Genomic DNA, 72,089 nt, shown 5'->3' with positions numbered 1-72,089 from the left:
CTCTCCCTCTGTCTCCATGTTCTCATACAAAGAAAATGTGAGAAGCACATACACCACACAGGGACACACATGATTTGATCAGGATGCATTTTGAGGGCAATAGCGTCACTCAAAAGAAGACTTTAATCCAGCGTGGAGCTGCCTTGTGGATTCTGTTCGGGGGATGATTTAGAAAATACAGCCATGATCCCTGGAGCCATGAACCCTGGAGCCATGATCCCTGGAGCAATTAAAGCCCACTGTCCTCAAATGGACTCTTACGTTTATAGGCAAAAAGTGGAGTCAATAAAGCCATCATGAAGAAGAGTACAAAGTTGCCCGTGTCTCTAGAGAGATATTTGATGGCATCAAATAAGATCCTGGGTTTTTTTACACTTCTCAGGTGTTGCTACTTTGAGAAGGAAGGAGAAGGCAAATGTCCCTGTCACCATTGCCCTCCATTCAGTCTCATCAACCCCTTGTTCCCCGCTCAAGTGCGCATGAGCCCTGAAAGTTAACAGTGAATACTTCTCACCAAGTAAGTTAAAGGGTGCTTATAAATTATTTTATCATTTGGGGGTCCATACTCACCTTTATAACAACCCTCTTAATAATGTGGGACAATGGAAACAATGTACCTTGTCCTTGCAAGCAAACCCAGCTTTTTCTATAAAAGACAATGGGCAGACTTCAGCATAGCCAGTGGTGGGCTGGGGCGTGGGCTGCAGAACCGGGGCAGTTACTTAATAAAAAGCATTTCACAGTTCTTCCCAACAGTAAACTAGGAAGAATGGTACCGACAAGGGTAGGGCTCCCAGACGCGGGTTCCACCCCGCCAAAGGTTTTGAACCCAAAGCTCCTTTTGCCAGAAGAACCTTGAGAGTTTTGGGAGCAGGATGTCCAAAGCTGTTTGGCATTCCAAAGGAAAGCTTCCCTAGTTCATTTTCCCCTTAGATTTGTGGAGGGAGGATGGAATGTATTGGCTAGATGTAGACAGATTGAAAAATGGGGGATTAAGAGAAGGAAGGGACAGATGATCCACTGTCCTGCCTTCCAGCCAGTAGCTTTCCAAAGCCCTGTAATTGATTGGCATTCACCTCCTACTTTATTACCTGTGAGTTCTTCTAGCTTAATGAGGAAAAAGGATGCACAGTCGGAGATGTGAGAATGGCCCACGTGTGAATGCACACGAGACGCTTACAGGATAAACTGCCAGGCTGCTCTAGTCTGCAGGGGGTGTGTCACGGAAGGATATAGGAAATTTCTAGGCATTCTGGCTTCTGTACAAATGGGGGGGCCGGGGACCCAGGTTTTACTGATCTGAGGATTTCTCTTCCCATTATTGGGAATGCCATAAGATATCTCCACTGACACTAGAGCTTCCAAAGGTGATCGGGGCACCCAGCTAAAATAATAGCTTATCCCCAATGAAAAGAAAGCCCAATGTTACTCCAACAGGAGAGAAAAGGGTTCCTCTGATTTTATTCTTTTTAATTTTTTTAAAGATTTATTTATTTATTCATGAGACACACACACACACACACACACACACACACACAGAGAGGCAGAGACACAGGCAGAGGGAGAAGCAGGCTCCATGCAGGGAGCCCGACGTGGGACTCGATCCCTGGTCTCCAGGATCAGGCCCTGGGCTGAAGGCGGCGCTAAACCACTGAGCCACCCGGGCTGCCCTTCCTCTGATTTTAAGTCAAGAACTGGCAACCCATGGTTTGCCAAGTTTGCTGAAGCAAACCCCTGCTTCCTTAGCCACGTCTTTGACGGAGATTCTCTTCATGGGCTTGGTCAAATGTTAACTTTGGGTTCAGAGCCTGTGCTTGCTCGGCAGCACATATACTAAAATTTGGTTCGGAGCCTGAGCTCGAGAATCAGATGCAGGCAAACAAATATTCTGGATGGAACTGCAAAGGGCAAGGCTAGTAGGGGCACCTGGAGAAGGACTGAGAAAATCTCAGTGCTGCAACATCCAGATGAGAGCAGGAAAGACTTTCCCAACTGACCTGGCTAAAGGCCATCCCATGTTCCTTAGTGAGACGCAAGTGGACATAATTCCAAAATGGTATTTATAGTGTTACTGAGTGAGTATAATGATGCTGGAGTTACCTGGGCACAGAAGTGGCTCTAGAATTGAAATCTAGGAAGACTTAGCATTGGCAATCTGGATGGAGGTGGGTAGCTGGGACCCTTACACTGAGGCTATATTTCATTGTAAGCATAAGGCTTTTACTTAGATGGCACATCTTGTAGCTTGAGAGGGGCCGGAAGGCCACTACTGGTAAGCCTGTAAAGATTCTCCAAATCAAATTTTTGTTACCCACTCTTCTCTTAACACAGTGTGTTTTTAGTTATTTTTCTCATATCCTTCTGTTGCTGGCATAAAGTCCTGAACATAAACAACCTAGTGAGGTATCGACACAGGTAGATAATTGGTCCATGTGGACCACATTGACAACTGCAATTCAGATTACAGCATCCGGTGAGTGAAAACCAGTTAAGTGTCTTTCTGACCCAATGCCGCTTTCACAAGGCTGCTTTACACTCGGGACCGCTCTGTGTGCAAACAATAAATTCATAGTTGAAAGCAGTTGTGGTCTCATACCAGGTTGTTTTGCCTGGCCAGCAATCTGTCTTGCAAAACATGCACCGTCTTCTGGGCACCGCCTCTTCCTCCAGGAAGCATGTCACTGTGCTTTGGGTCACTGTTCACTGGATGAGGGGTGAGGACGAGAGCAAGGTGGGAATTTGGAGTCAGATCTGTAGGCATTTAGAGCTAGGTGAGAGATGGGCAGTTGGTTCCTCTCCAGGCAGCTGGACATGCACTGGGTGAATATGGGAGATGCTGGTGTCTACGACATGTGGGGGGAAAATAAAATGAAAGCAGGGATTCTGAAGGGAAAGAGCTGAGAGGGTGAGAGAGAGGCCAGCTCCCTGTTTTCACTCCTTCCCTCAGGCCAGGCTTCTCTTTCCTTGGCTTCTCCGAGCTATGAGTAAATCCTCACTATGCTAGTTTCTCCTTTTATGGCTTCAGCTTGGCCCGAGTGATTCTTGTTACTTGGAGCTTCAAGAGTCCTCACTTGGAAAGTGCTCAAAAATGTTGTTTGTAAACCCAGGACTCTGGAGCACCTGGCACCTGAGAAAGAGATGTACTGTCCTAAGAATGTTCGCTTGCTTCTCTGCTGGATTGTGCCAGCATCTGTCTTGATGCCTCCGTAGATTTTGTGGGTAATCATGACTCGTAGTCAAGTCCTCATTTTAGAGGGTAGATGTTGAAGAAGGAACAGACACATTCACCTTTAGACCATGAGGATTTGTTCAATAATTTTGTGCCACGAGAGAGGGGAATTTTTTTTTTTTTTAGAGAGAGGAATGTTGATGCATAACTGAACACATATCATAAATGTTCAGAAGGGAGTTCTCAGTCTTTAGAGTTCACAAGAGATGGCCATTTGTGCCACTTTACTCATATCAATTTACTCCGACATCCATCCCATGAAGGTGTTAGGAGCAATTATCAAATTTCCCAAATAGAGAAGATGAGGCCTAGAGAGGTATGTGTTCAAGATCATTTTTTCCCCCCGAGGTCTGTTAAGAGAAGATATGAGTAAGCCCTTCTCCCCGAGAGCTGTATTCATCACGCACAGGACGCAGGAACTGTAGGGCTAAGCATATGGTCAAAAGAATTAAAAACTCTTGTTCACCAAAAACCTTGTTTGGAAATGGTCAGAGTATCATTATTCTTCATGGCCCCAAACTGGAAGCAATTTAACCATTCATCAAAAGATAATGAGCAAAGATTTATGGTAGAGCCACATACAGGATATTATTACTCAGGCACAGACAAGGAATGAGGGACTGTTAAAGGCAAAACGACATTCTAGCTGTTAAAAAGAATAGCATTTTAACATTCATGACACTTGTTAAAGCAAGATAAGGAAGAGCTGATCCAAGGAGGAACATGGTGCTGAGAATAGGGACCCCTGAACATGGTCTTTGCCTTGGGTGAGAGAGATTGGACGCAACTCCCAAGGCAGCATGCGCAAGTGGGAGTCTATAAGCAAGGGGCAGGGTGGGGATCATTGGAGAGAGAATACCTAGGAGGAAACATCAGAGTTAAGGGGAAATTCTGGTTCAACCAACCCAACAGGATTCCTGCAGAAGGCAGGCTGAGGGATCAGACACGGCTCGGAAAATGGTGAAAAATGAGGAGCTTGATCAGATACAGAGGGCGGGGTTCTTAGCAGGGTTCTTCTTAAAATCAGATGATGCTGGGACAGACACAAAGTCCCAAAGTCAAGGCCTTGCTGAAAAGTTCTGGGGGTGCTGAATTGAGTTTGGTCAAGGAGGGACTCCATCGGTCTGGATGCACGCCCCCACGTGGATGAGCCCCGCAAGCGTTGTGCCCAGTGAAGGCAGCTAGACACCAAGGGCCGCACACCATAGGCTCCCATTTCCATGAAACAGTCAAAACAGGTGAATTCAGAAAGTGTGAAAATAGAAAAGTGGTTGATGGGGTCTGGTGGGAGGGGAATGCCTGTACTGAGTGATAACAGTTTCTTTTTGTGGTGAGGAGAATGTTCCGAAACTAGATAGTGGTGAGGGTTGCATGATTTGGTGAAGACACTAAAAAAAACCACTGAACCGTACAACGTAAAAAAGTTAATTTTCTATGGTGTGTGAATTACGTCTCAGTTTCATTTTGTTTTGCTTTTAAGATTTTATTTATTTATTTGAGAGCGAGCGAGAGTGAGAGAGAACAGAGGGAGAGGGAGAAGCAGACTCACCACCGAGCAGGGAGCCAGATGCGAGGCCCCATCTCAGGACCCCATGGTCATGACCCAGCTGAAGGCAGATACCCCACCAACTGGGCCACCCAGGCACCCCACGTCTCAGTCTTTAAAAAAGACTAACATGTGGGACGCCTGGGTGGCTCAGTGGTTGAGCATCTGCCTTTAGCTCAGGTGTGATCCTGGGGTCCTGGGATCGAGTCGCACATGGGGCTCCCTGCATGGAGCCTGCTTTGCCTTCTGCCTGTGTCTCTGCCTCTCTCTTTCTGTGTCTCTGATAAATAAACAAACAAACAAACTTTAAAAAAATAAAAAGAAATATAAAAAGTCAACACCCATCCTTCTTCTGACCTATGTGTGGAGAAGGCTGACTTTCTGCACTGGGGCAGGTGGGAAAGCAAGATTTCTGCTTTCCTTTGCAGTGTCCCCTAGTACGAGGGGGGGAGTGATGAGTAAAAGACACAGAAGCCACATTTCAGCTTATTGCCCGTGGAACTTGGTAAGAACAAGAGAGAACTCAAAGACCACCTCAGCAGGGGACATTTTCGGGAATGTAGCCCAGACCCAACATGAGCCCTGTGGTCTTAAGGAGAGGCCAGTGGCCTTGCCCTTCCCGGATCACTTAGTAAGAATCCTTAGTGAATACTCTTCGACAGGACTCCGTGAGCACTGAAACAGCAGGGAATCTTGTTAAAAATGCAGAATCTAGTCGGGCAGGACTGGGCCGGGGCCTGGAATCTGCATGTCTAGCCCTAACCCTCCCCGTGGGGGTGAGGCTGACCTGAATGATCCACAAATCACACTTTGAGTAGTAAGGTAACAAAGCAGCAGGACTTCTATGCCTGGACTAGAATAGAAGGGAAGGCTCCCTGGAAGAGGAGTTTAGACCAGGTTTGGGGGGAAGAAAACACAGATGCTTTACCAGGGCCGACAATACTATTCCAAGAGCTGGGATCAGATGGTTGGAAGGTGAAAGGATGTGAAGCTGGTATAATCGAATGATAAGCCGCCTGGCGTGGCTCTCTCTGGGAGATAGAGACATGCGGTGGGGGAAAAAAATCGAGGATCAAGAAACTCGCAGTGGTCCTCTTTTGACATCTGGATGTGTGACACTAGGCCAGGAGCTCCGAGGCCATGTTCTCTGGAGTGCCGTGGGTCTGCGAGCCTTTCATAGGCATTGATCCACCTGTGCAGTACAATTACGAGAGGAAATAAATACTTTTCTTCCTTTCACTTCATTTTAAAAATGCTTCTCTTTCTCTTCTCAAGGCAGGGCACATGATTCCTGCTCTTTTAAAAATGGTTTCAGGGATCCCTGGGTGGCTCAGTGGTTTAGTGCCACCTTTGGCCCAGGGCCTGATCCTGGAGACGCGGGATCGAGTCCCACGTCGGGCTCCCTGCATGGAGCCTGCTTCTCCCTCTGCCTGTGTCTCTACCTCTCTCTTTCTTTCTGTGTCTCTCATGAATAAATAAATAAAATCTTAAAAAAAAATAAAAAATAAAAATGGTTTCATGTCACTAGGTCTTTTAAAAGGTGCCAGATGAACTAGGGGTGGTAGGACGGGAAGTGGGCGGGGGGTGGGGGTGACTGGGCACTGAGGGGGGCACTTGATGGGACGAGCCCTGGGTGTTATTCTATATGTTGGCAAATTGAACACCAATAAAAAATAAATTTATATAACAAAAATAAAAGATGCCAGATGTCATGTCTTTTTTTTCTTTCCCTTTGAAATGGTGATTTACAATCCTGACTGCACCTCTGAATAGTCTCAGGAGCTGCGTGGAACTGCCAGCGCTCAAGCCTCAGCTTGAGACCTTTTGATTTAGTGGCTCTGAGGTAGGGGCTCAGAGGTAGTATTTTTGGTAAAACTATCCAAGTAATCTGAATGTGCAGCCGCAGCTCTCTGACCTGATTCTATCTTCTTCTGAACACATAGCAGGGTCCATGCTGAGTTCCCTGGATTACCTGCTAATAGAAGGCCTAATAGAAGATTCCAAGGTTGGGGCAGTTTCATAAACTCTTTTTTAATTTTTTTTATTTTATTATTATTATTTTTTCATAAACTCTTTATAGAAAGCACGGCCTGACAGATTTCAGGCAGATGCGTCAGGAATTATGTAGCAGTGGTCGATAGTTGTCTCTGTGAGCCCACTTCTCAGAAAGAATATTAACTCAAGAAAGTCACACTTGCAATTTTTCAGGATGGATGTTGATGGTTTATGAGAAATGCCTAGGAAATAAATGGATCTAAAATTTTGGATGAGTAGAGGATTCCCTTATTTAAAAAAAAAAAATTGGATCAGTTGCTTGGAATCCATTTGGAAAGGAACTCAGCCTTAATAGTTATGAACAGTTTGGCAAGAATCAAAGACCAAAAATCACAAATTGTTTTGATGGCAGAGAGACTTCATTTGGGGCTTTATTCTATTTGTGCATTTTATTTTAAGAATCCATTTGTTTTCCTTATTCTTTTTTTTATTTCACTAAAACATGATTTACCTATAATGAAATAGACCTATTTTAAGAGTACAGTTTAATCAATGTGACAAACATATACAAATGTGTAAATCATCATCCCAGTCAAGATACAGGACATTTCCATCACCCCAAAAAGTATGTTTGTGAATTTTCCAGTCAATTCCTCCCCAGCCCCACCCTAGCTAACTCCACTGGCCTGATTTTATATAAATTGAACTTAAAATATGTACACTTTTATTTTTTTAATTTAATTTTTTATTTTTATTTTTTAAAAATGATTTATGTATTTATTCATGAGAGACACAAGGAGACAGAGGCAGAGACACAGGCAGAGGGAGAAGCAGGCTCCATGCAGGGAGCCAGACATGAGACTCGATCCGAGGACCCTGGGATCACTCCCTGAGCTGAAGGCAGATGCTCAACCACTGAGCCACCGAGGCATCCCTAGTTTTTAAATTTTAATTTGTAAAAAAAAAAATTAATTTGTTTTCAGTTTTATTGAGATATAACTGGTACACAGCACTGTGTAAGTTTAATGCATGTGATATAATGACTTGACCGGCATACACTGTGACCGGATTACCACCACAAGTCTAGTTAACATCTACCATCTCATATAGAAAACAAGGAAATGGAAACAATGGGGTTTTTTTCATCATAGTGGGAATTTAGAGGATCTCCCCTCTTAACAACTTCCAAGTATCCCATACAGTCCTACTAAATATAGTCATTATGTTACACATTACATCTCCAGTATTCATCTTACAGCTGGAAGTTTATACCTTTTGTTACTTTCATATATGCACACTTTTTATATCTGATTTCTTTACCCTGTAATGTTTTTTTGTGTAATAATAAATTTATTTTTTACTGGTGTTCAATTTGCCAACATACAGAATAACACCCAGTGCTCATCCCATCAAGTGCCCCCCTCAGTGCCTGCCACCAGGTCACCCCCACCCCCCGCCCACCTCCCCTTCCACCACCCCTAGTTCATTTCCCAGAGTTAGGAGTCTTTATGTTCTGTCTCCCTTTCTGATATTTCTTACCCATTTCTTCTCCTTTCCCCTCTATTCCCTTTCACTATTATTTATATTCCCCAAATGAATGAGACCATATAATGTTTGTCCTTCTCTGATTGACTTATTTCACTCAGCATCATACCCTCCAGTTCCATCCACGTTGAAGCAAATGGTGGGTATTTGTCGTTTCTAATGGCTGAGGAATATTCCAGTGTATACATAGACCACATCTTCTTTATCCATTCATCTTTCGATGGACACCAAGCCTCCTTCCACAGTTTGGCTATTGTGGACATTGCTGCTATGAACATCGGGGTGCAGGTGTCCCGGCATTTCACTGCATCTGTATCTTTGGGATAAATACCCAGCAGTGCAATTGCTGGGTCGTCGGGCAGATCTATTTTTAACTCTTTGAGAAACCTCCACACAGTTTTCCAGAGTGGCTGCACCAGTTGCCATTCCCACCGACAGTGTAAGAGGGTTCCCCTTTCTCCACATCCTCTCCAACATTTGTGGTTTCCTGTCTTGTTAATTTTCCCCATTCTCACTGGTGTGAGGTGGGATCTCATTGTGGTTTTGATTTGTATTTCCTTGATGGCAAGTGATGCGGAGCATTTTCTCATGTGCTTGTTGGCCATGTCTATGTCTTCCTCTGTGAGATTTCTGTACATGTCTTTTGCCCATTTCATGATTGAACCCTGTAATGTTGTTGAGACTCATCCATGTTATTGCAAAAATCAGCAGCTCATTTAAATTATATGTACGTAGGGGCACCTGGGTGGCTCAGTTGGTTAAGTGACCAACTCTTGGTTTCAGTTCAGGTCCTGATCTCAGGGTCCTGAGGGTACGCTCTGCGCTCAGCATGGAGTCTGCTTAAGACTCTCTCTCCCTCCATTCCTACTCCCTGCACTCTCTCTCAAATAAATAAATAAATCTTAAAAAAATAAAACATATATACATATGTATTATTGAGCAGTATCATGGACATACCAGTTTGTTTTTTTAATCCATTCACTTGGTGATCAACATTTAGGTTAATTCCAGTTAGGGGCTATTATCAATAAAGCTGTATAAAGATTTATTCACAAGTCTTTGTGTGAATCTACGGTATTATTTCTTCTGTGTAAATAATTAGAAGTAGGATTGTTGTGTCACAGGGTAAGTGGGTCACATGGTAAATTTACACCAAACCGTCAAATTGCTTTCCAAAATGATTGTAAGATTTTACATTCCCACCAATAATTTATGAGGGTTTCAGTTGCTAAGTATCCATGACAACACTTAGATTGCCAGTCTGTTTAATTTTAGACATTCTGTTGGTTTGTGGTAGTCTCTCACTATGGTGTTAACTTCCATTTCCCTGATGACTACAGATTTTAAACATCTTGTGATGTTAGCCCCTACATCAAACCATACGCCAAAATTAACTAGGAATGAATTATAGCTGTAAACAAAAAGGAAAAACTGTAAAACATTTACAGGAAACATGGGAGAAAATCTATGTGACCCTGGAGGTAGGCAAATATTTTTTAGAGAACTCAGAGAAAGCACCTGAAGATGGAAGAGAAAAATTGATCATTTGAATTTTATCAAAACTTAAATCTTCTGTCCTTTAAATCACAGCATTAGTACAATTAAAAGACAAGCCACAGATTGGGAGACAAGATTTTTAATAAACACATTTGATGAAGGACTTACATCCAGAATATATAAATAGCTCTTAAATTCACAGATGAGAAAATCAATCTTTAAAAAAAAAGGAAAAACAAATATGAATAGATGCCTTAAATTTATTATCATTATACATAATTTTACACAAGTGAGTTAGTGTGATCATGCATATTTTTTTAAAGCGCAGGCTTTATTTTTTTTTTCTTGGTTTCCATTTCCTTCTCTTTATTTCACTCTTATCAGTACCCAGCCCTAATCTTCTGGGCACCCATGGTAGCAATCCAGAAATGTTTCTCTGCTAATATAATCATATAAAGATCTACACCCACAGCCATGTGCACACACAGCCATGTGCACACACAGGCGCAGATACAACTTCTTTTTTATTTTATTTTTTTTTACCCAAATGGGATCATATTATTTTTATAGTTCTGCATCTTGTTTTTTTTTACAAGTCTATTATTGACACTGATCCAAGTCAACTGTCATAGCTCTCATTTTTCTATTTCCATGGCTGCATACTATTCAGTGATGTGCATTTACTATAAATTATTCAACTATGTCCCTTCTCCCTACACCAATGGGGTTATCGATGTCCATGCACATATCCTTCCTTACTGTTGGGCATTTTTACTTTTAGGAGTGGAATTCTTGCTAGATTGCTTTCTGTGAGAAGGCTGTGATCCTTCCCCAACCAGCAATGGTGATGTGGGGAGAGGTAATAGAGTTTTGTTGTCAGGTGCAGAAAATCTGGCACCAGACTGCCTGGGTTCCATTCCTACTTGTTTACTGTGCCACCCTGTACCTCACATGCCACACCTGTAAAATAAGAATAATGGCATTTCCTCCATTAGGGGAATGGATGAAGATTGGATGAATCCCTACCTGCAAAGCTATGAGCATCTGGCACGTGGGACGCACAGTAGAATTGTTAGTTATGCCATTGCTCATTTCACAAATGTTGAAGAAGCACCCAGCATTTTTTTTTCAGAATCTACTGTAGACTCCAAGGATATGGCAGTGAATAAAACTGACAAAAATATCACTCTCCCAATAGAGCTTTCATTCGAGTGGGAAAATCTGCTACAGCATTCACAGTTTTAAAATATTTTTATTGTTCTGAGGGACATAAAGTACTCATTAGTCCTTCCGATTTGCATATTCTTGACTGATAGGGAGTTTAATCTTTTCACTTTCAAATCTGACACTTTTGCTGCATTTCTATGAATTGTCTTTTTATATATCTTTGTATATTTTTGGTCTACTTTTTACATTTTTTAAAGACTTTATTTATTTGAGAAAGAGCATGAGAGAAAGAGCATGAGCAGAGGGAGGGGCAGAGGGAGAAACAGACTCTTTGGCTCTGTCCCAGAACCCTAGGATCATGACCTGAGCTGAAGGCAGACCATTAACTGACTGACCCACCCAGGCACCCCTATTCTTTACATTTTTAGTTATTTTGTTTAATAGGCATATTTGTGCTTTTCTGTATTAAGAATTCTTTTCATCCAAACCTGTGGTGTGTCTCTTGACTCTCTGTATAGCATCTTTTGCTGTATACTTCTTTTTAATTTTTATATAGCTAATGATTTCCATCATGATTTTACAGCTTTTAGATGAAAAGACTTGGTTAAGTTCCATTGTACCTGTAATTTATAAAATATTCCTGACAAAAATTTCATTGTATTTTTCATATTTAAATCTTTACATGTAATTGATTCTTGATATACAGACTTCATGTTTTTCTTCTAGATGAAGAGCCAAATATGCTAACAGTTTTTAAAATATAACATCCTAAAAAAAAATAATAACATCCTTTTCCTACCAAATTGAAATGAAAATTTCACATCATATATACTGTATGTTCCATTTTGGGGTTATTTATTCTATTAACAAATCTGTTCTTTTACCAATGCCATATTGATGTGCTCACGCTTACTTTTTGGGGTGTGTTGATATCAAGTGAGCAAAACTCTCTCGCTCTTCTTTTTAGCTACATTGACTCTTGGACGTTTATTCACCTATATTGATTTTAGAATGATTTTATCTAATTTTAAGAAGTAGAAATTCTAATCAGAATTGAATTAAATTGATATGTTAATTTTAGGAGAATTTGCTCTTGTCTTTCCTCCAAGAACATGGTATTTTTCCTTTTAATTCAGATCTTATTTTTACATTTTTAATAACATCTTATAGTTCTTTCCAAATGGGTCTTGTGCCTTTCTTGTTAAATTTATTCCCAAGCATTTTATAGATTTTGCTGCCATTTCAAGTGAACTAAATGTCCTATTTCCACATGGAAGTGCTACTGTTAGAAAAAAGAAAATTGCTTGATGTTTTTATTTCCTCTTGCATTCAGTCTCTTTTCCAAAATTATCCCAGTCAGAGTAACTGGGTTTTGATTGTAAAAAGAGATAAAACTCTCTGTGTTTATACTAATTAATTCAATTTGGTCCCTTATTGTATGTGTTAAGATTATAGTAACCTGTCACGTCCTTCTCCTCTTTTCAATTGAAATCATCTTTCAGTTTTGCTATTTAGGATAATATATTGCTTTTTTTTAGGTATATAACATATAAATGTATTAACAAATAATACAATGTGTTTTTGTTCCTATCTTATAAAGTATTATAATAACAATGACTTGTGCATTTAAAATGCCTTTTCAGAATCAGTGAGTATGATTTTTCTACCAAAATATATTGGCAAGTGGTTTGCACTGATATATTTCTTGGTGTTGAAACCTTCTTGTGCTCTTACTGGTCGTGATACTCTGATTCTCCAGCCACACACACAGGCAGGTACCTGCTCCAGGCCCCTTTCTTGGAGGTTGTACCTCAAACACATTCTTGTGGGTTTTTTCTCCCCAATATACCTGACCACTAGCTAGCTATCATGCTGTTCAGAGAGATTGAAAAAAAAAAAAAAAACAGTAGAAAACTATCCATGACTTTCCTAACTTGACCACATACAAATTTCTAGTCAACCCATGTGAGATGGTAATGATATGAATGATATGAATAAATATTCCAGTCAATGCAATCATTCTGCTAGGGAAACCAATTGCATAAAATCTCCACCCATGTTGAAGTAATTCAAGTTTATAGGGCTTGGATATATGTACCCTGCTTATCCTATGTTTATTTGATCAGGGTTTGATCTCTTCACAGCCTGTTGGGATTATTGGACAATATTTAGGCTGTGGTGTCATAGAGTTAATTTCAGTAGTTGTTTGGATTTATCACCATAAAAAAATCAGAAGGCAAAAGAAAATAAAGAGATGAAAAAATAATTAAGAATTATAATAGAATATCCTGTCCCCAACTCCCATAAAAAGAAGAAATTCCTACAGAATATAATAACAATGGTTTTCACTTATTGAGTAACTACCATATGTCAGGTATTTTTTTTTTTATGTCATTTTACTTAGTGTCCCATCATCTCCACAAAGCAAAAATTGGATTCCTTTATTGTCTGGAAAATCAAGCCTCAGAGATTGTCAGTTTCTTGTTCAAGTTCTCATAACTGCTAATTAGCAGAGTTGGGCTCATATCTGTATGTGTCTCCCTTTGAATTTCTTATGCTAATCTCTCCTTTGTGATACAATAATTCACCTTTAAAGATGAAAAAAATCCATAAATAACTAGAAAATAACCAACTCGTGAGCTATAAAAAATATTGTTTTATTCAAGAATAATGCTAAGCAAAGTTAATTATTGTTGTTTCTGATAGAATTTATGAGATTAATGCACAAGGGAGGCAGTGGATGCCATACATCTTTATATGAAAATGGAGCTCCCTATCATTTGTCATGTAATGAAATTCTTTCCGTTGATCTAAATTGGCTTTTTACCTTCTCCAAGAAGCTCTTATTATTGACAGAATAAAAAACCAATTGCCTTAAGTGTCTGTTGCAGGAAGTTTACTTTGGACTGTGCTAGCTCTTCTCCAGGCAGGTCTGGCTGTCCCTTTTGGTGCTGGGCTTTGGGGAGAGAATTCCAGAGCCAGGGAAGGGGTCCTGCACAGCCTCTGCCCCAGTCCGGCCCATGTCCTCTTCACAAGCTCATTCTTGAGGCCTGACCCCTCCACCCTCCCCATTGTCTCTGTGTACTCGGCTCACCCTGTTTTCTCAATAAAACCTTGCTCAAAAATAATCCACCCCAAATAGCCCACATTGAGTTTCCCTTTTCCAAATTATTCAAGTGTGCACTGCAGGAATCATTGTTCTTGGCCTTTGGTCAGATGCTACCTTCTATTATTGTCCTTCGCGTTATACATTTTAACTCTACAATAAGACTTATAGGTCCTCACATGAGCAGGCTTCAGAGCCATGGTGAGTTTGAAGAATGTGTTAATAAACACTAGTCCAATAATGCAAGTTGACTTGACTTGAATTCCTGCCTATTCAGAAATAAGTCAGGACCTGATCTGAGAGGGACTTTGAAAGTCTGAGGAAATCTCTCTATTAGCTAAACTATGGTGGAGGGTTACAGCCAGAGGACCCAGGGTACTCTTTTAGTTTTTTCTGGAACATCATCGACATCTCAAGTTGACACTGGGTTTCAAGCCAGACCATGCATGTCCCCTGGCCTCAGCTTTTGCTGAGGATCTGGCTCAAGTGCAGATAATTCTACTTCTATCAGAAGCACAGTTCAAATACCCAGCAGCCTCCTACTTTATATGCCTCCACTGGTGTCCAGAATATTTCCAAGGCTCCTGTTGTAAAAGGATATGCCCTCTGAGAGAAGTAGAGCAGCACAATTTCCAATGTGCTGCGAAGAGAGAAGAAATGGAAGCAACATTGGACCACTGCCAGGAGCAGGTATGTTACCCATCTTGCCCTCAGGGGGATACGGTGTGTCTGAGCATGCTTAGCAGTAGGCTGCCATTTCGCAGACTTTCTAAAGCATCCTGTTCTCCTCCCTTCCTGTCACTGGCACCAAGGCAACCCTCAGCAGGGTGCAGGCCATCTTGAATTCTGGGGAGAAGCTCGCAGGGGATTGTTGTAATGAGGTGCTATTTCATAGAGGACTGTGTGAACCATAGCATATCATTTTGGGGATTAGCATTTCAGTGTCTTGGAAGATCATAAGTGGGGAAAAAAAAGACCACTGTGTAATAAAGCATACCATGTTTTGATTTCAGCCTTTGTAACAAAATGATTTCATGACCTTGGTCAATTTGCCTGCCTTGTCTGAGAAGGAATCCTGTCCATCCCTTCATAAATAGGGACTTAGAAGTCAGTGAGGAAAATTATTAGCTCCTCTGCATTATGGTTTCCACTGGGCTCATTATCTGGCTTCTCAATGTGCCAAGTGCACAGTAGCTGCTCCACAAAGAATTGTTTGATTTGCTCATTGACTTTGTGGCTTTAGCACTGACTGGAATCCTATAAACATCAGGCACTCCTCTCCTCAAAAGTCAATCTGGAAACTACCTGCTGGATTTGGGAGTAGCCCCCACAGCCTGCCCCAAATAATGGAGTGAGCAGGGCTGGAGTGAGAATAGAATTTGGGGGCCTGGTTTTGTGGGGACTGACCCAGAAGAAGATGTAGCCCCCAGGCCCACTGAGGGAGACAGGGACCCAGGTTGTTGACACAGTCCCCCTCCCTCCCATTCAGGCAGCAAGTTCAGAATCCATTTCCAACCCGCTCCAATCACAGAAACAGGCTGGAAAAGACCAAATGAAATGAGATCATCAAGTCCATTGCACAGCCAACAAAAGAGGCCATCCAAAATGCAGGAACAAATAAAATAAAAACCTCTGGCAGAGCTAAGAGAGAAAGGACTGCAATTCAAAAGGGAACTGAAATTACTTTTAATAGATCTTGGTAAAGCTGCCGAGAGACCTCAATCTCTCAGCTCTCCATATTATTTATTGATTGGGCTGCCATCCTCGCTGATTCATGAGTGCTTTATAGAATTACACAAGCTTTGGGTTGCAGAATGCAGCCCAGGAAAGAGAAACTTTCATTCTGGAGCTATTTCTTCTCCAGCTGTGTGGTTTTGTTGCTTTTTGCTCATACCTTAATTTCCTCATCTGGGAAATGGGGAGATACACAACAGGCATTTGTCAAGTCTTTCTTAGAACTCTTTAACTAGGCGGTCATTAAGCAGTGACAAGACTTTTCATCCTTTAGATTTAACAATGAGTTCTTCCAAACAACACTTACCCAGAGACTTTTTACCTGGAGTTCATAAATCAGTGAATCTGCAGAGAGAGAGAGAGAGACCCTAAGCATTCTCGAACTTTCCTGCACCCCAGTCTGTGACTATATGGCCAACTCACATGTCTCTGATAGATACCATTTGTTCCATAAAATGTTTTGGGCAGATTGGTTGCAAAAGGTCAGAACTTGGGTTCAATCCTGGCTTTGTCACCAGCTTGTTATAAAGTCTGGAACAAGTCAATTTATTTATTTTTTCTCATCTGTAAAATGAGAGGATTGGACTAGGTATCTTTTAATGTCTCTGGCAGGTCTTACAGTCTATATTATAGTAATGAAATTTGTGACATTGCTTCTTTTTCAAGAAGCAAAAAAAAAAAAAAATTGGCTTTAAAGACACAGAAGAAAAATGGTAGCTTTCTTTCACTCCATTAAGAATAGCCCCCTGTTGCCAAATTAGTGACATGGTAAATTGGGGTTACAATATTCAGTGTCTCTCCTTGGCTGGCTTAGACTGCTAATCAATCCCAGCTCTGTGAAATAGAACATTCTCTTTAAAACAAAGACACCACCAGTAGTCTCAATAATAATGCAAATCTAGAAAAGATGGAAAAGGTTTTTCTTCTTTTATTTTTTTTTGGTCTATATTTGTTGTTAAATAAGCAAGATTTCTATTTGAAGTTACTGTGAGAATATGTTTTACGTAGCAGCCAAAATATCTGCCTGGATGTCTACCTGCCTGTCTTTATCTCTCCACACCATCCCTCCTACATCTGGTCATGGATCTTCTTTACCTTTGGCAATAGTATTTTTTTCTACTCACTGTTGCATAGATTTGGGTGAAATGGCAAGGAGCAGGGACAAGCAGGGGCCAAGGCAGCATGGAATATGGAGAAGGCGTGGCACCATGGAGGGAGCTGAGGGTGTTCATCTGCATGGTGGGGAAAGCAAGCAATGTGCACAAAAAAAGAAATATGGCGCATGTGATGTTTGGCAGTAAATCTTCCTAACTAAGCCCATGAAAAATTCTGGCAAATAAAGCAATTATTTATATACAAAGTGAGACTTTCTGTGTGCTTGGCATTCTGAGGATGGTGTCGAAACTACAGAAATCACGCCTGCATATTTTCAACTGAAGAATATTTCTTTGATGCTCAATAATGGATATTGGACATAAGGGAAAGCTCTGTGATGGGTAGAGGGGGAAATAGAGGATTAAAGTTGGAAGTGGACAGCACTACCAACAGTGTGATTTGGCCTGGGCCATCCTGAAGGGCTCCACTACCAGGGCCTCTACAGGATCTGCAATGGCTCTCCCCATTCTATTTCAAGGGTACAACCAAATGAACATGTCCCTTGCCATGCAGAAACTCCTTTTGCAAATGGAATCTTCTTTTCCCTAAATGAGTTTACATTCTTCTGTACTTCTGTTGTCATTTGTATAATGACTTTTACTTCATTCCCCTGGAAAACTTTTACTCACCCTTTAAGACTCATCTGTGCATCTTTTCCTATGATATTTAGTTAATTTTCTATCAGTTCAAACACCATTTACCCATTTTTCTATGCACACCTAATAACGTCTTTGAGGAACGCTTCATTCTTAGGTGTTGTTCTGTGGCTTATGACTAACTTTTTTTTTAAGATTTTATTTATTTATTCATGACAGACACAGGGAAAGAGAGAGAGAGAGGCAGAGACACAGGCAGAGGGAGAAGCAGGCTCCATGCAGGGAGCCCGACATGGGACTCGATCCCAGGTCTCCAGGATCATAACCCTGGTTGAAGACAGGGCTAAACTGCTGGGCCACCAGGGGTGCCCTATGACTATTATAGCAACTTTCAGCAAATAACAGTTATGAAGAGCACTGTAAAGTGTTTGCTGCTTTTATATCCTGTGCGTATCATCTCAATCTCTTTATCACCTTTAGTATTTGCAGTACAATTCAAAGGCATGGCAAAGAATACTAGTGTTTCATGAGTATTTCTTATTTGAGCAAACTCATAGTTGTATTTTTTTTTCTCACTTGAGTGGTATGTAACTAGAGTTTAAGCAGCTTCTGTTCAAAATCAGCAGGAAGTCTCGGTCAAATTGATATTTGATGCTCTGACAGTAGTTGCAAATTATGCATGTATGAGACATACTAGCTCTCATTGCTTTGAAATTTCTTCTATCCGTTCCAAGGGATTTGGCAGTTTCTACTTTCTTCAGCTGCTTTAAGTAGTATGAAGGGCAATCCTTTTTTACGCATCTCAGGAACAAAATGTAACACAGGTTCATCTACTTGGGAATGTATTCCTTTCTTAAATCTAGTATTCAGTAGGTGCTTTGCAAGAAAATACAGAGCTGTAGTTTTTTGTCTCATATCAACATGTATGTCACTAATTTAAGTGTGTGCCCTGTTGATATATTTCCCTGTCTTTCTGTATCCACAGTAACTTTATTTCATTGCCAAGTTACAGGGAAAACTTCTTGGAGACATTTTACATGGCAATCATCAATAATGCTCATATCTAAGTGAAATAGTAAAAATATGAACATGTATGGTAAAGAGTGGCAGTGACAACGACGCTGCAGCTGCTCCCAGGCCACTGTGATGGCACTGGTATTATGAGATAAGCTTCTATCTTGTAGATCTGAAAATGTGAAAAAAAAAAGTGGGTGTGTGTTAGAATTGATGAAATGTGGTGGAGATGTGGAATAACACCTAGAGCTTTTCTTTTAGGAAAATCCATAGCTCAGACACCTATATCATGAAACAATAAAGAAGAAAGCAAAGTGACCACTTAAGAGATGTGAAAAAGGTAAAAAAGAAGTTAAACCTAAGGAAGAGACTGTTCAAGCTGTATGGAGAAATGAACAAGTTAGAAAACCCAAAACAGGATCTTTTCTAACAGTTTCCTGTTTTCTCTTATCATTTTTATTGTATTTCCTGGGCATAGAATAAGAACATCAGCAAAAAAGTATTCTCTCCTTTCAATTTCTACGGTTTTTTTGTTTGTTTGTTTTTGTTTTTTTCTTTTTTTGTTCTCTCTTGTTTAATGGCATTGGCTTGCATGCCGCTGGCTGTTGATTTGAGATGTGTATCTTTCCATCCTGTTAGTTTCCTAAGATTTTTTTTTTTTCATGCTTGGAATAGATGGAGAACTGAGTCAGATGCCCTTTGCTCTCATCATTTGCTGAAATGATCATATGGTTCTTCCCTTTGATCTAATCATGGAGCACACATCAACTTTTTAATGTTGTGATATCCTTGAATTTATGGGCTTACCTGCATTTGTGTTTGCTTATCAATTTAGCAAAATATGCTTAGATACATTATATGAATTATATTATAATATATTATATTAATTACATCATATTATTTCATAAGGTAAATATTAAACTTTAAATGTCTCTGAGCGCATTCAACTTGGTTGCGCCTGGGGTGACTGTTGTCCTGGGTTCTGAGTTCCTACATTTCCTAAACGTTAACACCAACACTCCCACAACAAGAGGCAGCAGTCCTACTTAGTGGAATATATACTATAAGCTATAATATGGAAGATAGTAAGGGACTAGTGGAAGACTAAACAGAGCAATAGAACAGTCTAGAAGTAGACCTAAATAAATATGAAATTTTAGTATAATTTTTTAAAAAATGACTACCCAAATCAGTGAGGTGGGGATAGATTTTTAACCTATTATCCAAAGCTGTTATATTTTCTACTTCACTGAACTCCCCTTTGAAATATCCTCTGGCCTTCATCCTAGGTGTTGGCAGTATGGCTGGCAATAGCAGGAAGGGAGCCACCCTAGGATGTGGAAATCTGCAAAATAAGAGAAACAAGGCACTTTGCCGTGCCATATATATATCAATCTCCTCTGTTACAGGTAATTCTTAGGGAACATCTCTTTTGGGGGACGTATGACAATATCATGTAATAATATTTCTTTTCTTTTCATGGGAAATTGTAAAAGATTATAGATTATGGTCATTTGTTTATTGTCTCAAGCAATTACCTATGTTCTTTCCCAGGAGATAAATTATGTATTTTCAACAAGGGATAACAAAAATATGCAATATTTGCAAAATATTTTTGAAGTATTCTAATGTTTAGAATTTTTCTGTTCATAATGTTTTTATTAAAGAGACTTTATAAGTCTTTACCCTTCAGAGTTCCAAATGAGAAAGGAAAGTTGTGGATGAACATCCCATTACTGTGTCTGTTCTAAGTAAACTGTTAAAAAGTTCTGAAAACTTCTGTCATGGTGACAGGGGCTTTGCCATAGGTAGCAGTTACCTCTCTGTGTTATTTATTTTTCAGAGAAATTTAAAAAAATATTTATTTAAGTTCAATTAGCCAACATATAGTACATCATTAGTTTCAGATGTAGTGTTCAATAATTTATCAGTTGCATATAATACCCAGTGCTCATCACATCATGTGCCCTACTTAATGCCCATCACCCAGTTACCCATCCCTTCCAGCAGCCCTCAGTTTGTTTCCTAGACTTAAGAGTCTCTCGTGGTTGGGCAGCCTGGGTGGCTCAGTGGTTTCGCGCCGCCTTCAGCCCAGGGTGTGATCCTGGAGTCCAGGGATCAAGTCCCATGTCTGGCTCCCTGAATGGAGCCTGTTTCTTCCTCTGCCTCTCTCTCTCTCTCTCTCTCTCTCTCTCTAATGAATAAATAAATTAAATCTTAAAAAAAAAGTCTCCCATGGTATTTCTCCCTCTCTGATAACTTCTTCAATTTTTTTCTCCCTTATCCTATGATCACTCTGTGTTATTTCCTATATTCCACGTATGAGTGAAACCATATGATAATTGTCTTTCTCTGTTGGGCTTACTTCGCTCGACATAAAATTTATCCTCAAAGATAAAATGTACTGTTCCAGCTCCAGTTCCTAAACTGTTCAAATATTTGGGATTCCCTTCAGGCCATTACAGGAGCAGGGCACCTAACACCAGGATATTTCCTGGCCCTAGAAATAAAGGAGCAATAAGAACCTTCAGGTGGATACTGATTTTTTGGTACTTGAAATTCCCATTTCATGCAAATGAAGAAAATCGGTGTAAGATCTGCACAGAGAGAAGAGGTGTTCCTAATTTTGAAAATCTAAAATGCCACAGAGGTGAGAGAGAGAACCAACCTGATGAACATCAAGCTGGATGGTGACTAGAGAAAGGCACATTTGTCAGAGCCTGAATAAATAGTGATTGGAGCTGTCCTTCCAGAGGGGTGTGGTGGTTCATTGTTGGAAGTATGGGCCACATGTTGCCTGGCCTGATGTTCTCTCACAGGTCCTCATGAATGAAGACTCACCCAAGCCTAGTGGGCTAATGTGATGGTCTTGTACCTTCTCTGGGCTCACACACCTGCTTTCTCAGAGAAGGTCCATTGAGACAGCTTCAGCGAATTGTTTTGCGAGGGAGATCCTGGTCACTGTTATATTAGAGTGGACTTTTTATGTGAACAGATTCCCTGAAGAAATAGTAGGAAATGAATATAAAATCATTTTAGTTCCAGATCACAGAAGAAGGGAAATTACAAAAAGAAGATAAAGTATCCAGCTTTCCAAAGGTCAGTAATTCTCAGTTAAAAATTCTGGTTGTCAATTCAGTCTCAGAGATCTCAGACTCTGCGTCACTGCCTTTCTCCATTATCAGATTGAGTCTGGCCAAGACTTTGCTGTGTTCCCCTTTAAGAAGGAGTCTGAGAATACTGACCATGGTTAGGGATGGGACATCCGGGTCAGGCTGGTGCCTAGGGCGGTGGGTCAGAACACAGAGAATCATGTGGACCTGCTCTCCATTCCATTTCCTCCTGGCCACTGAGGCTTGTCTACACAGACACATAAACCTGAAAGTCAGACTGGCAACTCAATGTTGCTATCAGTTCCTTGGGTAAACATGTCTTCTGAACAGTTATAAACAAATGACTTCATCTGCAACACAGAGCCACTGTGGTCTGAAGTTATACAATCTCTTTCCCTCCCTCACTTTTCCATCTCTTCCAATTTCTCTCTCTTTCTCTCACACACTCTTTCTAATGCCCAAACACCTTTTTCTGTCTAACCTGGAATAGTTGAGGAATAATTTTCAGCTGGTTACAAAGCTTAATTACTTAAATGTACTGCACAGACTTTTGATTATGTGATTCTTAGTTTAGTGACTCTTGGAATTACAAAAAAAAAAAAAAAAAATGAAAGTCATCCAACCTCCCGTGGGATAATTCTTGTTTTGTAGGACCTAGGATTGTTGAGACTGAAAGATAAGTACTCTGAAATAAGAAGAAAGACACCAAATCTGTGGGAGGTGAGGGGCGTGTGAAGGATGCCAAACCTGCCCTACCCCCATGCCTGCCCCCTTAGGGTCTTTGCACTTGCTGCATGGGGACGAGACCTTCCTTCTTGTTCCCCATCTTTGCATGATTTGCTCCCTTCCTTCATTCAGGTCTCTGCTCAAATGCCTCCTCACCCAATTGGTTTCATTTGTAGTTCATAAGAATTCTTATCACCTGATGTGATAAATGTATTTGTTCATCAATTAATTCTTCATGTCCCCCTCGATGTGAATCTAGGAGGGCAAGGCTCTTGCATGTCTCTTTTGCTGCTCTTTCCCTGGCAGCTCCTGGCACACAGTGGGTGCTTAAGATATAAGTGTTGGCAGAGGTGAGGGATATGGACAAAATTGCTGGCATCACTAACGGATTATAAGTCCCCATATTCTTGTTGATCGGAGAGCTATTTGAAGGCCAATGTATAGTGTCTGTACTGCACTTGGCAGAGGAGTCATCTGCATCTATCTAACTCTTCAGGAGAGAAACTCCCATCACCAAACAATTCTTTCTACTACTCCCCGGCCACCATCCCCCAGACTGCTCCAACTTCTCCCTCTTCTCTAATCAAGCCACCATCACATTTTACAAAGATTGCCTAATGGTCTTCTCCTAAGTAGCTTCCAGCTTTTTTTTTCTTGTCTTTGACTAACCTATTTTCTCCATAGTGACCAGAGTGATGTTTTAGAAAAACATATCTGATCACGTTGTGGTCAAACTCCTCCTACAGCATGTGCCTTGTCTGACTCATCGCCACCCTGTTCTACCCACACTGGCTTCCTAATGTTCTCAGTGTCAGTTAATTCCATCCTGCCTCAGGGCCCTTGCACTTGAGTTTGCTGTGGCTGGGATATACTTCCTGTGGTTTATTGGATGGCCAACACTATTTTTTTCATCATTTTCATTTTAAAGATTACCTTCTCTTTGATCACAGCTTCTCCTATTATTTTCTAGAATAATCCTCTGCTTATTATCTTTTTAGCTACCACGGGTTGTAACTCTTGTTTGCTTGTTTTCCCATTACACTGTTGGTTCATATTTATCACAATCCCTGCTGTTTCCTGGATGCCTAGCATAGTGCCTGGCACATAGTAGGTGTTCAGTAACAAAAGTAATGAAATAAATGAAAAATATTGTTGATTAAATGAATCTCCTCAATTACAAAGAAAGTCAGAGTCCCAGTTAAGATCACTCCAAGACAGTATGGTACTGGTACAAAAACAGACACATAGGGCGGCCCAGGTGGCTCAGCAGTTTAGCACTGCCTTCAGTCCAGAGCCTGATCCTGGAGACCCAGGATCGAGTCCCATATTGGGCTCCCTGCATGGAGCCTGCTTCTTCCTCTACCTGTGTCTCTGCCTCTCTCTCTCTCTCTCTCTCTCTCTCTGTGTGTGTGTGTGTGTGTTTCTCAGGAATAAATAAATAAAATCTTTAAAAGCAAAACAAAACAAAAAACCCAAAACAGACACATAGATCAATAGAACTGAATAGAAAACCCAGAAATGAACTCACAGTTACATAGTCAATTCATCTTCAACAAAGCAGGAAAGAATATCCAATGAAGAAAAGACAGTCCCTTCAACAAACAGTGTTGTGAAAACTAGACAGTAACATACAAAAGAATGAAACTGGACTACTTTCTTACACCACACACAAAAATAAAATCAAGATAGATGAAAAACCTAAATATGAGATAAGAAACCATCAAGATCCTAGAGAAGAACACAGGCAGTCACCTCTTTGACATTGGCCATAGCAACTTCTTACTAGATATGTCTCCTGAGGCAAGGGAAATAAAAGCAAAAATAAACTACTAGGTCTTCATCAAGATTAAAAGCTTCTGCACAGTGAAGGAAACAATCACCAAAACTTAAAGGCAAACTTCAGAATGGGAAAAGATATTTGCAAATGATGTATCTAATAAAGGGGTTGGTATTCAAAATATATAAAAAGAACTTATAAAACTGAAGTTGCAAAACCAAATAACCCAGTTAAAAAATGGGCAGAAGACATGAATAGATATTTTTCCAAAGAAGACATCCAGATGGCTAACAGACACATGAAAAGATGCTCAACATCAGTCATCTTCAGGGAAATGCAAATCAAAACCACAAGGAGATACCACCTGTCAGAATGGCTAAAATCAACAACACAGGAAGCAACAGGTGTTGGTGAGGATGTGGAGAAAGGGGATCTCTCTTGCCCTGCTGGTGGGAATGCAAACTGGTGCAGCCACTCTGGAACAAACAGTATGCAGTTTCCCCAAGAAGTTAAAAATAGAACTACCCCACAACCCAGCAATTGCACTACTAGATATTTACCAAAAGGATACAAAAATACAGATTTGAAGGGGTACATACACCCCAAAGTTTATAGCAACATTATTAGCAATAGCTAAATTATGGAAAGAGCCCAGATGTCAATCAACTGGTAAGTGGATAAAGAAGAAGTGATATATATATATATATATACAACGGAATATTACTCAGCCACCAAAAAGAATGGAATTGTCCTTTGCAATGAGGTGCATGGAGCTCAAGAGTATCATGCTAGTGAAATAAATCATTCGGAGAAAGATAAATACCATATGATTTCATTCATATGTGGAATTTAAGAAACAAAACAGATGAACATAAGAGAAAAAAAGGGCAAACCAAAAAGCAGACTTTTAACTGTAGAGAACAAATTGAGGGTTGCTGGAGGGGAGATAGGTGGAAGGATGGGTTGAATGATTGACAGGTATTAAGGGGGGCACTTGTTGTGAAGAGCACCAGGTATTGTATGGAAGTGATGAATCATTAAATTCTATACCTGAAACTTATATTACACTGTGTGTTAACTGGAATTTAAATAAAAACTTGAAAAAGAAAAAAATATATAGGAGAAACTGCAAAAAAAAAAAAAAAGGATGATCATGCCAAGAAATCTTATTGAATAAATTTCACCTGGGTCCTAATAAAGATTTTCTCCTTTGATCAAACCTGAGTCAGGCTCCTCTAAGCCCTCTTCTCCAAGAGGCCCTGAATTGGGCTCTGTCTTTGGTCTGCTCAAGTCCAATTTTAGCCAGAATTATGCTGAGTCAATTTAGCCTAAGTCCTCCATCCTTAGTATCCAAGCACTCTTCATATCCGATTAAGTTCCTTATTCCCACCTTTGATATCTTATCACTAGTGTGCTTTCAGCAAGAATCCTATCAAGTCTGATCTAGCAACAATCCCCCTAGCCTTGATTTTTCCTCTTAGTCATTTTCTATCCACTAACCCCCACTTTGCGTCTTCTTGGCTATAAATTCCCAGTTGCCCATGCCCAGTTCGAAGTTGAGCCCAACTCTCTAGTTCTAACCATGCTTGCCCTCTCCCCATGCACATACCCATAGCTGGCAAACCTATGCCTGAGATCCTTAAAATTTTATAGCTGTGATACTTGGACCCTCTGTAGGTCTGATCATCTGTCACATATTCAGGATCCTGCCCTCAGGCTCTATATTCATAAAGATAGGCAGCAGGGGTGCCTTGCTTATGTCATAACAACACAAACATATACCCTTTCCGCAGGAGCTATGTTCCAGAAAAATTATTACTATTAGCATTAGTGGGCTAAGATAATTTTAAACGTATTCAAATGCTGATGTCTTAGGGGACCTAGTAAATGGATCTTTCTTCCCTGCTATGCTTATGAAGAAATGGAGAGAAAAAAGAACAGGAGATGGAGGGCAAAATCACCTTTATGGCTGAGAGACTCAACAGGAATCAAGGTTTTTGGCAAAGAAGCCTTCCTTATAGTGGACCCCAGAATTCAATGAAGGTAGTCACCATGGAGAGTCAATCCTGGCCTCATTGAGGCTGGTTTGGGGGCCGTCACTGGGGGTATAAATGGGCCTATTGCCAAGAGCGAATTTGAGCTAGATGGGCCTCTTCATCACCAGCTTACCAATGAGCTACCCATCCCATTTCTCCAGGGCTAAGACAGTAAGGGACTGAAAATACGAAAGGTATGAATTATTAAGAAGTCTCTTTCTTCTAATGCCAGAGTCCACTATTTTGCAGAAAACATGAAGTGAATATATTGGTCGGGATGTTATCCAATTTACAAACTGTTGACTAAGGCCAATTAGATCTTCAGATTTACTCAGTCAAATTTTGTTTTTGAACACTTTTAATTGCTAAGACTCTGTGACTATTTCTCCCCACTGGAAATGGCATTTTACTGTGAAAATCTGAGCTGGAAAACAACATTTATCAGAAAGAAAAGACATGTTTTTCATGAATGAGCCATCATTTTCCTGATGTGTGTTCCCTCATGCTTTCTCTGTTTGCAGAGGCATGCAGGTGGAGATGGATTGGGGGAGATGTCAGAAATAGCGTCTGTTCACATTGGAAATGACATCTGAAACAAGGTCATTACCAGAGAAGGACAGTAAATAACAGAAAATTGTCTATTTTCTGGGTTTTTGGCACACAAGAGAGGATGAATAAAATAAGTCCATGTTTAGCTCCCTATCCAATTGCACCAGTAGCTTCTTTCTTTTATTAACTATTAAATCTTATCCCAAAGCTAAAACAAGTTTATGGGATTTTGTTCTTAAAAAGCAATTCTGATTTTTTTTTTTCCTTTCAGATACTCAAGTTTGATCAAGTGCATACAAGTTAAAAGTCAAACAAAGAAAGGAGGGGAAAAGAGGGAGGAAAGTTCACTGATAATCTAGAAACTAGGAAAGCACTCCTGGATAATGACTCGATTGCACTGTGGTGGTCTAAGAGGTAGTGAGTGTATAGGTTGATATCGGGACATTGTAACTTGGCATAATTATTTGTTGTGGTTAGAGGCTTTTATGAAAGTAAGATTTAAACATTCAATTGACATAGAGCACATCTTGTCAGAAATAACAGACCTAAAAGTGATAGCTGCATTTACAGATTTCTTATAACTACCAAACTCAGTTAGGGGTTTTGTATGGTTTATCTCCTTTGGTTCTTCCAACCAGTTACCTAAGATAGGATTAGCACCTTCATTTCAAAGAGGAGGTAATGAGGTTTAGAGAGCTTATGTCAATTGTTCAAGGTCATACAATTGATAAGTAATAGAGGTAGTCCTTGAACCTAGGTCTGTCTGTTCAAAAATCTGTGTTCTGAACCTCAAGGTATACCATCCAGATAACATAAGGAGAGTGTCTTACTTTATCTTCCCCACATCCCAGTTGCTATTCTGTGTTGGCAGATGTCATGTTCATCTTCCTCCTCTTTGTATCCCGCATGCTCAGTATAGTGACCAACACAGAACAGGAACTTGACAAATATTTGTTGAATAGATCAATAAGCTGTGGGATTTGTTGCTTATTAATATCTATCCCATTTATAGAAACACATATAGCAATTCTTAGGGAGAATCTTAAATTTAGGAAGTTGAAGAAATAGAGGAAAGATTCACTGAGACTTATTTAAGTGGAGCTCTGAAATGCAAACACTATCATTAATTTAGATAGTTTATATACCTAGTTATTAAAAGAGAGACTATGAGCTTTGCCAAACACACACACACACACACACACACACACACACACACACAGTCTAGATCCTTTGTATCGAAAACCAGAGGAGTCCATCTCTATTCTGTCAATGTTCAAATTCTTTTGTTGCTCAGAGACTGCAGCACTCTGCTGGAGTGAGGGCATTAAAATTCTGTTAAGCAGTACAGCCTCTGAAGCTGTGTTGTCTAGATTTGAGACTTTAAATCTTATTCCATCACTTACCAACTGTGTTTGTTCAAGTATTTTGAGACACAGCCATCAAGTCTACAGTAGAGAGGAGGAAACAGTAGTGTGCAGGGTGAAATTCAGGTCATAATGTAGGTGTGATGCATGGGAAAGGAAGGGAACAAAGACGATAGGGTTGGAGAGTCTCTAACTATAGTCTACTTCTAAGAAAGTCATCAGCCATGTTGAGGAGGAGACTGTTAGCCACAGTCATCTGTTATGAGAGTCCTGTTTCTGCCATGCTCCCTCGTTGTTTAGGAGCAACCTGAAGGTAAGCTTGGTCTTGATACAAATGGGGTGGTAGATCTAGAGGGACAGCGGCAGAGTCTGCTCATCAACTATGCTCCTGGTAGCAAGAGATCTGATTGGTACATTTTCTAGAACACCACATCAACTATAACCCTGGACCAAGAACTAATCTATCTGTCTTCACACTAAAACTCATCAGAAGGGTTGCATATATTCTTTACCTCTGATATCTGTTCTGTTGTGCACCCCTGAGCCATTCATATAAGGCATTGTTCCTATCACTGAACTCTTCCTCAAGGTGACCAGTGATCCTCCCAGTACCTATCCAATGGCTAGGTCTCAATCTTTTAGATTCAATAGATCTATTAGTAGCATTGGATAGCGTTGGCCACTCCCCGCCATCTTGAGATACTCCTTTGACTTGGCGTCTGGGTCTTAATCTTCTGACTTCAGTGCTTACTCCTTCTCAGGCTCCCTTGATGGTTTGTTTTCATCCTTCTGATCTCTGAGATGCTGACCTGACCCAGGTCTTGGTCCTCATATTTCTTCTCTATCTACATTGACACTTCAAGTAATCTTATGTAATTTTATGATTCTGGTTGGATTCTAAATTTCATCATATCACACCTCCCTATCTAAGGATCTTTCTGCTCAATTCCAAAAGCTGCTCTAACCAAAACTCTTAGTGTCTCCTTGATTCTTCTTTCTCACACCGCATATAGAATCTATTGGAATTCCTGTCGACTCTGCCTTCAAAGACACCTAGAGACCAACTGGTCTTCACTTTTTTCAGTGCTGCTGCCCTGGGCTAAGCCTCTGTCACTTCTCCTCTGGGTTATTGCAAGAATTTCCTCATGGTTCTCCCTATTGCAGCTGTTTCTAGTGTATAGTATATTCTGAATCTTAAGCAACCAAAATGAATTTTTAAGTTACACTATGTCTTCCATCTTAAAGACCTTCAGTGGCTCTCTATTGCACTCAGCCAACTTCTGATAATGATCCACAAGAGCCCTTGTGATCTGACTTCTGCTACCTCTAATCTCTTCTGAGATGCTTTCCCTACTTGCTCTGCTCTGTCAACATTGATTTAGTCTTCCCAGAATGCCAAGTACATCCCTGCCTCAGGATGTTTGCACTTCCATTTCCCTTGACCTGGAGAATTCTTCTCCTATACCTACATATCTCACTGCCTCACTTCCTTTAAGACTTTTTTCAAATGCCACCTGAGTAGTGAGGGCTTCCATAATCCATAATCACTGCCTGTAAAATAGCAACCTTCCACAATGGCACTTCCTGACCTTCTCACCCTGACCTCTATTTCCCTACAGCACATATTATCATTGGGTCAGTCATGTATTTACCTACTTATTTATGTATGTTCTCTCTCTTTTTAACATTCATACTAAAATTCCAGGCTCCATAAGGAGCAGAGACTTCATCTGTTTTATTTATACTATATTCCCAGTGTTTGACACAGAGCAAACAAATGATAAAATAGACTGTTCTATGCCCTATATTGTGCATATCAAATTCTAATTTGTGTAAGATGTTGCATTTGAAAATTGAAGCCCTTATTCTTTACATAGACATTTATTCCAAGTTTACTCTAATAGAGTCTCTGTCACTTTATTACTAAGGAGAGCTTCTTTATTCATTAAACTCTGAGACTATTGGTTATCTATCAGACTTCTCCCTCTTTGGCCCATGCTACTCTAACCCATCTGCGTTCTCTATATCTTTTTCTCCTTCTTTGTTTTTGCTGCTAGTCTGAAGTGAAGAAAAAGAATTTTAAGGTTTTTGTTTTGTTTTGTTTTTGTTTTTGTTTTTTTTGGTGGGAAGAGTCAGTTCCTGATTGGAACCGAGCTGAGAACAGATTCTTTCACTGTGTAGGAACTACCTATAGTGGTACTTGGTTCCACACATTTAATAGAGTTCAGTGAATATTTGCAGAATTGGTTTGAATTGACTACAGTTTATATCTTCAAAGATTCCCTACAATACCCCTTTTTGAGTTTATGTATTTGCTTAACCAGTTCAGGCCCAGTCACCATGGCTTACATGTATCCCATGTTTCTCCCTTCCTTTCCACTCTAACCATATAACCAACAAACAAAGAAGAAAAATTGGAAGTGGATATTTAAAACAACTGTGATACTATCTTCCTTCTTTATCAGCAATTTATGCCAGAATCACTCCCCTAATTATTACTATTTTTTTGGCAAATGTGATTAAAGTTTAGCATATGTACAGAAAATTAAGAAAATAGTGAGTTACAGCTTGACAAAATTTTACGAAGTCAACCTACCCACATAATCAGCACTTAGATCTTGAAACAAACTGACAAGCTTGCCAGAAGTCCTGTCATATTCCACAGGGTCACTAGCCCCAGCAAAGGCAATTACTCCCCACTTTCCAGACTCCTAATAACAAGTGTTGGTTTCATCTGTTTTAAAACCGTTATATAGAAAGGAATGGTACAGTGTGTACTCTTTTGTGTCGGATTTCCTTTGATCAGCATTGTATTTGTAATATTTACTCATACCTTGAGTGTTATAGTTCAGAACCCTTCTCATTTTGTCTGCTTGGCAAGACCCAGACTCCTGCTCAGCTATCCTTAGGTCCTCCTATGGGTGACTTTGAACTAGGGGGACGCATCTTCTCAAATTGATTTTTGAGTTGCTAAGTACCCTCAAGTGGAAAGCAATGGAGCCTCTTAAAATCTGTGTTTCAAGTCTCAGGTACCGCTAACTTACATGGAAAACTGAGAAGCTTCAAGAATGGTGGTCTAGTTTATTGGCCAATAATTAGATGTGCAATCAGTGAAGTCAGGCTCACAAACTAGTTACTGAATTTTCCAGGAGAGGAGCCAATGCTTTGAGGTTCCTCTGCAACAGCTATGAGGAATAAGTTAAAGGTATTCTTTAATTCATAGCAGTTTTCCAGCCACCATGATAGTTCCTAGCCCACCCATACTCCTGGAGAAACCTGCCAGGAGTTTTGTCTAGCTAGGCTAGTTGAGCATGGGAATGCCGTCATTTGGAAGGAATTGATACTGTGGTATTTGATGGATAAAAGCTAAGCAAAATGTGACCTCTCAGAGCACTGAGTTCCCTCCAGCTGCATCACTGATTAACTTTGGAGAGATGGTATAATTGCAATGGAGTCTGGGGCTCTGAATTCTTGTCCTAGTTTTGTCCCTAACTCATTGTGAAAGTTTCACCAAAGTACTTGGACCTTAGTTTCCTCCTGGAAAAAACAAACAAACAAACAAACAAACAAACAAACAAACAAACAAAAAACCCAGAATGATAAGACTCTGTGGTCTCTGAAGCCTCTATTATTCCTTGTGTGACTGCTAATCCTCACTTTTGTGCCTTTCTTGGTCTTGCTCCAGCTTCCTGGCTGATAACCCCTGTCCATCAAGCTTGTCTGGAAAGTCTCTCTTCCACCAAACCTTTCAGAATTAGTCTCCCTTCATACTACTCTCTCTCATGTGGAAGCTGTCAACATCAATGTATGATGCTGCTTCACCCTTTGTTGATCATGTTGCTTTGTAACATTGTTCTCCTTTCCCACACTTGAGGTTATCATGTCTACTCTCAAGGACTTAAGAGTCCATCTAGACATCCTTTTGCAATTTTCCAGAATATCTCATCTCATGTGCTGAACAGAAAGATTCCATGAGGTTTGTATTACTAATCTCTAAATCTTTAAAGAACGGAATAGGATTCACTCTATCCTGTCCTGAAATATACTTCTACTCTCTCTACTCCCCAAACTCAAAGATGGCAATTGTTCAACAGTGTGAGATCCCTCTGCTGAGATAAACATGAGCAATGGGCACTCTGGGTAGCAGAGAAGACAGAGAATGAGGAACCAGGCAAAAGACAAACCATAATCACCTAGTCTTTAAACAACAAGTAAAAATAGATTATTGCTTGCTTAATCTGATAAAAGGTATTTATTTAAAAATTTCAGCAAACATTAAAATTAATGACTCAGGAAACAACAGATATTGGAGAAAATGCAGAGAAAGGGAAACCCTTTTATGCTGCTGGTGGGAATGCAAGCTGGTGTGGCCACTCTGGAAAACACTACAGAGCTTCCTCAAAAAGCTAAAAATAGAGCTACCCTACAACCTAGCAATTGGCACTACTAGGTATTTATCCAAAGGATGCAAACAGTGATTCAAAGGGGCACATGTACCTCTGTGTTTATGGCAGCAATGTCCACATTAGCTAAAATATGGAAAGGGCCCAGACAAATAAATGGATAAAGAAGATGTGGTATACATATATACAGTGGAATATTACTCAGCTATCAAAAATAATGAAATCTTGCCATTTGCAATGACACAAATGGAACTAGAGGGTATTATGCTAAGTGATATAAGTCAATCAGAGAAAGAAAAATACCTATGATTTCACTCATATGTGGAATTTAAGAAACAAAACAGATGAACACAGGGGAAGGGAAGGAAAAATAAAATAAGATAAAAATTGAGAGGGAAGCAAACCATAAGACACAAACTTGGAAACAAACTGAGGGTTCCTGGAGGGGAGGAAAGTGGGGAGATGGGGTAACTAGGTAATGAGCATTAAGGAGGGCACATGATGTAATGAGCACCAAGTGTTATATGCAACTGATGAATCACTAAATTCTACCTCTGAAACTGAAAAAAAAAAAAAAGGCATCCTGCTATCATTGAAGGTGTCTCATTTCCAAGTACGTTACTTCTATCAAAAAAAAAGAGAAAATAAACAGTTGTCCTGCTTTAGAAAAAAAAAAAAAGCATTGCAGTAAACATCCGCAATAGAGAAATGTCAAAAACATCCCCTTTAAAATCAGGAGCATGATAAGAATTTTTGGTATCCCCATTTCTAACATTGTTTAGGATATCCTAGCCAGAGCTGTAAGATAAGCAAATATAAATACACACAAACACACACACACGCCATAAAATAAAGGAAAAAAGAATAGGAAGGAAAAAAAATACACCGTATTCATTGATTATATAACTGTTTACATAGAAGATCTAAAACGTGTTACAGGTATGGTATTATAGTTAGTAAGAGAATTTAGTAATATTGCATGATATAAAATTGATATATAAAAGTCAACTGCATTTCTATATACCAGAAACTGCAGTTGACACTGCGGGATAAGGGGAATGGGAGATTATTCTATAAATCAGATCACTCTCTGAAACAAGTGACGCAAGTCCCAATCTAAGCTCTGTCCTCAGTACCTGGCAAACATGAGTCCTTTCACTTGAACTCCCCAAATGAGGAGACAGCATTGTCTATAGAAAATAAAACAATTATAAAACAGGCTAAAAATTTAACTGTCTCTTATTAGCACTGAGAATAGGCAATTCTCAAAAAATGTACATGATGAAATGTCGGCCTAGTCCCTGAAAAGTATTTTTTCCCCTAGGCTTTAAGTAACTGCAACAGTTACTGTTTCATTTTAAAAATATATAGGTAAGCTTCAATACATATGACCTCATTCTTGTGACGTTTTTATAAATATTGTATTCTTTCTTAGACATTAGATTGCAGCGTGCAGTAATATGGAGGTCACTTTGGAGAACTCCCCCCTGTATAGTCAGTGTCCCACCACGTGCTGGCTCAGCTAGGTGTATTTGTTTTCTTTCTTTCTTTCTTTCTTTCTTTCTTTCTTTCTTTCTTTCTTTGTGTGTATTTGTTTTCAAAGTAAGTTTGTGATGGTTTGGAGTCTTTGGAACTCTCTTCCAGCGAAATGTGTGTTGCCAACTTCTCTTGCTTTGCCTATGACTGGATGTGAACAATGGATTAGAAACAAACAACTGTGGCATGGAAATCCTAAAGATGATGGAATGGAACCTGAGTACTATGGTTGTCGCTTTATGTGATCACATCAGACTTTCACTTGTGTTTAAAATGTAAAATAATGAAATAGAGGGCTGTCATTAGCAACCCAACCATCACGGCCATCTTTCTCCCTAAGTCGGGACAAGTTATTCATTTCAACATGAGGTGTAGATGGTTGACATTAGGAGGTGAAATGCAAACAATTTGCCATCTCACTTATAGGTCTTTTCCAATGTAGAATCCCATGGTTTTTTGTCTTTGTTTTGTTTTAAGATCGTATTTATTTATTCATGAGAGACAGAGACACAGGCAGAGACACAGGCAGAGGGAGAAGCAGGCTCCATGAAGGAAGCCCAACGTGGGACTCAATCCCGAGTCTCCAGGATCACACCCTGGGCTGAAGGGAGGCACTAAAATGCTGAGCCACCCGGGCTGCCCAGAATCCCATTAAAAAAAAATCAAAATTATTTTTATATGTTTTTCATACAAACATATATTATTTTGTGTATTTATTATTATTATTTTTAATAATAAATTTATTTTTTATTGGTGTTCAATTTGCCAACATACAGAATAACACCCAGTGCTCATCCCATCAAGTGCCCCCCTCAGTGCCCATCATCCATTCACCCCCAGCCCCCACCTTTCCTCCCCTTCCACCACCCCTGGTCCGTTTCCCAGAGTTAGGAGTCTTCATGTTCTGTCTCCCTTTCTGATATTTCCTACCCATTTCTTCTCCCTTCCCTTCTATTTTGTGTACTTAATCTGCAGGAAAGAAAGGGTGGATCACATCATTTTTCAACCTTCTTTCTTCCAATTCTGAAATTTTAATTTCTCCCTGTGTGGTGCCTCATGATGTTCCTTCCCTAACTCACCTTTGCAAACACAATCACCTGAAATGGCACACGTCCACTCTTGGGTTGCCTACAAATCTTAGAGTAGCAGGAAACTTTGTCTGTGAAATCAACAACTGTGACTATATAATTGGGGGGGAAATACGTTTTATATTTCAAAGCCAGGGGCACTGGTTGGGGAATAGAACAGAGGAAGAAGAGGTTTCCTAGGGGCAGATGTAGGAGCTGGTTCATTCATGTCAGTAAGGAAACATGGCCCGTGGCCATAAGGGCCTCCCATGGTGACTCACAGTGCCCTAAAATGAAATTTGTTTATTCTGGGGCTCATTTTATCATCTAGCCCTGGAGTTATTTAAGCTCCTAAAAGCTTGTAGGTAGTAAGTGGTGTGGGGTGCCAGAAAAAGTAATTGGATTAATGCACTTCTATCTCAGATTACTGCCAAATTAGTCTGTGGTATGTGGGCTTTTTTGTGTTATTCTGAGTGTGGCGTAATACAACCAGCTGCTCTGTGACTTTATTATCCTCCTTACATCAGACCCACCCAACCAGCCCCATCTCATCTTGTCACACCCCCAAACTGCACCCTTTAAAGTCCCTATACAGTACTGCCCAGCCCTATTACCTTCTTGGTTTCAGCCTTCCACTTCTTCTCAGGCTTCGTGATGCAATTAAACAAAACCAAACCAAAATCTTTGTAATTGTATCAAAGCCCTATCAATTGTAATTTCAGTCACTGGAAACGTATATTAATTCAACCATGACCTGACAGCAAGATATCTCTGCAGTCTCCATGCAGAGGGACGTTAAGAGGAAGAAACAGGGAGTAGAACATCAGATGTCACATGTAACCAACAAGGAAAAGGAAAGATTTTATGGGTCTCAATCAACACATTGCTTTTTGTCAATAATCTACAATTAATTAGAACTGGATCAGAGTTTTGTGGCATGAAGAGCAATGGCCTTAGAGTCAGATGATCGGGGTGCAAAGTCGTGCTCTGTCACCTTCTCTGTGATGCTGGGAACTCTAATGTTTGAGGCTGTCTTAACTGCTTCACAGCATTATAATACAAGAAGTAAACATGAAAAAGCTTTATATGTTAGTAACTTATAAAAACATAAGATTGTTTTTAAAATCATTGATTTAGGTCCTATTTAGTAATAATTCACAACTAACTGCGATTATTCTATGAAACAGTGTTACAATTATAGTTTTAAAAGAATCTTCTAAAATTCCGAATTTTGATGATTCAAAATGGCTTTCCCTAGATTAATTCCCATCCATGAAGCTGTGCCTGTAGCACATAAAGTATCTCTTACAAACTGTCTTTGCTGAGCCCAATGGTCATCTCTTCCCCCATGTTTGATTTACATGTTGAGTTTCAGAATGGATGAGGTTATGAGTTCCTGAAGCAATTATTCCACTGAGATATTTAATTTTTGCCAGATAATCTGTCATTCCCATATTATTTTGTGGATTTAAAAATTAGATGTAGCTAGACTTTTCACAGGTGGAAGTGAGCATTGTTGAGTCCAGCTTTGACGTTTTGAGTGCCAATTTTACTTGACCTGGGTTTTGATAACTACATTGATACAGATTACTCTTCTCTTCTCCTCAGTGGCAATCCTTAAGAGATACTGCAATGATCTTAACAGCCCATTCAATCAACTTTTCAGAATCTTCCAGGTGACTCTCCTAGGGCCTTTGGTTATCCTAAGAGACTTTTGTCTCTGTTACTTGATGGATGAAAAATTCTTTGTAATAACATTTTCTTTACTTTCATTAGAGACATATTCTATCGTCAGTCTGAAAGTTGGATATGTCTTGAAAAGGCAGAAATAAGAAAATATACAACACCCTTAATGCTACACACAAGAACAAATAACTGTTGCTTGGTTTTTGCTGTATAGCTTTCCAAAATTTCCTCTGCCATTCCGTGCATTTTATTACAATTAAATGGAATATTATGGCTTTTCTTATTATAAAAAGTGATATAAGATTGCTGGAGAAACACTTTCAAGTGAAAAAAAAAATCCTAGAATCTGATACCCAGAGATAACAGCTATTTAATTTTTTTACTGTGCAGCCTTCCAATCTTTTCCTATGGCTATCTATACTTTTAATTAGAATTTAAGTAACTTTTACCACTTTCTGTCACTGTAAAAGAAATATAAATTCAGGGTAAAAAATCAGAAAATAGGCAGAAGAAAGGCTAAAAATTGCCCATAATGTCACCACACAAAGGAGAGCACCCTAATATGGGCACATACTCTTCTAGGGCTTATATTGGGCAACTTTAATGCCCATATATGATTTTTTTTATACAAAAACCAGATGATACCAACCATATTGATTTGCAATTTCCTTTCTTTAACTCAATCATATAGAATGACTGTGTTCCTATATCATTAAGTTTTTTCATAAAACACAAATACTAATGACTCATCGTATTGTATTAAGTTAATATCCCCTGACTTGTTGAATCAATTTCCTATTTGAGGGGGATATTTGAAATGTCTCCATTTTCTCATAATTATTAGCAATGCTGCAGTGAACCATGCTTGACTAATTTTTGTGTGCATCTTTTTGTATTTCCTAAAGATAGATGCCTAGAAACAGAATTTGGAAGGTTTTGGGTTCATTTTGATGAATTGTCTTCATGTATCTTTTAATAATTTATATTCCCCATAGCAGAGTGCCTTTTCCTGCAGCTCTGCCAAAATTGACTATTATTTCTTTTAATTTTATATTTTCTTCATCTTTGAGTGTTGAAATGGCAAATATTAATATTCTGGTTTTAATTTATTTCATATTCCTTTTGATTACATTTGCCTTTAAACCACATGCTGGGGGCTGCGCGGTTCCAGGAGCAGCTCGGAGGGGCTCGGGCGGCAGCTCCGCGGAGGGGGTTGCGCGGCCCGGGAGCGCGAATCCACCAGCGCAGGCTCCGGAGCACAGGGCGCCGGGACACAGCCCAGGATCCCGCCTCCCCCGGGACAGGCAGAGGCCGGGAGGGCCCAGGACAGCGAGGACGCTCCTGCCCCAGCTGAGCAGATCAGCGGCCCCGCCCGGAGCCTCCAGGCCCTGCAGACGGAGTTCCTGCCGGAGCTGAATCCAGGTTTCCAGAGCTGCCCCGACACTGGGGCTGTTCCTCCTGCGGCCTCACGGGGTAAACAACCCCCACCGAGCCCTGCACCAGGCAGGGGCACAGCAGCTCCCCCAACTGCTGACACCTGAAAATCAGCACAACAGGCCCCTCCCCCAGAAGACCAGCTAGACGGACAACTTCCAGGAGAAGCCAAGGGACTTAAAGAACACAGAATCAGAAGATACTCCCCGGTGGTTCTTTTTTTGTTTGTTTGTTTTTGTTTTTGTTTTTGTTTTTGTTTTGTTTTGCTTTTTGATTTGTTTCCTTCCCCCACCCCCTTTTTTTCTCCTTTCTTTTTCTTTCTCTTTTTCTTCTTTTTTTTTTTTTTTCGTTTTTTTTTCTTTTTCTTCCCTTTTTTTTCTCTTTCTCTTTTCTTTCCTTCTTTCTCTCCTCTCTTTTTCTCTTTTTCCCAATACAACTTGCTTTTGGCCACTCTGCACTGAGCAAAATGACTAGAAGGAAAACCTCACCTCAAAAGAAAGAATCAGAAACAGTCCTCTCTCCCACAGAGTTACAAAATCTGGATTACAATTCAATGTCAGAAAGCCAATTCAGAAGCACTATTATACAGCTACTGGTGGCTCTAGAAAAAAGTATAAAGGACTCAAGAGACTTCATGACTGCAGAATTTAGAGCTAATCAGGCAGAAATTAAAAACCAATTGAATGAGATGCAATCCAAACTAGAAGTCCTAACGACGAGGGTTAACGAGGTGGAAGAACGAGTGAGTGACCTAGAAGACAAGTTGACAGCAAAGAGGGAAACTGAGGGAAAAAAGAGACAAACAATTAAAAGACCATGAAGATAGATTAAGGGAAATAAACGACAGCCTGAGGAAGAAAAACCTACGTTTAATTGGGGTTCCCGAGGGCGCCGAAAGGGACAGAGGGCCAGAATATGTATTTGAACAAATTCTAGCTGAAAACTTTCCTAATCTGGGAAGGGAAACAAGCATTCAGATCCAGGAAATAGAGAGATCCCCCCCTAAAATCAATAAAAACCGTTCAACACCTCGACATTTAATTGTGAAGCTTGCAAATTCCAAAGATAAGGAGAAGATCCTTAAAGCAGCAAGAGACAAGAAATCCCTGACTTTTATGGGGAGGAGTATTAGGGTAACAGCAGACCTCTCCACAGAGACCTGGCAGGCCAGAAAGGGCTGGCAGGATATATTCAGGGTCCTAAATGAGAAGAACATGCAACCAAGAATACTTTATCCAGCAAGGCTCTCATTCAAAATGGAAGGAGAGATAAAGAGCTTCCAAGACAGGCAGCAACTAAAAGAATATGTGACCTCCAAACCAGCTCTGCAAGAAATTTTAAGGGGGCCTCTTAAAATTCCCCTTTAAGAAGAAGTTCAGTGGAACAGTCCACAAAAACAAAGACTGAATAGATATCATGATGACACTAAACTCATATCTCTCAATAGTAACTCTGAATGTGAACGGGCTTAATGACCCCATCAAAAGGCGCAGGGTTTCAGACTGGATAAAAAAGCAGGACCCATCTATTTGCTGTCTACAAGAGACTCATTTTAGACAGAAGGACACCTACAGCCTGAAAATAAAAGGTTGGAGAACCATTTACCATTCGAATGGTCCTCAAAAGAAAGCAGGGGTAGCCATCCTTATATCAGATAAACTAAAATTTACCCCAAAGACTGTAGTGAGAGATGAAGAGGGACACTATATCATACTTAAAGGATCTATTCAACAAGAGGACTTAACAATCCTCAATATATATGCTCCGAATGTGGGAGCTGCCAAATATATAAATCAATTATTAACCAAAGTGAAGAAATACTTAGATAATAATACACTTATACTTGGTGACTTCAATCTAGCTCTTTCTATACTCGATCGGTCTTCTAAGCAAAACATCTCCAAAGAAACGAGAGCTTTAAATGATACACTGGACCAGATGGATTTCACAGATATCTACAGAACTTTACATCGAAACTCAACTGAATACACATTCTTCTCAAGCGCACATGGAACTTTCTCCAGAATAGACCACATATTGGGTCACAAATCGGGTCTGAACCGATACCAAAAGATTGGGATTGTCCCCTGCATATTCTCGGACCATAATGCCTTGAAATTAGAACTAAATCACAACAAGAAGTTTGGAAGGACCTCAAACACATGGAGGTTAAGGACCATCCTGCTAAAAGATAAAAGGGTCAACCAGGAAATTAAGGAAGAATTAAAAAGATTCATGGAAACTAATGAGAATGAAGATACAACCGTTCAAAATCTTTGGGATGCAGCAAAAGCAGTCCTAAGGGGGAAATACATCGCAATACAAGCATCCATTCAAAAACTGGAAAGAACTCAAATACAAAAGCTAACCTTACACATAAAGGAGCTAGAGAAAAAACAGCAAATAGATCCTACACCCAAGAGAAGAAGGGAGCTAATAAAGATTCGAGCAGAACTCAACGAAATCGAGACCAGAAGAACTGTGGAACAGATCAACAGAACCAGGAGTTGGTTCTTTGAAAGAATTAATAAGATAGATAAACCATTAGCCAGCCTTATTAAAAAGAAGAGAGAGAAGACTCAAATTAATAAAATCATGAATGAGAAAGGAGAGATCACTACCAACACCAAGGAAATACAAACGATTTTAAAAACATATTATGAACAGCTATACGCCAATAAATTAGGCAATCTAGAAGAAATGGACGCATTCCTGGAAAGCCACAAACTACCAAAACTGGAACAGGAAGAAATAGAAAACCTGAACAGGCCAATAACCAGGGAGGAAATTGAAGCAGTCATCAAAAACCTCCCAAGACACAAGAGTCCAGGGCCAGATGGCTTCCCAGGGGAATTTTATCAAACGTTTAAAGAAGAAATCATACCTATTCTCCTAAAGCTGTTTGGAAAGATAGAAAGAGATGGAGTACTTCCAAATTCGTTCTATGAAGCCAGCATCACCTTAATTCCAAAGCCAGACAAAGACCCCGCCAAAAAGGAGAATTACAGACCAATATCCCTGATGAACATGGATGCAAAAATTCTCAACAAGATACTGGCCAATAGGATCCAACAGTACATTAAGAAAATTATTCACCATGACCAAGTAGGATTTATCCCTGGGACACAAGGCTGGTTCAACACCCGTAAAACAATCAATGTGATTCATCATATCAGCAAGAGAAAAACCAAGAACCATATGATCCTCTCATTGGATGCAGAGAAAGCATTTGACAAAATACAGCATCCATTCCTGATCAAAACTCTTCAGAGTGTAGGGATAGAGGGAACATTCCTCGACATCTTAAAAGCCATCTATGAAAAGCCCACAGCAAATATCATTCTCAATGGGGAAGCACTGGGAGCCTTTCCCCTAAGATCAGGAACAAGACAGGGATGTCCACTCTCACCACTGCTATTCAACATAGTACTGGAAGTCCTAGCCTCAGCAATCAGACAACAAAAAGACATTAAAGGCATTCAAATTGGCAAAGAAGAAGTCAAACTCTCCCTCTTCGCCGATGACATGATACTCTACATAGAAAACCCAAAAGTCTCCACCCCAAGATTGCTAGAACTCATACAGCAATTCGGTAGCGTGGCAGGATACAAAATCAATGCCCAGAAGTCAGTGGCATTTCTATACACTAACAATGAGACTGAAGAAAGAGAAATTAAGGAGTCAATCCCATTTACAATTGCACCCAAAAGCATAAGATACCTAGGAATAAACCTCACCAAAGATGTAAAGGATCTATACCCTCAAAACTATAGAACACTTCTGAAAGAAATTGAGGAAGACACAAAGAGATGGAAAAATATTCCATGCTCATGGATTGGCAGAATTAATATTGTGAAAATGTCAATGTTACCCAGGGCAATATACACGTTTAATGCAATCCCTATCAAAATACCATGGACTTTCTTCAGAGAGTTAGAACAAATTATTTTAAGATTTGTGTGGAATCAGAAAAGACCCCGAATAGCCAGGGGGATTTTAAAAAAGAAAACCATATCTGGGGGCATCACAATGCCAGATTTCAGGTTGTACTACAAAGCTGTGGTCATCAAGACAGTGTGGTACTGGCACAAAAACAGACACATAGATCAGTGGAACAGAATAGAGAATCCAGAAGTGGACCCTGAACTTTATGGGCAACTAATATTCGATAAAGGAGGAAAGACTATCCATTGGAAGAAAGACAGTCTCTTCAATAAATGGTGCTGGGAAAATTGGACATCCACATGCAGAAGAATGAAACTAGACCACTCTCTTTCACCATACACAAAGATAAACTCAAAATGGATGAAAGATCTAAATGTGAGACAAGATTCCATCAAAATCCTAGAGAAGAACACAGGCAACACCCTTTTTGAACTCGGCCATAGTAACTTCTTGCAAGATACATCCACGAAGGCAAAAGAAACAAAAGCAAAAATGAACTATTGGGACTTCATCAAGATAAGAAGCTTTTGCACAGCAAAGGATACAGTCAACAAAACTCAAAGACAACCTACAGAATGGGAGAAGATATTTGCAAATGACATATCAGATAAAGGGCTAGTTTCCAAGATCTATAAAGAACTTATTAAACTCAACACCAAAGAAACAAACAATCCAATCATGAAATGGGCAAAAGACATGAACAGAAATCTCACAGAAGAAGACATAGACATGGCCAACATGCACATGAGAAAATGCTCTGCATCACTTGCCATCAGGGAAATACAAATCAAAACCACAATGAGATACCACCTCACACCAGTGAGAATGGGAAAAATTAACAAGGCAGGAAACCACAAATGTTGGAGAGGATGTGGAGAAAAGGGAACCCTCTTACACTGTTGGTGGGAATGTGAACTGGTGCAGCCACTGTGGAAAACTGTGTGGAGGTTCCTCAAACAGTTAAAAATATACCTGCCCTACGACCCAGCAATTGCACTGTTGGGGATTTACCCCAAAGATACAAATGCAATGAAACGCTGGGACACCTGCACCCCGATGTTTCTAGCAGCAATGGCCACGATAGCCAAACTGTGGAAGGAGCCTCGGTGTCCAACGAAAGATGAATGGATAAAGAAGATGTGGTTTATGTATACAATGGAATATTACTCAGCTATTAGAAATGACAAATACCCACCATTTGCTTCAACGTGGATGGAACTGGAGGGTATTATGCTGAGTGAAGTAAGTCAGTCGGAGAAGGACAAACATTATATGTTCTCATTCATTTGGGGAATATAAATAATAGTGAAAGGGAAAATAAGGGAAGGGAGAAGAAATGTGTGGGAAATATCAGAAAGGGAGACAGAACATAAAGACTGCTAACTCTGGGAAACGAACTAGGGGTGGTAGAAGGGGAGGAGGGCGGGGGGTGGGAGTGAACGGGTGACGGGCACTGGGTGTTATTCTGTATGTTAGAAAATTGAACACCAATAAAAAAAAAAATAAAATAAAATAAAATAAAATAAAATAAAATAAAATAAAATAAAATAAAAAATAAAAAAAAAAATAAACCACATGCTTACCAGTATATCCTCTAAATTGGTAGAAAATTGCTTTGATCAGTAAAAACAATGGGACAAGAGAAATTTCTGATCTTCCAGTTGTGTGAAGGAGCCAGTGAAGGTTGCATTAAATGTTCACTGGTTCATGTGTCCATTTGTTCATTTATTTATCATTTGACAAATATTTACTGAACACCTTCTCTATGCTAGGCATTTTATAATTGCTGGGACTGTAGAGGTGAACAATACTGATATAGAGTCCTCATCTCAGAGATTCTTAGTCTAGTATATGACACAGAAATGAAACAAACAATAATTATAGAATTATAGGATTATAGAAATGGAAGTTGAAAGTAATTATCCTGAGGCAATTATATTTAAGCTGAGCTGGTGTATTAATAAAGTACTATTCACTGAAAGTCCCCTATGTGGTGTTTAGTTTTTCCTATAATTGGGTAGTAGGAAAATACAAGAATTGGAAGGTGCACACACAAAAGAAATGATTTTATAGAACTGGGGAAGTCTTGGGAAATGTAGAAATTATGTTCTTATTTCACTAGGAGGTACTTTCGCCCATTCCTGTTGGATAAATATGTATTTTGTTTTTAAAAATCTGCAAAAGAAAAAAACAAAACAAAACAAAACAAAATCCACAAAAGGACTTCTCACACTGCTTGGGTGATCTATGCATCCTTATTGCTCTTGCTAAATTGGTGCTCTACATAGTCTCTTGACACTGTCCCTTGACACCCTGTAATCAAAGGCTGTAATTCTAGAATGTAAAAGTATCCAGGTGATCCAGTCCAGCAAGTGTGATGAGGTGAGGAAGCAAGAAATGTTTGCTTTGACTGAATGTCTCAGATCTTGGGAGTTGGCCTTGGTGACAGATCATACTTCCTTTTAGGGAATGGCCCAAGTCTTACTGGGACTCGGCTTCCTGGAACTTTCACTTTTCTTTCTTTTTTTACTGTACAAAATGTTGTAGGATACAAAGAACACATAAAAAACATACACACTTTAAATAATAATATTAAAATTAGCACCTGTGCAAACAACATCCAGGTTAAGAAAACATTGACAGTAGTTTAAAAGCTCCCTCTGTGACCCTCCCAGACAGGCATTCCCAGGAATCACTAGTATTCTGACTTTTTTGATAATCATTTCTCTGCTTTGTTTAGAAAAAGAAAGTTTTCACCATCTAGATATGTGTATGCATCTTCATATATGTTATTTACACTCCTGCTTATAAAAACTATAAAAATGGATCACAGTAAATGTGGTTTTTTATTCCTTGTTTAATATGATGTTTATTTAATACTATGTTTATGATTTATTGATGTTAGTGTATATAGCCGTAGTTCGGTCGTTTAAGAAAAGTAATGAATATACCAAAAGTTATTTATCCATTCTACTATTGGTGTACACTTGGAATATTTATGGTTTTTGGCAACTACCAACACAATGATGTTTTGAACATTCCTGCTGGTAATGCAATTGCTTATAGCCAGGAATGAATAAGTATAAATTTACTAAATAATTCAAGTTGTTTTCCAAAATGGATGAAGCAATTCATGTTCTCAGTAGCAGTAGATGAGAGATCTTATCTTCTCCAACGCTTGGTCTTGTCAGATAATTACATTTTTGCCAATTGGAAGGGTCTGCCGTAACATATATTTATGGGTTTAGTTCTCATTTTTCTGACTATAACGATGTTAAACCTTTCTTCCTACATTTACTTGTTATTAAAGTTTTCTTCTTTGTGTGTGAAATATTGGTTCAACTCTTGGGCTTACTTTTCTCCCAGTTTACTTATTTTATTGATTCATAGTTCCTTATATATTTTGAGTAGCAGTCTTTTTTGGGGTATATTTTTAGAAAATCCTCTACTCTGTAGGTTGTATTTTCAATTTTTAAATGTATCTCTTGATCAACAGAAGTTCTTAAATTAATAGTACTCAAATTTACAATTTTTTCTACATAGTTTATGTTTCTTACATCTTGTTTAAGAAATATTTTCTCAGAGTTCCTGGGTGGCTTGGTTGGTTAAGCATCAGACTCGATTTTGGCTCAGGTCATCATCTCAGGGTTGTGGGATCGAGCCCTGAGTGAGGCTCTGTGCTCAGCAGGGAGTCTGTTTCTCTCTCTCCTTCCTCCCCTCCCCCTGCTCATGTCTCTTTCTCTCTAAAATAAATGAACACATCTTTTAAAAAGAAATATTTTCTCTACTGTAAGTCATGAAAATGTTTCCTATATCTTATTCTAAAATTTTTATACTTTTGTTTTTAAAATTGTCTTTATTTCATTTGGATTTAATGTCTTTATATAGAATGAGGTTTCTAAGTGGCTATACACAAGTCTATCCTTAAATATGTGCTATAACATCTGTCATAAAACAAGGATCGGTGAACGCATAATCGACTTCTGGGCAATCCATTGTGATCCATTATTCTATTTGTACATTGGTGTGCCAGAGGTACACGATCTTAATAATGACAGCTTAAATATCTTGTTAACTGATAGGACAGTGGCTGGTACCTTATTCTTCTTTACACTGTCTTGGCTTTTCTCAGTCCTTTATATTTTTGTATCAATTCCAAATTAGCTTAACAAGTTACTCAAATGCTACAGCTAGCATTTTAATTGAGATTGCCATATGTGTATGTGTGTGTGTATATATGTATATGTATACATATATACATATAATATATATTAAAATATGTATATTTATAATATATAATAATATATTATATAATATATAATAATATATAATAATATATAATATATCATATATAATATTTATAATATATATAAATATAAATTTAAAAATATTTTTTTAAGTAGGCTCCACAATGCAGGATTCCATCTCACAACCCTGAGATCAAGACCTGAGCTGAGATCAAGAGTGGCATGTTTTACTGACTGAACCATCCCAGTGCCCCCAAAAGAAAATTCTCTCTCTCTCTTTTTTTTTGATGAATCATTTCATTTACTAGCTTTTAGAGCTTAAGTCTATTTGTCATTTAGTTTACTTTTGTAAGTCATTCATTTCTTCATTTTGTTTACATTTTCAAATTCATTCCTATAAGGTTTCTCATATGATCGTTTATTGTCTCTTTAACACCTGCAGATCTTTTCACTTTTTAAAAAAGATTTAATCATTTTAGAGATTTATCATTTTAGAGGGGGTGCATGAGCTGGGCAGGGGCCAAAGGGAGACGGAGAGGGTAAGTAGACTTCCTGCTGAGCATGAAGCCCCTTGATCTCATGGTCCTGAGATCATGACCTGAGCTAAAATCAAGAGTTGGATATTCTACTGACTGAGCCACCCAGGTGCCCCGATCTTTTCATTCTTAATACCTGTTGTGCTTACTCTATTAAATCAATTTAACCAATGGTTTGTCAGTTTTATTATCTTTTCAAAGAACTAACTTTTGGTTAGTATTAGCTACCACAATCTTGATATTATCTGTGTTTTCTATTTGGTTCATTTTTTACCTTTATTTTAAAATGTTCTTTCTTCTTTCTTTGTTCTGTTCAGAGTTTCATTGTTGTTTTGTTTCACATGCTCAGATGGATTATTTATTCCTTAATTTTCTGTCCTTATTCTTTTAATCTGTAATTTAAGGTTATATTTTTTTCCAAGACCTGCTTCACTTGTCTCTCTTAAGTTTTCTAAGTAGTATTTTTTACTATAGTACAAAATATGTTTACAGTGCTATCATGAGTTTGTATTTTACTACAAATATTTTAATTCCATGTCTTCTATATGATGTACTAAATGGCTGTGGATTTGTCTGGTACTCCTTATAGTTCATTAGTTTTTCTTTATGTATTTTCAGGCTATGTATGCCTCGAGGCACAGGCAAAGTTTTAATTTTGTACCTTGCCATTGAATCAAAACTGTTCTGTTTCAGGGATCCCTGGGTGGCTCAGCAGTTTAGCGCCGCCTTCAGCCCAGGGTGTGATCCTGGAGACGTGGGATGGAGTCCCACCTGGGGCTCCCTGCATGGAGCCTGCTTCTCCCTCTGCCTGTGTCTCTGCCTCTCTCTCTCTCTGTGTCTCTCGTTAATAAATAAATAAAATCTTTTAAAAAAACAAACAATCAAAAAACTGTTATGTTTCGGGATCCCTGGGTGGCGCAGCAGTTTGGCGCCTGCCTTTGGCCCAGGGCGCGATCCTGGAGACCCGGGATCGAATCCCACGTCGGGCTCCCGGTGCATGGAGCCTGCTTCTCCCTCAGCCTGTGTACACTCTGCCTCTCTCTCTCTCTGTCTGTGACTATAATAAATAATAAATAAATAAATGATAAATAAATAAAATATTTAAAAACCTGTTATGTTTCAAATTGACCTTTATCTGTACTGTGCTCTTTGACTTAAAGTCTCTTTTCATAAATACTTACTTACATCAACTTTCCTTTGGTTAGAATTTACATGATAATACTTGCCACATTTTTATGTTCAACTTGACCAGTTGGGCAGGAAGTATTTTCCCCTCCTCAATGAACCTCAATCACTAAGCAAACTCTCAACAGAATGAGAAAGCTTCATATGACTTGTCACTATCTTCAAGTTCTCTTAAACTTTTTATAACGAATTTTGTAAGCACACAAAAGACTGAAACATGCTATAATCAATAGCTATGTACTACCATGTAGGTACCCAGCTCTATTAAATCATAGCTTTTTAGTTATATGTGCTTAATTTTATTTTGTTTAGTACACACTTTTCATTAAAGTAAAATATACACACAGCAAAGTGTGAAATTATGAGTGTGCAGCTAGATGAAATTCCACAAAGTGAACACAACCCACATCAGGACAGAGAGAATTACTAACATTGCAGAAACTTGGTATCTTCATGAAGCATTGTCACTGCTTTAATCTTTCTCTCAAAACTGATAATTATTCTGACTTTCAATGCTAATTTTTTCCTATTTCTATGTTTTATGAATAAAATCATACCACTGTATGTATTCTTTGTGCCTGCCTTATAATGCATCTAATTTATGGCACCCATATAACCATTCACATTGCATGTACCAGTGGCTTACTCGTTTTTATTGCTGCTTCATATTTTATTAATTTGTCCATTTTACTGTTAGCTGACATCTGGAAGGTTTTCAGTTTGGAACTATACTAAGTGATACAGTTTTATAATTCTCACATGTCTCTGATTCTCAGGCATAATTTGATAACATCATAACTAAAAGGAAGCCATGCTATGTGTACAAAATACCATCCAAAGCCATGGGACATTAGAACTGAAACGGCCACAGTTGGAAAAGCTGACAGTGTCTAAGGTCCAAATTCATACAGCCATGTAGAGACAGAACAGGGATTGACAGGTGTTTGATACATAAAAATCTCTCAGTAACACTTGGTGGGCCTGAATAAAAATTTGAAAAAAAAAACAAAAAAACAAAAAACACAGTCCAGCTAATTAACAGAACCATCTAGGCTCAGCTATTGAGACACTATTTGTTCAAACGCAAATGAACCAACAAAGCTGCAGCAATTCAGCCAAAACATTGAGCACATAGATAATCTGAATAGGGACAGGATTTTGAATTTGGGATTATTTCTTCAAATGTCTATTTATGGAAAAGAAGAGTAAATCTTCTGATTGATAGTAAAATATTAAGACAAGCTGACTGTAGAATTAAAACAAAAAATTTGAAGGGACATAACTTATCTCTTGAGTGCCAAAGAGATTCTAATAATGATGTCAGCCAAACAGATTGAGGATCCCATTCAAATAGATCAAAGCCACATGTTGAAAGATGTAAGACATTATCCAAAAGCCAAAACATGCTCTCCCTCCCAGCCCCAATGGAGCATCAGTGATCCAAGCCCAAAAAGTACATAAAGCGCTGGGCTGGTTCCCTGAAAATCAGAAGGATGCATTTTGCATGTGTGACTCAGCAGACCACTGTCTGGGTGGTCTGAGAAGCTCAGAGGATACAGCAGCCAAATCCTCTGAGAGGGTTTGGTCGGCCTATATTCCGACTTGCCCTTGGACCAATCCACTCTCATCCGGCAGTCATGATACAGTCTTGCCTAAAAGCCTTCAATAACTTCACAGGACTTACAAAATCAAATTTGAACTCCTACCATGCTCTGTTAGACCCTGCATGATCTGATCCCTGCCTGCATTATAGGCCCCCCACACAGTGGAGCCCTCCTGGATAGCCATTGTCCCCCCAGGGAACTTTGCACAGGCTACGCCTTGGATCTGGAGGGCTCCTCTTCTTTCTCTTCTGTAGCTAGCTTCTTTGTCTCATTCTGGCCTCAGGTCAAACGCCTCCTCCTCACAGAAGACTTTTTTGGTGGTCAAAGCTAAGCCCCTTTGCCGGAACCTGCACACTCACCAGCACACTTAACCTTCCATTGCTTCTTTTCCCTTCATGGTACACATGCCAATTTGTTCCTGTTAAAATCTGTTTATTGTCGATTTCCTCCAATAGCCTACAAACTGCTTGTTTTATTCATCACAATATTCCCTGTGCCCTAGAGTAGCACTTAGCATAATGTAGTTGCTTAACTATTTTTTTGTTGAATGTATATAGAGAAAAGAATACTAGAAATAGGTTGTACTAGAGAGGACCAGTTATATGCTCATTCAAAGCACTTGACACATATCACTGTGTTGAGTCCATGACATAGGTCCTGTCTTTTACAGTTGATGAAACTGAGGCACGGCGAGGTGGAGGGATCTACAGAAGGCAGGGCAGAGCTACAGCTGGATCCTAAACAGTCTGAAGTAGCAGAGATCACAGGTCTCTCTTAGTATGTCCCCGCCTTGCCTCAATAAAATAGCAACATTCCTCAAGGAAGCATTTAGTGTACTAGGGATTTAGGACATCAGAGAGATGTTTAAAGTCTGAACGGTCTTCTGGGCCTCTTCAATCCATTGCTCCCTCTGCCTATAGTCTTGTGTTCTCGGGCGAGAGAGGCCCTTCCTGACCATCCTGGAAAAGGCCTCACTTTGTGCAGGCTTCTTGCAGAGTCCAGCTGGCGTGCACACGCGTGTGTGGGTATGCGTGCATGGATGCACGTTCAGGGGTCAGTGACTGGTTACCAGGAATATAGCCCATTTAGCTTAAGGGCTTATGAGGGAAACAGAAGGGGTTGGATAAAAGAGAATAATAAACAGGTGCATTGAAGAATACAGCTATGGGAGAGAAGACTACAACTGTACCATCTGAAGGGCTGTGTTAAAGAGATTTAAAACAATAAGTAAAGGGAATTAACTTTTACTACTTTTTTTTTTTTGTAATTTGTGCTTTGTAGTATTAACTCAGGCAGTCCTCACAGTGCGGCATTCATACTCCACCTGGTAAGGAAACTGAGGCACAATTAAGTAACTTTCCTACAGTCTTCCAGCCAGTAAATAGTAGAGCCTGGTCAAAACTCAGACGGATTGGCTGACAGGCTGTCCTCACCATAGCATCATTGCCACCAATTATGCGAGAAACCGTTCTTGATGCAGCAAGGAAAGGTCTCTGCCCTTGAAGAGGGAGTCCTGGTGGTTGTGGGTGAAGACATTGGAAGCATATATTGACAGTGCCCATGACACCTTAGCATCAGAAGAGCTCTCCTCTTTCGGTTTTCTTCCCATAGCTTCCCCTTTAAGAAGAGCTTCCTGAGAAATGAAAAAGATGTTGGGAGTAGGATGTTCAGGGCCTGAAGCAGCTTCACCAATTCCAGAAAGTCTGTCAAAGGCTAAACCATCCTGAATCCCAATAACTTTGATGTATTTATTCTTGCTCAATCCTATTAATATACTTTCAATAGTTTCCGAATTGCTTGGTCCCTACCACTATAAAAAAATAAAAGAAAAAAAACAAAAAACAAAAAACAAACCCAACCCAGATATACTAAAAATAGCTCCGGATTTTTCAGTTCTTTCAACCCCTACCCCAGAGTTAAACATTGAGTCAATAAGTTACTTGGGTTAGTTTATCTTCCATAGATTTATCATCCGGTGAGGCAGGTAATCATTTGAAACACAACAGGTTCATCTTCTTTCAACTTGCTTGCAATTTTAGTTTCTTTTCTCTCTTCCTTGTTGCTTAATTTTATTTTTTAAAATATGTGGGGGATGCCTGAGTGGCTCAGTTGGTCAGGCCTTTGACTGGTTTTCCCCTCAGGTCATGATCTCAGGGTCCTGAGATCAAGTTCCACATTGGGGCTCCGTGTTCAGCATGAGTCTGCTTGTCTTTCTTCCTCTGCTCTTCCCCCAGTTCTCTCTCTCTCTCTCTCTCTCTCCCTGTCTCTCTCTCAACACTCTCAAATAAATGAATAAATAAATAGAATCCTAAGAAAAAGAAAGAAAATAGATGGATCATTAGCATGCTTCTGAAAGTCAACCCTAATAAAAAAAGATAGACTCGGAGGTGTCACTCCATCTTATATCCTGTCCACCACCTACTACAACCACCTCTTTTAAGTAACCAGCTTTACAGTCTTCTGCTTTTTCTTCAGATTTTTTTGTGTGTGTGTGAAAATAAGCAGTTACTATGCAATTTTTACTACTGCTCCTATTTCTCACCAAAACATAGCATACGGTATGTGATATTTTGCAACTCCGCTTTCTTCACTTAAAGAAGCATCACTCGGTACCAGCGTGAAGAGATCTTCCTGTTTTACAGCTGCATAGCGCTTCCTGGTGTGTGGATGCCATAGTTTATTCAACCCATTTCCCATTGACATTTATTTACATTCTTTCCAAAATTTCACCATTACAAATTAAGCTGCAGTGAATAACATTGTGCAAATGCTTTTTCATATTGTTGTAAGTTATCTTTGGGTTAGATTCCTGTTGAGAGATTGCTGGGCCACAGGATAAGTGCACATGAAGTTTTGTTAGATCCTGCCAAAGTACACCCCCCCCACACACACACACACACCCAGCAAGGATCTATCGTTGTGTATTTTCATCAACTGGGTGTGAAATGGCTTGTTTCATATGATTAAGGGCCGTTTATGCATCTGGTTTTGTGAAGTGTTACTTTGGGTCTTTGCACATTTTTCTGTAAGGTTTCCAACCTTTCCTTCCTCATTAAAAAATCATTTGTTCCTTAGCAATATCAGCCCTTTCTCCATGATATGTATTACAAATATTTTCTTCCAGTTTGTCATTTTTTTCATGTTGTTCTCAGTTTTTTTTTTTGCTATCCAAAGTTCTTTTCATAAATTTATATTTAGATAAATGTATCAACTTATTATTTCTTTTTATTGAATACAGATTATTTTAGGATTTCACCATGTTTTTTTTTCCCTCGTCCTTCTACAGTCATTTACATCTCTGATCCCTTTGGACTTCATGTTGGTGTGTGATATGGCATGTGTGTAATTTTATCTTTTTCATTACTTATTAAAAAGACTCTATGGGAGTGTGGGGGGGGGGTTGGAAAAAAAAAAGACTCTCTGCTCCAGTGATTGAAATACCACCTTTATAATATATCAGACTTCAATATGTAGGTGGGTCCATTTCTGAACTTGGATCCTATTCTATTGTCTATCTACTTACTAATATCTGGTGAGAACAATCTCCTATCTCCCTTGGCCATGTTTCCCTGGATATTCTTGTGTGTTGATTTTTCCATATGGACTATGATACCAACTTATCTGCTTCCATGACAATGTCTCATAGGTTTTTATTGGATCATATTAAATTTGTAAACTAATATACTAGGAATTAATATTCTAATGATGCCAAGCTTTACTAATGAACAAGGGACTTCTTTATTCTTGGCTACTTTGCATCCTTCAGGAGAGAATTAGAGTTTTTACATATATAGATTTTAAATATTTCGTATTAATTTTATTCTAATGTTTTAAATTTTTTCATTGTTATTGTAAATGGAGTTTTCCTTATCTGTTGGGTATTATTTATATATGTGAAAACCATTGATCTTTGCATGTTAATTTTATATCCTGCTGCTTTGTTGGATTATTGTTGAGTTAATTCGATCATTGGTTTTCTAGTGTGTATATTACTTCCCATGTATATTATCCTGTTAGTCCTGAGTAGAGGTAGTTTTATTTCTTTTTTTCTTACTCTTATGCTCCTAAGTGTTTTATCTTGTTTAATTGCATTGTGTAATAATTCCAGAGTAATGTTAAATTGTAGTAGATATAGTGGGCATGCTTGCCTATTCCTTACTTTGTGGGAATACCTCCAGAATTATTTACTAAATAACCCTTCTCTTCCCTTTTTCATTTTGAATCATGTTTGACTTGCATCATATTCAATTTATGATGACTTATAACATAACATGTGGATGCCCATCAACTCTAATTACTCAGCATTTCAAAACAATTTGTTCTTTTCCCTACTTAAATTTTCTAAATTAGTTGCTATATTTTACTAAGTGTGCTTTTACTTTTATTACTTGAAATTTTGTTATGCATTCCCATTTTTAAAAATCTAAAGCTAATGAAAACATTTCCTCTTTCTGACAATGTAAATGCCTTGAACACTTTAACTCCAGCCAGCCACTCCCTCTTGACATTCAAGCCATTCAAGTCCAAGTCTTTTGTCCTGGCATTAAAAAAAAAATTCAACCCATAGATGAGACATTATTGACATTATTATTCCATCATTTCATATGGGTATTACCTCTCCATACATTCACTAGTCCTTTGTTCCAAATTTCTTCTGAGAAAAAAATTCACATTTTTTATCAGTTATAGTCTGTACACATTCATTTAATTGAGATTTTCTAAGTATTTATTAGAACATAAAATATAAATAATAGTGAAAGGGAATATAAGGGAAGGGAGAAGAAATGTGTGGGAAATATCAGTAAGGGAGACAGAACGTAAAGACTGCTAACTCTGGGAAACGAACTAGGGGTGGTAGAAGGGGAGGAGGGCAGGGGGTGGGAGTGATTGGGTGACGGGCACTGGGGGTTATTCTGTATGTTGGTAAATTGAACACCAATAAAAAATAAATTTTAAAAAAATCACCTCATTCTTTTTTTTTAAGATTCATTATTTATTTGAGAAGGAAAGAGAGGGAAAAACCATGTGAGCTGAGAGAGGGGTAGGGGGAGTGGGAGGGAGAGAAATTCAAGCAGACTGCCCTTTGAGTGCAGAGCCCAATGCGGGGCTTGATCTCATGAGCCCAAGTTCATGACCAGAGTTGAAATCAAGAGTCAGACTCTTAACCAACTGAGCCACCCAAGTGCCCCTAAAACTACCTCATTCTTAAAAGACTATTTTGCTCAGTATGTAATTCTAATAGACAGTAATTTTCTCTCAACATTTCTCTCAATTATTTGGCTTCTATTATTGCTCTTAATATGTCACTATTGGGCTACCAGTCATTGTGAGGGGGAAAGATCTGTGTGTCTCTTCATCTTCAGTGCCCTGTAATCTCCTGACTATGTGATTGGCTCATTTCTCTTTATTTTTCCAGCTTGTCACACAGTGTCCATTCATCCTTATTCATGTGTTTGGGCAGCTTTGGAAAATTCTGTCATCATCTCCTTGAGTCTTTACTTTCTCTGCTTTGGAGTAGGATATGCAGGAGACCTCACTCTATCCCTTGTTCAGTTCTTATTTCTCTTTCAGATTTTCTCTCTCATCCCACCTCTCTGCTTCATTTGGAGTACTTTCAGTAGCTCTGTTTCATGGCTTACCAATTCTCTTTTCAGCTGTATCTAGTATGCTCATCACTGAGTTCTCCATTTTGATGAAGATGTTTTTCTTTCTATAGAGGTGTTCTTTTATGAAAGTTCTTCTTAATATCTATTGGCATGTTTTTGGTAGCCTTTTTGCTCCTCACTCATTTTTCAAAATTCAGTATTTTGTTGTCACTTAAAACTTTATGCATACTTTTTACTTGGTCATCTCAATATAGGAAGGATTTAGGGATCTAAACTTGCTGTGTTCTTGCCATCTTCCATAGTATTTCACTCTCCAGCCTTTTGTGTGCATGTGTGAGTTCTTGTTTCACTGACTTTTATCTGTGTGAATTCTGAGGGCCTAAGTTGAGCTAATTTCTTCCAGAAACCATTTGACTCTGCATCTGTCAACCACTTTAGTCCCTTCTGAGGGTCCCTAAAAATGAAGATGAGGTCTTACATTCATTTTCTATTGGACCCAGAGATCAGATTTCAGATCTCAGGAGCATGGCATGAGTTTCTCTAAAAACAATTTTTAAAGTGAGGCTTGAAAATTCCCCTTGCTTTTTATTTTTGTGAGTTCAGGCACTGCTTTGAAAGTTAGTCACTAATTTATCCAGTTTTCAGTTAAATTATGGCAGAGGAACTTGGAATTTGCCATATTGTGTATTGCATATCCTTTCTTTTCATTTTAAAATGTTTCAAATTTACAACAAACTAAAGAGAATTAGTAAAGCATGTTATATATTTTACTGACTCAAATCAACAAGCGATAACATTTAGCTTTATTTGCACTGAGCTTTTTAAAAAGATTTTTAAATATTTTATTTATTATTTATTTGAGAAAGAGAGAGCACACAAGAGGGGGAGGGAGAAGGAGAAGCAGACTCTCTCATGGGAGCCCCATGAGAACTCAATCCCAGGACCCTGAGGTCATGACCTAAGCTGAAATCAAGAGTCAGACACTTAACTAACTGAGCCACCCAGGCACCCCTGAGCTTTAATTGTTGGGAAAAAAAATGTGTAGATACAGTTAAAACCTATTCTCTATGTCACAAATCTTTTTGGAGCTCCATGGGCACAGGAAGCTGTTCAGAATTGAACTTGAAATTTTTTTCCATAAACTACTCTCATCTTGACTCAGTTTCTGACAACAGAAACCAAAGAAATTTTCTCCAATTATTCCTATCTCGAATCCCACTTTCACTGTCTTGGTTTAGGCTCCCATCCTCTTTTAATTTGATTACTTCACTCTCCTACCTGAGCTTCCTGCCCCTAATCTAGCTTTCAGTTCTCCCAACTGCAGAGTGATTTTTTTCCCCTACAACGTCTCACACATGTTGCTCCCTTGAATAAAAGCCCTACAAGGGCATTCCACCACTCAAAATCCTTGGGATGGCATAGAGCCTTTCCTGCTCTGAGACCCTTTGACATACCTCTCATCCTAAACCTTTAACTCCCTGTCCTATTGAATCTCTACTATTTCCCCCCATTTCATTCTTAGTCTTAACTCTGATGGTTAATCCATATTGTTCCCTTTGCGTATAATGCTCCTCTCATTTCTCTAGAGTGGTGACTCCTTTAAATCTCAGCTAGACTTCACAATACAAAGACTTCCCTGACCTGCCACAGCTGGCCAAAGCATATTTCTGATGTACTCCATTATCACCCTTTGTATATATTTATTGCAAATGCATATACAATAAAATATATAGATACATAGATATATCTGTTGTAATGATCAGGTAGGGACTTCAAAGCCCATTTCTTATTCATCTTCCTATTCCTAGCACCTGGTAAATGGCTCAACTTGAATGTGTCAATATATTAATGGTCTCTGGGCTCCACATCAAGTACCTGAAGAAGAGTGGCAATGCTTTTTGAATATCATGCCCAATTTTTTAATATAACTTGAGTTGAAAGGTAGCTCAAATGATAGCCATTGAAGTGATGCTTGTCCAGAATGACCTAATTCAGAAGTCTCCCAAGCCCAGTAAATAATTGGGGGTAAGTTATAAGAATAATTATGTTTAACAGTTTTACTGAGCTATAACTGGTGTACAGTAAACTGCATCCATTTAAAGGACACAGTTTAATAAGCCTTCACATATGGCTGCACTCGTGAGACCATCCATTATCTAGAAAAAGAATGTATTGCTCACCCTCATTGGGTTTTCCAGTTTGGGGTTAATTCAAATAAAGTTGTCACAAATGTTATAAGGCTGTATATAAGTCTTATGTATGAATACATCCATTTAGCTTAGGTGAATACCTAGGAGTGGAATAGCTGTGCCATATGGACAATGTATATTTAACTTTTTAAGAAGCAAGCTGTTTTACACAGTAGTTGTATCAGTTTACCTTTCCACAGGCAATGTGTCAGAGTTCTAGTTCCTTTGCCAATTGGCTCTTGCCAATTTTAGACAATCTAACAGGTGTGAAGCAGCATCTCACTGTGCGTTTCTCCAGTAGCTAATAATGTGAGTATCTTTTCACACGGTTATTTTCCAGCTGTATAGTTTCTCTGCTGAAGTGTTGGTTCAAATCATTTGCTCTTATGTGGTTGTTTACTTTCTCACTATAGGATCTTGAGAGTTCTTTATAAATATGGGGTAAAAATTCTTCTTTTTTAAATTTTATTTATTTTAGAGAGAGTCTGCAGTGAAGAGGGGAAGAGGGAGAGAGAGAGAGAAGCAGACTCCTCCTGAGTAGGAAGTCGATCGCAGGGCTCCATCCCAGGACCCAGAGATCATGACCTGAACCGAAGGCAGACATTTCACCAACTGAGCCACTCAGGCGCTCCCAAATTCTTTATCAGTTATGTAATTTGGAAATATTTTTCTCTCAGTCTGCGGTTTCTCTTTTTTTTCCCCAAGTTTTTATTTAAATTCCAGTTAGAAAAAAAAAAAATAAAAATAAAAATAAAAATAAAAATAAAATAGATAAAAATAAATTCCAGTTAACATACAGTGCAACATTAGTTTCAGTAGAATGTAGTGATTCATCACTTCCTTAAAACACCCAGTGCTCATCACAAGTGCCCTCCTTAATACCCATTACCTATTTAATCCATCCCCCCGCCACCCCTCCAGTAACCCTCAATTTGTTCTCTATAGTTAAGAGTCTGTTTCTTGGTTTGCCTCTTCTTTTTCACCCCCTATGTTCATCTGTTTTGTTTCTTAAATTCCACATGAGTGAAATCATACTGGATTTGTCTTTCTCTGATTGACTTCTTCTGCTTAGCATAATACACTCTAGCTTCATCCACATCATTGCAAACGGCAAGATTTCATTCTTTTTGATGGCTGAGTGATATTCTATTGTATACATAGACCACATCTTCTTTATCCATTCATCAGTGGATGGGCATTTGGGCTTTTCCCATAAGTTGGCTATTTTTAATAATGTTGCTACAAACATTGAGTGCATGTACCCCTTCAAATCTGAATTTTTTTATCCTTTGGGTAAATACTAGTAGTATTTGCTGCTGGGTCATAGGCTAGTTCTGTTTTTAACTTTTTAAGGAACCTCTATACTGTTTTCCAGAATGGCTGCACCAGCTTGCATTCCCACCAATAATGTAAGAGCGTTCCTCTTTCTCCACATCTTCACCAACACCTGTTGTTTCCTGTATTCTTGATTTTAGCCATTCTGACTGGTGTGAGGTGGTATCTCCTGGTGGTTTTGATTTGTATTTCCCTGATGATGAATAATGTTAGCGTCTTTTCCTGTGTCTATTAGCCATCTGTATGTCTTCCTTGGAAAAATGTCTATTCATGTCTATTGCCCATTTTTAAACTGGATTGGTTTAAACTGGATTGTTTGGTTTTTGGGTGTTCAGGTTTAGAAATTCTTTGTATATTTTGGATACTAACACTTTATCAGCTATGTCATTTGCAGATATCTTCTGCTATTCTGAAGGTTGCCTTTTAGTTTTGTTGATTGTTTCCTTTGCTGTGCAGTAACTTTTTATTTTGATGAAGTCTCAATAGTTCATTTTTGCTTTTGTTTCCCTTGCCTCAAGAGACATATCTAGTAAGAAGTTGCTATGGCCGATGTCAAAGAGGTGACTGCCTGTGTTCTTCTCTAGGATCTTGTCTCACATTCAAGTCTTTCATCCATTTTGAATTTACTTTTGTGTGTGGTATAAAAAAGTTGTCCATTTTTCCCAACACTTTTTATTGAAGAGATGTCTTTTCTCTATTGGATATTCTTTCCTCCTTTCTTGAAGATGAGTTGACTATATAGTTGTGGGTTCATTTCTGGGTTTTCTATTAAGTTCTACTGATCTGTCTGTTTTTTGTACCAGCACCATACTGTCTTGATTACTAGAGTTTTGTGATATAACTTGAAGTCTGGAATTGTGATACCTCCAGCTTTTCTTTTCTTTTTCATGACTGCTATAGCTCTTCGGGGTCTTTTGTGGTTCCATACAAATGTTAGGATTGTTTGTTCTAGCTCTGTAAAATGCTGGTGGTATTTTAACAGGAATTGCATTAAATGTGTAGATTGCTTTGGATAATATAGCCATTTTAACATAATCTGTTAGTATGGAGAGTTTTTCCATTTCTATGTGTCATCTTCAATTTCTTTTATCAGTGTTCTATGGTTTTCAGAGTGCAGATCCTTTCCCTCTTTGGTTAGGTTTGTTCCTAGGTATTTGTGGGGTTTTGGTGCAATTATAAATAAAACTGATGCCTTGATTTCTCTTTCTGATGCTTCATTATTGGTGTATAGAAATGCAACTGATTTCTGTACGTTGATATTATATCCTGCAATTTATATCCTGCCTGAGTTTGTGTATCAATTCTAGCAATTTTTGGTAGAGTCTTTTGAGTTTTCTGTAGAGAATATCATATTATTTGCAAGTAAAGAAATTTTGACTTCTTCCTTGCCAATTTGGATGTCTTTTATTTATTTGATTGCTGTCTGAATGCTGAGGCTAGAACTTCCAGTACTGTTCAATAACATTGGTGAGAGTGGAGATCCCTGACTTGTTCTTGACCATAGAGGAAAGTCTCTCAGTTTTTTCCCGTAAAGGATGATATTACCGTGGGAATTTCATATATAGCCTTTACTATGTTGATGCGTGTTCCCACCAAACCTAATTTGTTGAGTTTGTGTTATAAATGGATGTTGTACTTTGTCAAATGCTTTTTCTGCATCTATTGAAAGGTGTGGCTTGTCTCTTAACAGTATCTTTTAAAGGGCAGATGTCCTTAGTTTCATCATATTTTTTCTTTTGTGGATTATGCCTTCAGTGATATATTAAGGAAACTTTTTCTTAATCCAAAGACACAAAAATTTATATCTATATTTTATTCTAAAATTTTTATAGCCTTAAGTTTTTTGCATTTAAGTTTACTATCACTTTTTATATGTGGTGCATGGTATGAGGTGAAGTTCCTATTTATGTATATAGATATCCAAGCTTTTCAGCACTATTTGTTGGCAACACTACTCTTTTTCCATAGGGTTGTCTTGAGCAACTTAGTCAAAAATTGATCGACCATCAACACATGGGTCTATTTCTGGACTCTCTACTCATTGCACTCATCTATTTTGTTGCCATTACCATATATTCTTGATTTCTATAGTTCTGTAATAGATCAAGAAATCAGGGGGATCCTTGGGTGGCTCAGCGGTTTGGCGCCTGCCTTTGGCCCAGGGCCCGATCCTGGAGACCCGGAATCGAATCCCACGTCGGGCTCCCAGTGCATGGAGCTTGCTTCTCCCTCTGCCTGTGTCTCTGCCTCTCTCTCTCTCTCTCTGACTATCATAAATAAATAAAAATTAAAAAAAAAGAAATCAGGTAATATTAGTCCTTTACTTTTGTTTTTCTTTTTCTAGGTTGTTTTATCTATTCCAGGTCTTATGCATTTTTAAAATAGCTTGTTAATTTCTACAGAAGCCTGATGTTTAATACTAAGCAGTATAATTTCATTCCTTCCCTTCCAGCCTTTGAGTTGTTGTCATGCAATCCACTTTTACATATGTTATGACTTCCTTTAAGCATTTGATTATCTTTTAAAGAGATTTGAATAACAAGAAAAAAAACACTTCATATTTACCAAAGAAGTTACCATTTTTGGTGTTCTTAATTTCTTTATGTAGTTCTAGGTTTTCCCCTGGAATCATTTTCCTTCTACTTGGTGGACCTCCTTTAATATTTTGTGCAGTGTCAGGCAGTTGATTCTTTCAGCTTTTCTATCCATGAAAAAGCCTATACCTCACCTTCATTTTTCAAATATATCTTTGCTGGGTAACATGTTTTAATGTAACAAGCTTTTTTTTTTTTTCTTTTAATACTAAAAATATTGCTCTACTCTCTTTTTTGCTTGCATTATCTCTGACAAAAATCTGCTGTCATTCTTATATTTGAATTTCTATTCATAATGTGTCTCTCTGGTTTATATTTTCATCAAATTTGGATAAGTTTTGTCTGTGATTCTTTTCTATTTTTTTTTTTTTTTAGATTTTTAAAAATTTATTTATTCATGAGAGACACAAAGAGAGAGAGAGGCAGAGACACAGCAGGGAAAGAAGCAGGCTCCATGCTGGGAGCCCAAAGTGGGACTCGATCCCAGGTCTCCAGGATCATGCCCTGGGCCAAAGGCAGGTGCTAAACCACTGAGGTGCTAAACCATCCAGGGATCCCGTGTCTGTGATTCTTTAAATGTCTCTCCTCGCCATGTCCTGTATAGGCTTCAATTACATCTATGTTTGGTCATTTAAAACTAAAATTAATTAATTAAATTGATAATATTGCATCAGATTACTGATGCTATGTTCAGTTTTTTCAGCATTGTTTTCCTCTGTGTATTTCATTTTGCAAAGTTATTATTCCTATGTCTTCAGGTTCACTAATATTTTTTTCTGTAATGTCTAATATGTTGTTATTCCATCCAGTGTGTCTTTCTTCTCAGACATTATAGTCTTTGTCTCTACAAATTCCATTTGGGTCTTCTGTATGTCTTCCATATCTCTACTCAGCATGTTCAATCTTTTTTAACTTCGTGAACATATGGAATCAATTACAACAACTGTTTAAATGTTCCTGTTTTCTAATTCAATCGCTTGTGTAAGTTTTGCCTCAGTGTTAATTTATTGAATTTTCTGCTCATCATTGCTAGTATTTTCTTGCTTCTTTTCTCGTGTGGTAATTTTTTTTATTGGATGTGAAACATTTTGGTTTTTATTTTGTCATGTTTGGCATATTTTTATATTCTTATAAATATTTCATGTTTATTTCATATTCATATTTCATCAGGATTTTGTTCTGGGACATGCTTAAGTCACCTGAAAACAGTTTGATCCTTTTGCATTTTGCTTTTAATCTTTGTTAGGTTGGATCAAAGCTGAATCTCAGCCTGAGGCTAATTTTTCCTACTATTGAGGTGAGACTGTTCTTAGAACTCTAACCAGTTCTCCCTAAAGTATAAGGTTTTCCACTGTGATTATTGGGGATGGATAATATTTCCAGCCCTTTGTGAACTGTTTTTTTCTAATCTTTTAGGGTGGTTCTTTCCCCAGCCAGTGTAAATTAACCTCCCAGTAGTTAATTTACATTCTTGTAAGAGGCAGTATTAGCTGAGTACTCTGGAGACAGCCTCTGCAGATCTCTAGGGTTCTCTCTCCTTGGAGCTTCTCTCCTGTTGTATATTCTGCACCATGTGCTGTAGCTCTCTTGGCATCCCTGAAATTCTAGCTCTCAGTCTTCAGTCAGGGAGACTGAAGGTCTCTCTCTGCCTCAGCTCTCCCTGCCTGTGCCACTTCCTGAAACTTTCTCGAGGCGGTAACTGACAGTAGCCTAGAACACACCTCATTAGTTTTCTATTTCAGTTTTCATTGTTGTTCATTGTCTAACATCCAGTATTTTTAATGCCATTGTTTTGTATATTATTTTTCATGTTTTACTTGTCCCAGGCAAAAGGATAAACCCATAATAAATCCACCCTTCACTAATTCATCTTTTCCAGAAGTCCAGGATAAATTTTGATTTATAAGTTTCCTAGGTGTTTCTTATTTGCAGTCAATCACAGGGAAAATGTGACTATAAAATCAAATGGAATTTGGGGTGCCTGGGTGGAAAAGTCAGTTAAGCGTCTGTTTCTTGGTTTCAGCTCCAGTCATGATCTCAGGGTCCTGGGATCAAGCCCCACATCAGGCTCCACTCTTAGTGTGAAGTCTGGTTGAGATTCTCTTTCCCTCTCCCTCTCCCTTTGCCCCTCCCACTTGCATTCTCTCTCTCTCACTCTAAAATAAATAAATAAATAAAAAATAAATAAATAATAAATAAATAAATAAATCTTAAAAATAATCAAATGCAATGAAATGGTAAATAAATGTTGATATAGATTAAGCTATGAGAAATAAGGACTTTGTCAGAGTTGTGTATTTTCATTAGAGTGCCAGTGCTTCAGAGTTGTTCCAGATGGGAACAATGGAGTCAAAGAGAATTTTCTTGAGCTCTTATCAATTCAATATCATTATAGAAATTTTTAATTATAATTTAATTTTGTTTTATATAATAATATCATTTACAAGCAGGGAGATGATTTCTGAATATAACAGATATCTACTCCCTTTAAACATTTTTTCAAAATTTATTTATTCATGACAGAGAGAGAGAGAGAGAGAGAGAGGCAGAGACACAGGCAGAGGAAGAAGCAGGCTCCATGCAAGAAGCCTGACATGGGACTCGATCCCATGTCTTCAGGATCATGCCCTGGGCTGAAGGCAGTGCTAAACCACTGACCCACCCGGGCTGCCCCTCCCTTTAGATAATAAACCAGAACTTGAGTTTGCTTTTCTAGTTTATGAAGAAAATAGAGGAAGAATTTTCAGGAAAGTTCTAAGATATACTATCCCCAGTTGTTTTCTTTCCCATCTTGGGATTTATAGGCAGTGGGAACTCCAATAGTATATATCTGCTGTGTGATGATAAAGTGGCACCTGCCTACTCTTCATTAATGGATGAAAACCAAAAGCAAATATTCAGCATCCATAATCTGAATCAGAGATAAATACGTTACCAACAAAGAGCACAAAATGATAAGATCTGAGACAAGGGCAAAGTTGGCGGCATTAAAGCAGCAGAATGAACTGAAAAGGTATGACAAGGGAGACTTCTCAAGATTTGGTCATTGGAATTTATTGAGTATTTTGAACAAATGAAAGTGGGAGAACCAGAAGTGCCTGAGGTCTGGACTCTGGCCAGTGGGGGAGATTCTGGGACTGTGGACAAAAGTAAGGCAGATGGAAGATGAGGTAGGTGACTTTTATATATGATATGCTTTTCTCAGCAATACCAGACAGTAAAATGACATCTAATTCATTTTCTCAGCAGCAGTCAGCAAGTACTTCCTATCTCCTACTGTGTGTAGAACCACTGGAAAGACCACTATAGGAAACAGAATGATGTACAAGACAGAGCCCCTACCCTGAGGAAGCTGGAATAGTACTGAGAGCAAGAGCAGAGTGAGATAGTTTGGGCCCATCCTAAGCCAGAATATCTATAAGTTAAATAAAAAATAGAGGGGAATGTGTATGGTAGTAGGTCAGGTACTTTACGTGTGTTACCTTATTTATTCATCACAGGTACTTTATGAGGTAATTATTAATATTTTTCCTATTTTGATGTGCCTACGTGGCTCAGTAAGTTAAGCATCTGCCTTGGGCTCAGGTCATGATCTCAGGGTCCTGGGATCAAGGCCTGCATTTGGCCCCTGGCTCAGTGGGGAGTCTGCTTCTCCCTCTGCCCCTACCCTCACTCATGCTCTCTGTCTCTCAAATAAATAAATAAAATCCTTTAAAAAAATATTTTCCCCATTTTGCAAAGAAGGAAGGGAAGATGCAGATGATTTAAAATAACTTGATGTCTTAGTCTGTTCAGGTTGCCATAACTAAATACCATAGACTGAGTGGCTTATAAATAACAAATATTTATTTCCCAGTTTTGGAAGCTGGGAAGTCCAAGATCAAGGCATATTCAGTGTCTGGTGAGACATGCCTTCTAGTTCATAGACAACTGTCTTCTCTCTGTGACCTCAAGTGGAGGAAGGAGAAAGGGAACTCCCGAGGATTTTTTGCATGAGGCTACGAGTCTCATTCATGAGGGCTTCACCCTCATGATCTAATCCCTTTCCAAAATCCCCATGTGCAAATATCATGTCATTGGGAAGAATAGGTTTGGACATATGAATCTGGGGGGACACAAACGTTGGATCTACAGCACTTATCTTTGAACACATACCTGGTGAATAACAGAGCCAGTATTTAAATCTTAACAGAGTTTGTCTCTGAACCTCTTCCTATCATCACTGCCTATCACAAAGGGTTGCTAGGAGAAAGATTTTATTCTTTAGGATGAGGACTTTGTGCTAAGTTATAATAAGCATTCTTGCTTGGATCTTATGCCATATCTTTCTCATGTGAGTCCCTCTGACCAAGAAAGCATCTGATTAGAAGAGGAATCCACAGGCAGCTGCAGGAAACTGAGGAAGCTCAGAGACTATCTTGGGAGGGAGCAAAGACTGCCATCCTTTGGCCCACATGTACACACCTCCTCCACCAGAAAACAAGTCCCATGGGGATAGACTGTTTTATGTGTCACTGTAACCCCTGGCATATAGAACAGTGTCTGGCACATAGTAGCTGCACAGGCAATGCTTGTTGAATCAAGTGAATGAATATGGAAAAGCTAGTCAGGGAGAAGGAGAGTTCAAACCAACCCTGTGCTTACACCTTGCCTGATCTTTTAGTGCCTCCGTCACATGGCACCAGTCCAGAAAACCTGGTCTCTTGAAGAGATGCACATACAGAAGTCCATGAGCCTGCAAGGACATGATTTTCCTCACACATAAGGCCACCTAGGGACAACCAGTGTGGCCTTACATTGCCCAGAGGTTGGCTTTACCCCAGGCACTGTGAAGCCAGCCTTACTGAGTTGCTGGAAGCACTGGAAATAGTGCCCATAATTCCTGGACCTGAGCCCATCACTGTCTCTCTCCACTGGATCAAGTTTCCCAGTAGAGAACTAGTAGCACAGCTCCAATACTCTGATATCCTACTTTCAAGTCCACGCTTTTGATTGAATAATTTGCTTTCTATTTCACCCCAAAATGTTTCCTATGGACACTGTGACAAACCATACTCTTGTTGGCTTTGCTAAAAATGTCCGTTTGTAAGTAACAACCAAATTTTAATTCAGTTTTCAAATACCCTGCCCAAGAGGGTATATAAAGTCACAGCAGGCCAGGACTCTAGCTATAAAACCCACTCTTTGGTATCACACACAAGTAGGCATTTAATAAGTGCTTAATGGTGATAATGATTTACATTTTGGCATGAGCCAAACAGAATGTTACTGTAGAAAGGATGGCATAGCACTTGACTCCCTCACACATGCAATGGTTTGGCAGCCAAGACAGGAAGGGGTGGTATGCCTGGGGAGTAGGGGCCACAAAGTCAAACAGAGTATGTTCCTCCTTGCACCTGGCCACTGATGTCCACAGGAATTATAAATGGAGTAATTTGATCTTTTTGTATTGGGAATACAAAAGTTCCTTTAGGTAAATATTTTGTTTTACATCAATGCCACAGAATAGCCCATGATACAGACTTATACATGGAGTAACTAGAAATCTAATGTGTGAAGAATCAAATTGTTTAGTTAATGATGGATTAAAAAAATTCTAACCTGATCCTACTATTAAAAACTTGCCCCACAGTGTGAAATTTCCTAAAAAAAAATTCACTTCATATTGCCATTTGGTCATTTATTAAGAGAATAAGCTTTCTTTAGTAAGTTCTTTAGTTCATGCTTTGGGAGACATATACGATATAGATAGTAACATCCTGGGACTCAAGTTTATAACTGACACAGAACAAGGGAATGTATATGCTGAGATTCATATATGAAGCTATCACTGGGCAGTAATTAAAGAGTAACATTATGTTTATTATAAACCAAGGTTAAATATTTTATCAGAAATTCTGATGGCTTTCACTGTTGTTTTCCACAGGTGTTCATAAATTCAACAGGTGTCTAACCCATCACTCAATTGCTTGCTGCTTGGGAGCATCATCCAGCCTCATGAATCTGATGCAGACCTCTGCACACAAAGCAGCTACTATAGGTGTTCAGGAATTCAGTGATTCCTGATTAAATGAAATGATAGCTTTCCCTCCCACGTTACTTCCTCCCTCCCTTTCTTCTTACCTTCTTTTTTCCCTTTTGTAAGTGAAACCTACCTGCAGTGAGGCACAATGTTTGGTGCTAGAGATGCAAAGACAAATAAACAATATCCCCTGCCCTGGATAGGCTCATAATTGAGTACAGATAACTGACAAGAAAGGAGACAATAAAAAAAAGAGAGTCAGGTAGATACTTGAGTCCAATGTATCTGGAGTTCAAGGGGGAAAGCTATTTATTTCAGGAAAAGAAGGTTTTTATGATTTTTAGGGAAAGGGCTCTATAGCTAACATGATCACTGGTCAGTCCTTGGCTAAGGGGATGGTAGGTAAATGATGTTGTAAGTGTCAGGGAGCTTGCATTGTAATGACGAACAAAAGAATATTGTATGATTATATATCTGCTTATTTTCAAAATAGTTTTATTGAGATATAATTCAAATACCTTATAATTCACTCATTTAAAGTGTACAATTCAATAGTTTTTAATTTATTCACATATATGTGAATCATTTTTAGAACATTTTGATCACCTCAAAAAACAAACAAGCCAGCAAAGAAATAAACTTTCATACTCTTTGGCTATCCCTCACCTCTTTCCCCATCTCCTCTCCCAACCCAAAGGCACTGTAAGTCCATTTTTTGTCTCTACAGATTTCTCTGCTCTGGATATTTCATATCAATTGGGTCATGCAATATGTGGTCTTTTATGATTGCCTTCTTCCGCCTGGCTAAAGATTTCAAGGTTCATGCATATTATAGCATGTAACATCACTTTATTTCTTTGTATGGCCAAACAATATTCTGTACATGAATATATACCACACTTTGTTTATTGATTCATCGTTTGATGGACATTTGGGTTGTTTCCACATACATCTACTTCTGATCATGATCTCTGGGTGGGAGAAATAAAACCAGGCATGCCTCACCCCTGTGTTTTCAGAGATCCAGCCTAGGAAGCTCTAAGCCTCCCAACCCAGGACAGAAGAAACATACTAGTTAATGTTTTTCTTTCTAAAATACAAAGGAAGCATTTCCACCCAAGAATTCCCAAGAAATATTATAAAGCAAACCATTAACAAACAAGTTGCTTAACACTTTTTAGGTTCAATACCATTTCAAGGTCACTGTACATGGTACAATGAGGGAAAAGTGCATATGAGGGGTTACTAGCTAGAAGAGAATATTTTATTGACCGCCATATTCATGACATAGAGGCTGCTATCACTCCCACATCCATTGAGTTCTCCCCATGGGTTACAAATAACCCAATTTGGGAAGCACGACTACATAATGGAGAGTAAATGAACTGTTGCTAAAAATATATGGAGTTGGTGGAAAGTAGACAGAATCAGGCATCAGAAAATATATTTGCCATCCCTGCTCCAGCCCTTCTTAGATATGCATTCTTGGGCAGGTCATTTACAGGTCATCCACTTGTTGGGCTTTCAATCTGTTAAATGGACTACTATTACCTAGTTTGTATGTTTTTCAAGGCTAATACATACAAAAACTTTCTGTGAAGCATAATTATAAAATTATCAGCAAGTGTTACCAGCTCAAAATCTTGTTAAATTACTGCCTTTCCTCATTGGGCCCTGGAATGTAATAAAGACTAACATTTAGTATGGACATTGATAAAAGTTCAGAAGTTTTCTAATAGTTTTTTTTTTATTTTTCATTTTTACAATTTATTCCCTCAAACTCCTTATTTACTGGAACTCCAAGTAAGGAAATCAAACAGGCTTATAATACAACCAATGTCTTCTGAATTCGGAAATTGCTTTCAAGGACATCCAACTCCACCTTCTGTCTCCACACATTAAATTACAAACCCAAAGACATCCAGAAAAGAACAAGCTGTAAGATGCACTGACCCATTTTTTATGGGTGACCAGTCTTCAAAGGAATAGGAAGTCCTTTAGTTTTGGAAATAGTCAAAGAAAATGGAAGAAAGAACTTCCTATCTGATCCTATGATTAAGGTGTTTGTCACAAGGTCTCAGATTAGAAAATCAAACCAGTTTGGGTTAATTTCAATAGCATTACAATTGGAAAATCCGAGTTGTCTTGGAAACTCTCTCCTCTCTCTACCCAAAGTCAATCAATCAATCAATCAGTCAATCTTTAAAAAAAAAAAAAAAAAGAAAAAGAAACATTCATTAAGCAATTCTTCCAAGTCACGTAGAGTGATGAGCTAAGACCAGAATGCATTTCCCTAACTTTTTGATCACCTTTGTTCAATATTCTTCCCATTGAGGGGCAATTTCCTCTCCTGATCAGTGAAACAGTTTCTTCTTTTTAGGGTGTGGCTAGGGTCTACGGTCATCCTAAAGGAAGGTAACAAACACCAGGATGTCATGCTAGGATCACTTTTTTCTTACTTTTACTTGGCAAAGTACAGTATGGGTTTTGTCATGACACATCTTCAGACTCTCCCATTAAGTTATTTGCAAAAGAATAGACCTAAAAAAAAAAAAAAAAAAGAATAGACCTGAAAATGCATTGAAAATCTCTCTTTGAATGTTAACCAAATAAATTTGGTTAACTGATTATACTACCCCCTTCTGGATTTTTAACTTGAGGGTGGAAACTAGATATAATTTAAACCTAACACATTTTTGATGGATTGAAACAAGTCTACAGACAAAGTCACATCCTGAATGTAGTTCATGTAATCTGATGCTTTATGAAATGTGCTTCTGTAGAAATATGCAGTATGGTTATCTGACAACCTAGAACAATGTGCACTTATTAATAAACTATCAATAACTTGCGTGACTCCTCTCTTTTTTTTAAAAAAAAGCTCTTCTTCTACAAAATAAAAGGAAGAACATCATTGGTAAAAAACGTGAACTCTGTGAATTTTATTCTGTTCAGTTAACACTGGCAAGAGAAATTAAAGACAAAGTAAAATCTTTCCAATTTCTTTAACTCCTAGGCCATCTCTTTTCCATGCACAGGTAAAATCCAGCCTTATATTTTAAGTCTTTTGACCAGCTGCAGTCTATGTATGCCTTCCTGCTGCTCCCTTTATACCTTGTACATATCTCTATCCTAGGATCTGCCACAAGGTTTACTTGTTCATCTTCCCAACAATGGTGAGATCCTGAGAGCAGGATTTAGTCTTACTCATTTGTCCATCTCCTATGTTTATCAACAGAGACAAGGAGAGGGCCTGGGCTCAATAAATATTTGTTGAATGAATAACAGTTTGAATAAACTAGTGAGTACATAAAAATTCAGTTGATAATAAAATTAACGACTATACCTACAATTCTAATTGCTGGAATATGAATAGAAATATATATATATGAATAGAAATATATATATATATTTGATGGTAGTTCATTCTCAAAACATAACTCCCAAAATCCAAATCTCATATAAAACAGCATAACAGAAAAGGCTACAAAAAATACTGTAATATTACACTCCATTTTCAGCAAACTTCAGAAATACAAACTCTCCATCATTTGGGGAACCAGAGGGAGATAATGGTCCAATCTCAGCCAAACAGTGCTATTAAAAACACAAACAACTGAACTCTATGTGCATTCCAATTTCCCTTGTGGTTCCAATTAAGATCACATCAATTAAGTGAACTTATCATTTTGCATCATGGAGCTCTTGAAAATTGTATAAAATTCAAGTTGGCATTTTCTTCCTTCCCTGATAAGGAAGGGACATGATTGCATCACACTGATTGCATATTTAGCTCTCCAAACAGCTGCATAAACATTATAAGCAATACAGAAAAACAGAAAAAAATGTGTAGAGACTAAAATCGAAGGACACATTTCTCAAACAGAGCATGCTATGGGTGGTTGGTTCTAATTGAGAGATGATTCAGAAATATGGAACCAGGAGAGGAGTGGGCACCGCAGGAGAGAATAGGATCCCCCACCCCCACCCCAGATCCTAAAGTCAGAGTACTTGTTAAAACCTTAAATGAACTTCCCCAGTGATGGCATTATTGCCACCAGCAAGTTGGACAATTTCCCCAGTGCCAGGCCACCTAGCGCAGCATCTCTGTGGAGGGGGAAGGGAAGGGGATAGGAACTGCCTGTTAAACCAACTTGGAGAGAGATCAGATTCCTGCTACCATCTTCCTACCCTTTAGGAAAGCTCACAAAATGGACAGATGATCTCCAAAGCAGCCTAGCATAACTTTCCTGCAATGGTAGATCACACACAGTAGCAAGGTTCCCCATTCAGCCTATATATTAGCAGTTGATAAGAGCTCGGTCTTATAGGGTCATTTTATCCTAGCTTAAAGGCTAGCTCTCCTCAGACTAATTTGCGTGACCTTGAGTACGCTACTTAACCTCTTTGTGCTTTGTTTTCTCCTTTGTAAAATGGAGGGAATTATTGTAACTACACTATAGGGTTGACACAAGAATTGTATTCGATAATGCATATAAAGCCATTAGGAGCAGATATCCCTCAGTAAAGGGCAGCTGCTCTCATGGCTGA

This window comes from Canis lupus, chromosome 38 (genome assembly GCF_003254725.2).
Source record: "Canis lupus dingo isolate Sandy chromosome 38, ASM325472v2, whole genome shotgun sequence".
Lineage (NCBI taxonomy): Eukaryota > Metazoa > Chordata > Mammalia > Carnivora > Canidae > Canis > Canis lupus.
This window is presented reverse-complemented; position numbering follows the sequence as displayed.